Raw genomic sequence first — 71,658 nt, 5'->3', positions numbered from 1 at the left:
AAATCTTAAAATTCAAAATAAAACCATTGGATATGAACTACATCATTTTATCTATGCATGTGTAAAAAATGATGACATTTCAACTTTGTTTTGGTTGTTATCTTAGCTTGTGAAAAATGTATACTAATGTGGATAATTTTTAGACGTTGATTTTTCAACTTATTGATTCATATAAAAGCAAAATCAAAATGTGATAATTTTTTATGGACACATAGAGAAAATAACATATATCACATCTAATGGTTTTATTTTGATGTTTAAGTTTTAAACTTTGAGTTATTTAAGTTTTTAAAAATGGAGGCATTTGAACTCTCCTCTATTAGTATTAGTATTATTACTATCATTATCACTATTACTTTCACTTTTATTTTTATTTTTATTACTACTTATCTTTATTTTATGATTGTGATTGGGTTTCATTTCTAGTGTACCCCAACTTGTTTGGGACTTAAATGCTTTGTTGTTGTTGTTGTTGTTGTTGTTGTATGATGTTGAAGTTGTTACGTAAACGTCTACATGTAAAATTTTTAAACATTCAAATTAATTTAGTATAAAGTCAATCGGTCAAAATTAGAATGTTAATAAATTAATTTTAGTGCATTCATTTTTTGAACGTTTTTTGACCGCTTGACTTATACTAAATTAATTTGAATGTTTAAAATTTTCACATGTAAACGCATCACTCATAAAGTAGGCAGATTTCAACGGTTCTGATTCGTCATTTGAAACCTATTTGATGGGCTTTGGAGTTAAGCTCACCAAACACTTTGGTGAGCTTAAGAACACCCTAGTTCTACTCTAAATGTGTAGAACTATGGTGTTCTTAAGCTATAGAGTAGAACTAGGGTGTTCTTAAGCTCACCAAAGTGTTTGGTGAGCTTAACTCCAAAACTCATCAAATCGGTTTCAAATAACGAATCCGAACCGTTGGAATCCGTCTACCTTACGAATGATGCGTCTACATGTAAAAATTGTAAACATTTGAATTAGTTTAGTATAAAGTCAATCGGTCAAAATTAGAAGGTTAATAAATTAATTTTAGTGCACTCATTTTTTGAACATTTTTTGACTGCTTGACTTTATACTAAATTAATTTGAATGTTGAAAATTTTCACATGTAAACACATCACTCGTAAAGTAGGCGGATTTCAACGGTTCAGATTCGTCATTTGAAACCTATTTGATGGGTTTTGGAGTTAAGCTCACAAAACACTTTGGTGAACTTAAGAACACCCTAGTTCTACTGTGTGTGTGTGTGTGTGTATATATATATATATATATATATATATATATATAATATAGAGTACGGCTAACGCGCTTCCTCTAGCATATGGTCCGAAATGCTTCCGGTGAAAAGTTGAAATTTCAAAATCCAAAAAGTCGATCTGAACCGTTCATCTTCTTCTCCATATTAATATCTGCTTGGAGACCAAATTTTACATTTTTCTGAAATTTTTTACTATTTATTAAGCCACTTTGAAAATTGCTGATCCAACGGTGGCTTACCAAACAGTAAAAATCAGAAGCTACCGTCGGATCAGCGATTTTCAAAATGACTTAATAAATAGTAAAAAATTTCAGAAAAATGTAAAATTTGGTCTCCAAGCAGATATTAATATGGAGAAGAAGATGAACGGTTCAGATCGACTTTTTGGATTTTGAAATTTCAACTTTCCACCGGAAGCATTTCGGCCCATATGCTAGAGGAAGCGCGTTAGCCGTACTCTATATATATATATATATATGAGATGGGCTACGGTACATTGCAATGTATAAACATTTTTGTACATTAGACTATAAATTATATGTATAAACATTTTTGTAAATTGGACTATAAATTATTGGATTCAAAGTTTAAATAACCGATCCAAACCGTTCATCTTGTTCTCCATATTAGTACGTGTTTGGAGACCAAATTTTACATTTTTTTTGAAAATTTTGTACTATTTCTTTAGATTTATTGAAAAACACTGTTTTTATGGTCCATATTTGTCTGAAAAACAATAATTTTTAATAAATCTAAAAAAATAGTAAAAAATTTCCAAAAAATGTAAAATTTGGTCTCTAAATACATATTAATATGGAGAACAAGATAAACGATTTGGATCAGTTATTTGAACTTTGAATCCGATAATTTATAATTTAATGTACAAAAATATCTATACATTACAATGTACCGTAGTTCATCTATATATATATATATATGTACACACACGAGGTTAGCGACACCTAAGAGAGTCTATCTCTTTAAATTTGAGGCCATTAATTGCTCCGTCCGAAGCTTTGGGAGAAGATGTGTGATCATCATACCCGACATGCCTACAAGTTGCAACTTGCAACCCTCCATGGAGATTCATGGAGAAGAAAAAAAATATAATAACAAAATTTGCAAATAATTTATAAATTATTTGTGATTTTTTCGGGTTTCAATATCGGACAAATAAATCGGCCATTTAGTGCGTGAATTATTTATTTGATTCATATATTATTTGTCAAAAATATTAATTTTATGTATAGAACGTATTAAATTTAAATACAGAGTCAGACTTTTCAATTATCGATATCAAACATGAATGAAATCAGCTATATAAAATTGTCATATTGCGAATCAGAGTTAATTTTCCATTAACTTTCCATTTGTTTTAAATTATATAGAAAATCATATTTTAACACATTATTCTTTAAATAAATAGAAATTATTTGACTCCATTCTCTCTTACTAGTTACTAGTACTAGCTCCATCTCGGAATCTATTTGCGTATAATACGAAATATTGCTGAGTTTTGAAATTTTATTCTACATTCAACTGAGGACAAAAATATTTGGACTTTAATAAATGCATTAATTTTGCTTATGCTGTAGAGTGAAAAATTCAGATACGGTAAGGTACCTAACAGGTAAGATCCGAATCGTTCAATATAAATTTGCACAACGTAGACTTATATTTTAAATAGATCCGAATTTCTTATAATTTGGCTGGAATTTTATTCTATCTGGTGTGATACTGATACCACAAGAAATATGAATACTCTAATGGGTATACCATTCGATTGTGTACTAAATCTTCACCGTTTAATTGAAAATTGCCTTTAAGATACAAAAATTAAAATACAAAAAGAGGTCATATATCACTCGTTACTCTCCTCTTAATTTCCTAGACACCATGTACACACGACTGCATGTTCTCCCCCACTTTTGACGAACGCCGTCACCGATCCTCACTTCGTACCCTTTGGACTTTGCATGACGCAGTGGTGCAACAATCTTCGGAGCTGGTGGCAGCGGCAACTAACGGTGAGACGAGAGCTGCGAAGTTGAAGCAGCGAAGATATTATGTACGACAAGCTGTCGCGTCGTCTTGAAGGTTTCGTCTTTGATCCCATGGATCGAATCAACTGGTTATCTTCACTCTGTGTAATCCAACCTCCACTTGTGATTTTTTTTCTTTTCTTCACAGCCTCGATATACATGTACCTTAGATTTTGTGTGTATCTGTGCAATTCTAGCTATGTCCATGAGCCCCGGTGATAAGCAATGGTTCAATTGGATTTATTATACATTTTTATATTCTACTATTTGAAAATTAATGGGTCATTTATCCAATCGTAAAATCAAAATTATGGAGAGCGAATCAAATTAAGTCAGTAAAATTGTACGTCTCAACAACTTCAATCTGTGCTTACTAATTTTTTGTTAGTTATTTATACTTTGTTATGTGATTTGTAGGATGATAATGGAGGATAATAATTATTTAGTAGAAGATAATCCTTAGCGGAAGGTGGCATGGTATTGATAGACATATTGTGTGTGGGTACCAGTCACTGGTACTGTGTAGTGGTTGGATTAAGCACTATGAGGTGTTGTATCAGTGTTGTATCGGTCACTGGTACAGAATACTGCGTGGATTAAGCGCTGAGGTATTTTCCCAGTGTTGGCATCGATCACTGGTACATGGTAGTTCTTAGATTGTTTTATTTATTAAAGGGGATGCTCTCATTGAGAGTTGTAAAATATAATTAATCTATTGGGTGTAAAGAAGAACGGATCTAAAGAGATAAAAGAGGGTGATAAGTTAATCCTCAATTAATTATAGTTTTAAGAATATTAAGCATAATTAATCTGAATTTTAGATCATTCAAAAACTGTGAAATTATGTATTTACCATCCAAATTTCTATAATTGCATATTTACCATCCTAAATTCTAATAACTCACACATTTATCCAATAACTTTAGTATATATCAAATGAGTAGAACTAGGGTGCTCTTAATCTCACCAAAGTTTTGGTAAGCTTAACTCTAAAACTCATCAAATCGATTTCAAATGACGAATCTGAACCGTTGAAACCCGCCTACCTTACGTGTGATGCATCTACATGTGAAATTTTTAAACATTCGAATTAATTTAGTATAAAGTCAAGTGGTCAAAATTAGAAGGTTAATAAATTAATTTTAGTGCATTCATTTTTGAACGTTTTTTGACCGCTTGACTTTATACTAAATTAATTCGAATGTTTAAAAATTTTACATGTAGATGCATCACACGTAAGGTATGCGGGTTTCAACGGTTCAGATTCGTCATTTGAAATCGATTTGATGAGTTTTAGAGTTAAGCTTACCAAAACTTTGGTGAGCTTAAGAGCACCCTAGTTCTACTCATTTGATATATACTAAAGTTATTGGATAAATGTGTGAGTTATTAGAATTTAGGATGGTAAATATGCAATTATAGAAATTTGGATGGTAAATACATAATTTTACAGTTTTTGAATGATATATATTCTCACAAATTTAAAATATAGGTGTTGGACAAATACATGAAAAATTTGTTGGGAAGTTATTTTTTTATATAGATTTAATGCTAAAATCAAACTATATTAAGGGCGTGTTCGGCAGAACAAAGGGAATGGGAATAAGAATAGGAATGTAAAAATTTTGAACTGAAAATTATTGTTCATGTGAGAAAAAAAAATCAGTTTGAGTGAATTTTTTTTCCCCACGTGAACAGTAACTTACGTTTTGCTGCCGAACAGGGCCTAAGTGTGTTCATTATAATCACTAATTAAGATTAATATATTTGTACATATCATTAAGGAACTTAACTCAAAATTAACTTAATCTATCTCAAATTAAGTGTTGCTAGTTTATCAATTTCTTGTATTATTAAATAAAGTCGTATCATGTTAGTTTAATTATTTTTGTTTAATTAATTATGCTTTCTTTAATTAAAACTTTGTCTTTGTTTAATTATGTTTAATGTTACGTGTATGATAAAAACAAATTCCCCATGAAGTATGTATAAAATTTGGTCTTCATTGATGTATGACAAAAGTTAACGCGTATGTTAACTTTATTTAATTAATATTTTAGTGCTTCATCATTTGAGAAAATCAAAACGGAGGTCTATGGTAATGATTTTCTCCCATAAAATAGAAGAAAAAACCTATATAACATTAAATAGGAATTTATACTTAACCCCCAGACAGGTCTCATGACAAAATTCTTAAGATTCCAATTTTTTCAAAAAATTCCCATGGGTATGCCCATTTCCTACGTACCGAACATGCCCAATAGGCCGTGTTCAGCAGACGAAGTGAAATAGGAATGAGAATGAGATTTCAAAATTGGAATCTTAAGAATGATGAGAAAATATGGGAAAGATTGATGAGACTGCACTATGGTATGCAAAGAAAAAGATGGCACTCACTGTTTTTATGCACGAGTTGGCACCTGTGGAAAAGGAGAAATGCATTGGTTTTCAAGGCGAGAATTTGAACGCTGTTGCATTAGCAAAAAGGATAGTACAAGAGGAAAGGCTGTGGAGACGATATGTCTGAGGCTAACTCATGCAAGTTATAGGCATGATATTGGATCTTGAGATCCAATATGGAAGCAACTGAATATTGGAGTACTGGTACGATGGTGCATGATAGTTTGCTTGTATAGTTTTTGTATGGAAATTTCATGTTAGTTGCTGGATGTAATACCCTTGATACCACCTACTCCTAGCAATTTTTGTAATAACTTTATTTTTCTGTAAAAAAAACATGAACTTTTTTTATCTTGCGTCGAATTTTAATTTTACACCATAGCGAGGCGTGTAAAAAAGGATAATTACAGGTACTGATTACGGTAGGTACCACTTATGCTACCAGATACAGTGCTTGATACCGCCTACTCCTAGCAATTTTTGTCCTTGGTACCTGATTACAGGTAGGTATCACTTATGCTACCAGATACAGTGCTTGATACCACCGACTCCTAGCAATTTTTGTCCTTGGTACCTGATTACAGGTAGGTACCACTTATGCTACCAGATATAGTGCTTGATACCACCTACTCCTAGAAATTTTTGTAATAAATTTTATTTTTCTGTACAAAAACACATGAACTTTTTTATCTTGCATCGAATTTTAATTTTGCACCATAGCGAGGCGTGTAAAAAAGGATAATTAAATAAGTACATTAAGAGAAGGGTTCTTTTACTGACATCCAGCTTTTGTATTTCTCAGACTTCATACTGACATAAACAAATTAGAGGGTCCCCTTGGCAAGTTGATGAAGAAGCCCATGATACCCCAAATGGTCCCTGTTTTATTATTTGATTATCATTTGCTTCTTACAAAGTCTCTATCCTCCAAATACGCTCTTATCTAATTATTTGGAACTTCCCTTTTGCTTTCTATGATTTCTCTATGGTTAAAGATCAGTATGTGGGCCACACGATTTTGAAATAGGAAAAATTTCTCGTATGCTCATCTAAACTTTTAAAATAGCCAATATCTCCATGAAAATACATAATATCCAATATCTCCATACAAATTTAACATTCTTTCTTCTATACCCTTTAAACTATTTAACATTTTATTTAATTATTTTAAAAAGTAAATTGACCAATAGACCCTCTAATTTTTAATTGAACTATCTCCATTATTTCTAAATATCCTCCTTTTTCCTTTGTGAAATCCATCTCCTTCTTGAAATTTCGCATCTTTTTACAGCTTGAAATTTCTTGGTGAATTTATACCAGAAAATGATCCCAACTTAGATCCGCTAATTCTCCTTTCTATTTTGCCCTACCTTCAAAATTGAAACTATCTTGCGTTTTTTTCTGGTTAATCAAAGATCTTGTCCCCTCTATTGTTTTTTTTTTCGACAGTCAGTATGACCATTCCATGGATCCAGTTTGAACCGCAGTTCTCCTTCATTTGCAGCTTAATTTATATTATAAGACTTGCAACATTTTATTGTTTCTGTTTCCGTGAATTGATCTTCATGACCATTGTGGTATATCCATCAAATAATTAAGAGGTCTCAAGCTTACCGAGTTAATTAACCATGATGTGAAATTGCCCCCTCAAGTAAGTACTGAAATCAGACTAGAGAGGAGGTGGTATTAGCGGAGAACAAGAACTGCAGGCTCGATGGTCTGAAATCATATGCCCCCGTAAGTATGCATGTCTATCTCTGAAATTGAGTTGCGTTCAAATTATTCACCTTATCGCACCTAAACTAGTGAAGTTGAGCTCAGAGACGAGCAAAGAGGATCTGATTTCAGTTAATATTAAACTCCCTACCATCAAAAATATAATTTATGAAATTCTGCGAAGAAATCTAATTTCAGTAATTATTATTTTTTTAATACTTATGTCGATTTCAATAATTATTAAAGCAGGGATATTTGAAGTATATATTAAACTTTGTTCTGCAAGTAATTAATTCTGCCGAGAGATAGCAGGTGTAATTACAGAAAACGATACGGAGTGCGGAGATGATGAAAAAGAAAGAAATTGATTTCATAGAGAAAGGGAGGGAGAGGACATTCAGAAATATAATGGGCATGTCCATTAAAATTAGAGGGTATATTGATAAATTTATTTTTTTAAATAATTAAATAAAATGTTAAATAGTTTAAAAGGATAGAAGAAAGAATGTTAAATTTGTTTGGGGATATTAAATATTATGACATTTTTTATGAGAATGTTGGCTATTTTAAAAGCTTAGATGAGCATACTAGAAATTTTCCCTTTGAAATATACTTAACTCAAGACAAATAATGGGTAGAGCTAGAATACAGTACCGGCAAGCACTGCTATGTACCAGTAGTTGTTACCCGAGATTCCCTGTTTCAAATTCTTTTTCAAACTTTAGAGGTTAATTTGTGTTTTGTATACATCTCCATCTCAAAAATTATTTCAATTTCTAATCTGACATGGCAATTTCTAATTCAATTTCATAGATGAGAGCAAATTACTCTTTTAGCAATTATATGGAAAGTTTCTTAATAAAAAAATTAATTTCTAAAGCCACACTGGACGAAAGAATTAATTTCATTCACTATCATAATGGTCCTTTTATCTCTCTTTCTATTATTTTTAATTTCTAATGAGTTTCCGGGTGAAGATGTTTTTAATCTTTTACTCCACTTTTAAGAAGTCAAACAAGAAGTAAATTTGAATGATTAAGATAGAGTAACATTCAAGTTAATCCGGAATAAGTTACTCCACCTCTTTAAGTAGAGTAGTTTATTCCACCTATGGATCTCGCAGCTGGCAATTAGATTAACATCTAATTTAAAATTTTCTCTCTCTTTATCAACTTACTCCACCAACTTATAACTAAACATGATTATTTCAATCTATCTTAACTTGAAGTAATTTAATCCGGAGTAACTTTACTCCACAACCAAACATGATCAGTGAATAAGAAATTAAGAATATATCTATTTCTAAATATCTGTTTTTAATTTTTAATGAGTTTCTGAAATGGAGATGCTCGATCTAATATTTATGGGATCAGCTAGAATCAATTGCTCAAAATTAAATATTTGGGTTTGTATCTGTATCTCGTAAAAATATTGTTCATTTAGTTGTACCTTTTTTTTATTTGACTGGTTATTTGTTAGTTGTATATATATTAATTATTTATTTTGAATATATATCTGAATTATCCTCTTTCATCAATTTTTCCTTTTGTATCTATATCCGTGCAGATATGGATTTAATTTTAAATTCTTTAATCCATAGCATATCAGTTCTGAATTTTCACATCGGTTTAATATTCATATATTTACCCGCTTTTATATATTTGTAGTGCTGCTTATTCAGTTATTGCCTGGTGTGTGTGTGTGTTTTCTGGAAGTATATAGCTTTTATTATCAATGAATCTATTTGTGCAAAAGGTAGAGAGGTTAAGTACCCATTATTCTAGCTAGTTTGGAACTAGCTAGAATAACTATCGAGGTGGTCCCTCGTTCCCTCGATGCATTAAGTTTAGACAAATATATTGCAACTTCTAGCTTCTACTGGGATTTAAATTAGAGTATAAAATTTTCTTATTTGGATAAGTATATTTTTTTTTTGTCCTTTGCACATTTTCTTTTGTCAATATATATCACCACTGAGGCAACAATACTTTCCAATGCCTAGATTAGTATGAATTCATATTTTCATTTTTAAAAGGGAGAATTTCATGTATACCCCTCAAAAACTTCAAAATTACGTATTTTTCCCTCTAAAGTTTAAAATTATGCATTTCCCCTCTAAACTTCAAAAACTCACAAAATTTACCCATTTTATTGTATTTTATATTAAAACTCATTCTGAAATTTTAAAATATCAATTTTACCCTTTATTAAAAGCATATAAAGCCCATCAAACTCAAATTTAAATCTAAAGGGACAATTTCATGTATTGTCGATTTTTTTATTTATATCCAAAAAAATAATTAAATTTCAAAAAATAACCGAAGTTGAACGGGATTTCGAAATCTACCCAAACCGGAAAAAAATTTCCCGGTAATTCAGTCAAAAACCGGAAAAATATTTTCCGGTTTCAACATTCCAAAACAGCGGCTAACAAAAAAAAACAGAGAAACCGTAAAAAAAAAATTCCGGTTTCAACATTTTTTTTCTTTTTTCAGATTTTTTTTATTTAAATAGAAATATTTATTAATTATTTATTTTTTGTATTGAAATATTAGAAATATTTAATATATTTCTTTGAAAATATATGGAATACTATATAATTTGATTTATTAGAAAGACTGCTACAAATAACCCGGATCAACATTTTTCATGCCGGATTTTTTGTGACTGTAAAAAAAATTAATATATTTCTTTATGAGTTATTGGAAAAAAAATAAAAATGCTTGGATTCTGAGTTATTGATCCCGGTTTAAAAATCACTTCTAGGTAATACAGAAAATATTGTGATTCTTCTAGTACATTTAATTTATAAAAAGTTGTATCTATTTTGAGAATTCTTTTTAATAACAATCATTAAATAACTTAACATTTTTGTTTTTTTTTCAAAGTCCAAACGGTCAATCCAAACCGTTAGATGTGATCTCTATATTAAACTGTACTTGGAGACCAAATTTTATATTTATTGAATTTTTTTACTATTTATTAAGCCAGTTTTAAAATCGCTGATTTTAATAAATAGTGAAAATTTTCTGAATCATTAAAAACATTACTATTTTCGGATATTCCAGAATCTTTGGATCCAATTATATTCTACCTATCTAAAAAGATACTAATTTTTTTTTTTAAAATGTAAAATTTCTTTCCAAGTATATTTATATGTGAAGATCATGTTGAATGATTTGAATTGACTATTTAAATTTTAAAATTATATAAATAAATTCATAACACAGATCTATGTGCGCATTGCGAATTACTATGGCCTCACTCTATATTAGTGTTTGGTAAATGCCTCCGGGGGCCCAACCCAGACCGGTCCGCCCGTGCCCGTGCCCGTGCCCGTGCCACGGGTATGCACGGGTACACGGGCACGGGTATTAAATGGGCTAGACCTGATTTTTTGGAAAAATGCCCGTGATAACCCGGACCCTCGTACCCGTAACCCGTGCCCGTGACGCCCGTGCCCGTGAACCCGTGCGCCCGTGCCCGTGAGCTCGTGGCAGAATTTTTTTTTTTTTTTACTTTTGATCTAAAATTCAAAATTTAAACTCAAATCCCCCCCCCTCCCCCCCCCCCCCCCCCCCCCCATGCCCCACAGCCCCACTTTCTACCCGAACACCTACCCGTTTTTTTTTCAGTTTTTTTTTTAATTCAAATTTTAATCCCTCCAAACAAAATTCTATAAATATATACCCATTCCTTACAAATTTTCACATCTCTCTCAATATTTTCATCTCTCATTCTCTCAATCTCAATCTCAATATTTTTATTATTCTCCAATTTTAATTTTATTGTTAAAAAAAATATAGTTGTTAATTTAACAAATACGCAAACGGAAACGGAATTACGAAGGTATTCTCGAAGATTTTCCCGCGAAATTAAAAAGGTAACATTAATTTTTGGTAGATTACATTTTGCTAGATTAAATTTTGTTAGATTGAAATATTGAATATTAGATTCATTTTTGTAGAGTAATTTAAAAATTAAATTTGATGTTATATTTATTTTTGTAGAGAAATTTAGAATTTAAATTGAATGTTAGATTTAGTTTATGTTAGATTTATTGAATGTTAAGTAATTAGATTTGTTATATTTATTTAATGTTACATTTATTAAATTTGTTAAGTAATTAGATTTGTAAGATTTATTTTATGTTAGATTTGTTAGATTTATTTAGTTTATGTTAGATTTGTTAGATGTGTAGTAATTAGATTTGTTTTGAATAGGTTAGATTTTATTTTTGAAATTCGGATTTATTTTTAATAGTTTAATAAAAGATGTTAGATTTATTTTTTTGAATATGTGAAGTAATTTGATTTGTTTTGAATAGGTTAAATTTTATTTTTGAAATTTAGATTTATTTTTAATAGGTTAATAAAAGATGTTAGATTTTTTTTTGTAATATGTGAAGTAATTTGATTTGTTTTGAATAGGTTAGGTTTTATTTTTGAAATTCGGATTTATTTTTAATAGGTTAATAAAATATGTTAGATTTATTTTTTTGAATATGTGAAGTAATTTGATATGTTTTAAATAGGTTAGATTTATTCTATTAAGAATGAGTGCCAACACAGTGGAATCTCATACGCGAGCTCTCAGCCCGATTGCAGAGCCCTCAGCGGAATCTCGTACACGAGCCCTCCCCTACTTCCGCTCAAGAGATCTCGAGGAACTTATGAAAGAAGAAAACCCCGAGAACCTTCATGAAAAGTCCCAACAACGTACAAACAAAGAACCGGTGGATTTTTGCAATCCCTGTCACCAATATGGGAAGAGGAGCGAGATGTTCTGTTGCGCGGAATGTTTGCAAGCTTTCCACCCTTCCTGCATTAGTGCCTACCCGACACGCACAAGGGAGGATATAAGGTTCAAGCATTTTATATTCCCACCCTGCGCCTTAGACAAGTCTAAGCGAAGTAGGCAAAAGAGAAAACGAAAGAAGCAGTGGAACTCTGATTCCGATTAGGATTATCTCAACGTTGTATTATTTTTATTTTCAAACGCGAGCTATCAGTTGCTAGTTGTAATTTCCTTTACTTCAATATTATTTTTCCTTCATTTATCTCAATTAATTTTTTACTTTCAAAATTGAGTATTTATGACTTTAATTCACAACAAATGAAATTTTTATCTTTTGATTCTCTTATTTTGTCTTGTATATATGTATTATTTATTTTTATAGGAAAGATATAATTACATAAGCAATTAAAATGTGTTAATTATAACAAAAATTATTGAGTTCAAAAACAAATATAATTACTTATATTTCAAATGGAGAGTGAACAAATAAATCAGAATTTTTATAGGTTATAAAAATAGATTATAACCTATCTTTAACAAATATAATTACTATGTCAAATGAATTTTAATAGGTATGAATTTGGATTTATAATTGATTGATTTTCAAAGAAAAAAAAACAAAACAAAACAAAAAAAACAAAAAAAAACAAAAAAAACAGAACAAAAAAACGGAACAAAAAAACAGAACAAAAAAACAGAACAAAAAAAACAGCGAAAAAAAACAGAAACAGAAAAACAGAAAAAAAACCGGTCCGGACCCGGACCGCCCGGCCCCCCGTACCCGGACCGTCCTGCCCCCGAACCCGTGACGGGCACGGGTATTAAACGGGCAGGGCAGGATTTTTGAAAAAAAAACCCATGATGCCCGGCCCGTTGTACCCGTGTGCCCATGACGCCCGTGACCGTGGCTACCCGTGCCCGTGCCCGGGTTTTGCCCGGACCGCTCGGCCCGGCCTGTTTACCAAACACTACTCTATATATCACCCCTGGAGTCACAACTCTAGATGCTAGATGGTCCACAACAGTGCCAGAGGTATGTAGATTGAATGAGGGTCAATTGATCTCCATTTTTTTTTTATATATTTATGTATAATTTTTCATATAATTGAGTAAAATATTATGGTACTATAAAATTGAGATTATTCTCAATATGAATATTTTATATAATTGATCCCATGCATTCACTCATGTTTGATCCCATTATTTAAAATTCTGACCCCGCCCCTAATCTTCAAAGACTAATGGCAATATATAGCACCATATGCAGCGAGAAAAAAAAAAACTAGGATTTTGAGAGTCAGCTGTTCCTTCTCCCCTTCCCCTCCTGTCGTTTCTACCCCCCGCTCAATCGGTCATGCATTGGAGGTTTTTGCTATTGTCTCTTTCTTCATCTGTAGCCGGCACCACCTTCGATTACTCCATTTTCATTGTCATCTCTGATGGCAACGATATGGATTTCTCGTCTCCTCTTCCTCTTGCCTCGGATTGCACTCAAGACCACCTTTCCCTGCTTCGTGACGACACTTGGTAGCATCGATCTCCTTCTTGTCTCTTCTCTTTATCTATTATAACTATATATGTGAATAAGATACGTGCTTTATGGTTGTTACTGATAATGAGACTGCAAAGAGTTGTCTCTCCCCTCCTCTTTTTCTTCTTCTTTCCTTCTTCTTTCTCCTCTCTGAGTGGTGACTATCCTGATCCGATTGATTCAGTTCTTGGTTCAGTTTGATTCAATATCTTTTCAGCTGAGTGGTGACTGTCCTGGTCTGGTTTGATTCAGTACCCTCTTCTTCCTCCTCTATGAGTGGTGATTGTTCTGGTCTGATTTGATTCAGTGTCCTCTTCTTCCTCCTCTCTGAGTGGTGACTGTTCCGGTCCGATTTGATTCAGTGCCTCTCGGTTGTGCATTCCTCTAGGCGACGTTGATTTTGAAAAGAAGAAGACGTTTTGTCTTTAAGAAAGGGTCATATCACATGCAACTCAAAAATTACTGTTGTGTCTACATTCCCAGAGTATGAAATTGGAAGGCCCATCTCCTTGCTAATCGGGCGTAAATAGACCAATTCGTATTCTCTAGCTTCACATATCTATTATTTTTTAACATAGCAAATTAGATGATTTTTTTTTTGAGTGGTTGGCAGAGGCTGCCAACAAGAAAATTAGATGATTTTACAAGTAGCTCAATATATAGGTTTCATGGTTTCTAATTTAAACAAATAACCTATGTAATAGCTACCTAGCTTGTAATTCGTTGATCAATACAATCGCCTACAAACTTTCAACCAAAAAAAAAAATAGCACCATATGCATTTCATTTTTTTAGCTGTATGGAAAATTTCACTATTGTTTAGCATGAAAGTCGGTATCTTGAGATCCTGGAATACATAGAAGTCAAGCAGGGACTGTAGGGTGTTTATTGGTTAGTCTGTTATTCTCCATTCCCACTATACGCTACTAAGCCCCAAGTCAAAAGGCCGATTTTTTTAAAAATACCCAAAACAAAAAATAAATAATTTAAAATACCCAGGTTTCGGACAAAATTTTAAAAATGCCCAAACCGCCTCAAAATTCGGCGGTCCGGAATTATAATTCCGAACCACCAATAAATTCGGCGGTCCGGATTTTTTTTTTTTTTTTTTTTTTTGCAAATCAAATTGTTTTATATATTCAGATTTTTTGCAATAAAATGTACCTCTGATTTTCTTAGCAAAACAGCTTGAAAAATCATGAAAATGTACCGACATGTAGTCTCGACATCCTAGAACAGCACTGCCAAGTTTCATGTAGAATCTCTGAACAGAACATGAGATATAAGCTCGTAAAAATAGCCCCAACTGATTAATGTTTCATCCGGGGTCCAACTTTGCACTTCTTGTTTTCTTGGTAAAAAATCTCCAAAAATCATGAAATTTACCGACATATAATCTTGACATCCTAGAACAGCACTGCCAAGTTTCATGCAGAATTTCTAAACAAAACGTGAGATATAAACTCGCAAAAATAGCCCCAACCGATGAATGTTTCTTCCAGGGTCCAACTTTGCACCTCTTGTTTTCTTAGTAAAACATCTCCAAAAATCATGAAAATTTACCGACATACAGTCTCGACATCCTAGAACAGCACTGCCAAGTTTCATTCAGAATTTCTGAACAAAACGTGAGATATAAGCTCGCAAAAATAGCCCCAACTGATGAATGTTTCTTCCGGGGTCCAACTTTGCACCTCTGGTTTCCTTAGAAAAACATCTCCAAAAATCATGAAAATTTACCGACATATAGTATCAACATCCTAGAACAGCACTGCCAAGTTTTATTCAGAATCTCTGAACAAAACGTGAGATATAAGCTCGCAAAAATAGCCCCAACCGATAAATTTTTCTTCCGGGGTTTAACTTTGTGGTTATTTTTATTAGTGTTTTTTTGTTCTTATTTTTGTTGTTGTACTATTTTATTTTAGTGTTATTTTTGAAGTATTTTTGTGTTCTTATTTTTTTAGTATTTTTTTTTCAAAATTGTTTAATATTTTTTTATTGTACGAATACTATCATAAAACATAGTTTAACCCAAAACTAAAACTAAAACATAATAAAACATAAAACATAATAAGCTAACCATAATAAGCTAACTAAAATATAAAACATAATAAGCTAACTAAAATATAAAACATAATAAGCTAACTAAAAACACAAACATAAAACATAATAAAATATAAAACACTACATAATAAAACTATAAAAAAAAACCCACGAGCTCTAAAACATAATAAAACTAACTAAAAATAAAACAAAAAAAACTAAGTGCTCAACGATACTGCGAAGGTGTATATCGGTCAGCTGGTTGGCCCCTGTTCTCTCTGGTGAAAACCCGAGCCTGATGCCAATCATTCCACTGTACTTCTCATTCCTGCGCCACGCGAGCTGGTGTGATCTCCTCCACGTAGATACGGGTCCATCAGAGAGTAGTACTGCATGCCGTATGCCCGATTCTTACATTCTAGGAGGTCCTGACTCTGTGTTGAAAAAAAAAAAAAAACATAAAAACTTAAAAAAATGAGCAATTAGCAAAAATTTAAACTTTCAAAAAAGAAAGGAAAAAGTAATCAAGTACCTCTCGGGATGCCAGTGAGACTCGATGCTCACTATGAGGTATCCATAATAATGGACTAAAATGCTCCGTGCTGTCCACGGAAATGGGATCATCAGTATGGTCGGGTGGTGGTGGTCTCCTAGGCCGTCCCCTAACCATCCTACGTTTGAAAAAAAATTAGACATGCTACAATTGGTTAAATTACGTTAGTATGAAAAAAAAAATTGTTCTTTGGGCAAAATATACTAAAAAAACATGTTATTCGGTCAAAATATACTAAAATATGCTAAAATACGCTTATCACGGTAAAATATGCTAAAATACATTAATTACGACAAAAATATACTCAAATATGATAAAATATACTCAAATATACTCAACTATCACTAATTATAACTAATTTTGTACCTACATTAACACTAATTACCACTAAATTGGTACCGTAATTAATTAATCCTAATTATAACTAATTAACAATAATTACTATCAAATTTTGGACTAAATAATCCAAAATAAAATTACAACTAACTTTGGCCTCCTCAATTATCACTAATTAAAACTAATTTTGTACCTACATTAACACTAATTATCACTAAATTCGGTACTTTAATTAATTAACACTAATTACCACTAATTAACACTAATTACGATCATAGCTTGGACTAAATAATCCAAAATAAAATTAAAACTAACTTTGGTACCATAATTATCACTAATTACAAATATTTTAGTACCTACATTGACACTAATAACCACTAAATTGGTACCGTAATTAATTAACCCTAATTATAACTAATTAGCACTAATTACGATCAAATTTTGGACTAAATAATTCAAGTTAAAATTAAAACTAACTTTGGTACCATAATTATCACTAATTATAAATATTTTGATACCTACATTGATACTAATTACTACTAAATTGGTACCGTAATTATTTAATCCTAATTATAACTAATTAGCACTAACTCAACTAACTAAAAAAAAAATACTAATTTTGGTACCTTACTAACATAATTGGACTAATCTACAACTTTTTTACACTACAAATGAAATTTCAAAAAAATCTAGGGACTTACTTGCAAATTAGAAGAAGAGAGAAGAAGAGAGGAGAAAAGAGAGGAGAAATTTGGGTGGGGAGGAGAGAGAGTGAGATTTTGAGAAAATGAATTGTGAGGAGAGAGAAACAGGCTTTGGGGGGTATTTATAGGCCCGGACCGCCGAATTTATTGGTGGTTCGGAATTATAATTCCGGACCGCCGAATTTTGAGGCGGTTTGGGCATTTTTAAAATTTTGTCCGAAACCTGGGTATTTTAAATTATTTATTTTTTGTTTTTGGTATTTTTAAAAAAATCGGGTCAAAAGGTATTGGCAAAATATCTATATAACTACATAAATAAATGTATGTCAAAAGGACTTCAAATTGGTTTACTAACATCCCAATTGACAATTGCATGATTAATAGATCGATTACCAACCAGAGAAAAAGCCACATCTGTCCCATCATTTTCCCCTACCTAATTAAGTCGGCAATTTCGTTCGAGAAATACTAATTTTAGTACTACCATATATATACTCTCATCTATATCACCAAATTAGTTTATACAACATTTTAAAGAATTCTATCTAATAAATTTTAGAGTTAATATTATATGACACTGAATCATTTGATACTAGCTGAATTCGTTAAAGAATAAAATTGGCATCATATGAAGACCTACAATGGATTCAGATCCAGTAAGATACTTTGCTGGATAGAATGAGAAACTTTTTCTGTTCATTTTAACTTGTACGGATCTTATATAACTTGTCCGAATCTTAAAGATCATGTGCATCTATAATTGGCCCGAAAAACATTGCTCGGCAGCCTCGGCTGAAGGAGGTGGCCTCACATATATATATATATATAGAGAGAGAGAGAGAGATGGGCTATGGTGCATTGCAATGCATGAACTCCCTTATGCATTGCACTATAATCACGGATTTAAAGTTCAAACGACCGATCCGAACCGTTAGATGTTTAATCCATATAGAAATGTGCTTGGAGACCAAATTTTACATTTTTTTGGAATTTTTTTACTATTTATTAAGCATTTTTGAAAATTGCTGTTTTGCTGTGAACAGTAAAAAATAGTAAAATTTTTTGGACCATCAGATCAGCGACTTTCAAAATTGCTTAATAAATAGTAATAAAATTCCAAAAATGTAAAATTTGGTCCCCAAGCACATATTAATATGAAGAACAAGATGAACGGTTCGGATTGGTCGTTTGGACTTTAAATCCATGATTTAGAGTGCAATGCATAAAAGGGTCCATGCATTGCAATGCACCATAGCCCATCTCTCTCTCTCTCTATATATATATATATATATATCTAATTTTGGGGGGGAAGATTGTCAAATTAGTAATTTGTAAGGTGATTGGCACAAGTTAAAAATTTGTAAATGAAGTATAGTATATCACTTCTTTTTTCTTAAAATAAAAATAAACCACAAAGGGTACAATTCATGAACTAAATTTTTATCATTCATCGTAAAAAAAATTATCCTTGCACTTTAATTTATCACTGAGCCAGTAAATTGTAATTAAATACCAAATAACATTATTACATCCCTGTCAAAACAAATAAATAAACTTACATTAATGTCCGTATCATTTAAAGCTTTGTTTAAATGGGATTTATCGCAGCCTAACATATCAAGGAACGAGGTATCCAACGTGAACAAGGATTGGGCGGTGGGTGCATGGGCGTGAGAGAAATAGAAGATTTTTCTCAAATAAAATCAAACCAGTGTATATCTTAATTAATGATACAACACTCCACATTCTATTCTGGGAACAATTGAGTAAGACGACAGTTAGGGTCTAGTGTAGAGCATGGGGCTGTGTTCTGCGTTTTATTGCAAACAATTTTTGATAGCTGAGATGCCTGTATTTTAATCATGTGCGAGGGACAATTTTGTCCGATGTAAAGAACTTTTTTCTTATTAATATATTTGTTGCCGGTATTTCACCACCAACCTTAAAAAAAAAAAACTTTGTTTAAAGTAGTCATCAGTCGTCACAATAGCATATCCATGTTATCACTGTGTTTGAATTTCTTAAATAACCAAAAAAATATTATGGACCGTATTAAACAACTTTTGATGGAACAACAAATCATGTTGAAATTGTATGAAAATAAATACAAATACACAATCAATATCTATAAGTAAAATAACATGTTTATTAAATTTATCTATTTTCTAAATTTTTTTGACGTTATTTGAGAAAGTACTGTTGAGAACTTGAGATTGTTAAATGAGGTGGTTGTCAATAGATTCTTAAGTTTCTAACCCTTCTCCATAAATCCCTGTTACTTGTTAGTGCTGAATTTCGAATGGAATAGTCTTAACCAATTTGCTAGACGTAGTTCTCCACTCTGTTTTCGTTTCTTATGTTTTACATAAAGAGGTAATAATATAGTATTGTGCTGGCGGTTCTTCTTGTGCTAAACAGAAAGAGAGAAAGAGAGAAAAAAAGAGAGGAAGAGAGAGAGGAAGAGAGAGATAGAGTGATTGTTTGTGTTAACAATGAGAACACTCTTGTAATATTTCGTTTAATAGTGAAATTTGTTGTTCGTTTGTCTTCCAGTGGAGGTAGTAGGCTCGACCGAATCACCTAATCTCTATATTTGCTTTCTCTTGTATTATTTTGGACTCGATCTATTTCACGGTAACATCTTTCCTCTATTTTGGTATTCTTGATTGTATGCAAGGTTGCATTTGTCTCTAACTTCTCAGTTCTTGTTGATATACGGTTTATTGGAACTATTGTGCATTTTTTGTAGTTGGTACGGGATGTACCGGTATTCCACATTTCTAAATTAATCCCAACACATAGTAATTCGAGTAGAACTAGGGTGTTCTTAAGTTCACCAAGCTTCTTGGTGAACTCAAGTCTAAAATCCATCGAATTGGTCTCAAACGACGAATCTGAACCATTGAAACTCGCCTACCTTACGAGTAATGCGTCTACATGTAAAAAAAATTATTTTGAAATTAATTTTGCAAAGAGTTAAGTGGTAAAAAAAGGTTCAAAAAATGAATGCATTAAAATTAATTTATTAGCATTCTAATTTTGACCGCTTGACTTTATACGTACTAAATTAATTTGAATGTTTAAAATTTTCACACGTAGACACATTACTTGTAAGGTAGACGAATTTTAATAGTTCGAATTCATCATTTGAAACCGATTCGATGGATTTTAAACTTGAGTTCACCAAAAAACTTAGTGAACTTAAGAACACCTAGTTCTACTCTAGTAATTCATTTGCTTGGGAGAAATCACAAGTTCAATGAGGATGGCCTATATAAACCAAGTGTCGAATTTTTTTGTACATGTAGGTAATATGATAGTTAAAATAATAATGATCTGGTACAACAGACTATTAACAAGTAAATTAATACACGCCCACTGAATTGAAAACAGTGGTTGTGTATTACATAGCTACAATAACAAAATCTCCGATAACATGGATGAGCTTGCATCACCATATAATAAAGCTGAATATTCATGTTTTCTTGTGATTGTATGAATTATTTATTCTGCATTACTAGAGAGCTGGAGTGAATTAAAAAATAAACCACACCCCACAAATTAAAGCTGAAAAGCCTCTCTCCACGCCACTATAAATGCACCACTCCTTTTCTGTTTTCTCCTCCCTCTTTAGTCTTTCCTCTTGTACCCATCCATCTCCTTTCTAACCTTTGACCAAAACCAAAAAAAAGCGATATCAATAAAAAAAAGGAAAAGAAAAAGAAAAAGAAAAAAAGCTGCAGAGATGAAGGTGCAGTGTGATGGATGCGGCACCGAGGCCGCTTCGGTCTTCTGTTGTGCCGATGAGGCAGCACTCTGTGACACATGTGACCGCAGGGTGCACCGGGCTAACAAACTGGCCAGCAAACACCGTCGTTTCCCTCTTCTCCATCCTTCCTCTCTCTCCTCCTCCTCTTCTGCTCAGCCACCTCCTCTCTGTGACATCTGCCAGGTTAGTCTGTTCAATTTTTTTAACAAACTTTTCATATCAGCTTATTGATCTAACTGTGATTATGAGACGTGTTAATTGTTTACTTGTTGGAATATACTGCATTCCTTCAAGTCTATTTGTTACTTGCATTTGCAACACAAATTAATCAGTTGAATAAAAAATCTAATTATATTTTTTGAGAAAAAAAATCTAATTATATTAGTCTGTTGATTTTATTTTTGCACAGGAGAAGCGAGGATTCCTGTTCTGTAAAGAAGACAGAGCCATCCTATGCCGAGATTGTGACGTTCCAATACATACGTCGAGCGATTTAACTAAGAAGCACACGCGATTCCTTTTGACGGGTGTGAGGCTCTCTTCGGCCCCGATCACTGCCGGCTCTGCTCCTTCAGAAATCATAGAGCAGGAGGCAGAGAAACAAACCATCACGGAAAGCAATAGCTATAGTAGCAAAACAATTAGCCAAGATGAGCCCAGGAGTTGTACCGGAACTGCCACAAGCAATAACAGTAGCAGCTTATCAAATTATTTGATCAATATGTTGCCCGGTTGGCAGGTCGAGGAATTATTAAGCGGTGAAGTGGCAACCGGTGGTGTACCCACCAACGCGCCTTTCACGTCTTTTTCATCCAATGGGTTCTATCAGGTTAGTGATTGAGAACAAAACAAGAAGAAAACTCTAAAAGTAATAATTGAATTGGTTATATGTACCTTTCATATCCAAACTTCAATATGTTTCAGTGCATTGTTTGACAGTATGTGTTTTTGTGGACAGGGAGAAATGAATCCAAAGGAAATGTCTGAAGAATACCCAATTTGGGCTAATCAAGAACAAAATTTCTACGATGGATTTGCACCCAAAATGAACACAAGCTACCCAACTCTAGAGAGATGGGTGCCCCAAATTCAGACTGAATTTGATACAAACAAGAGACAAATGCCTTCCTCTTATCATTGGTGAAAAAAAGGAGATCTATGGACTATGATGCAAAATTTGGCCCTATCAATATTTGCACTTTTGTTTGTAACTTCTGTTGTTTCACTAAGTTGGTTTTTAAGTGCAAACTTAGGAACTTTCTAGGCTCATGTGAGCTTACTGTAGCTGTACTGTAACATTTTTTTGCGCTTGCACCATGGATATCTCTGTGTGGAAGGAAGCGTTTTGAAAAGTCAATTTTTTGGGCGTCTTTTCTCTATTTTTCCCTTTCTTACAGTACTTCGATTGGGACAGTATAAACTATAAAGAGATCAGACCTCACCTCACTGCTCTATTTTTTTTATAATTCTTTTTGGTTCCTTCTGGGGTTCAATAAAAGCACTCCTGTTTTTCATTTAGGAAATTGCTGCAGCATATTTAAAATTTGAGATGCACAGATTTAAATTATAATAACAAGAAAAAACAGCAGCAATAATTGTAATAATAATAATAATTTTCCTTAGTAAAAGTCATGGAAGAATACAAATAGAAATGCGGTTAGTTTCTTTGGAAATGCACAGGACATTTTCTTTTCCCTTGCCGTGGGGACATGGCTTTTGGCATGTTGATTAGAGTTAGAAGCGTGAAAGGATTTATAAAAAATAAATATGAAGGATAAAAGAGATATCATAAAGAAAATCAAAGAAGAAAAAGATAGGCAACACTGGGAGACAAGACAAGACAGGCAAGCAACTCATTGGTCATACAAATTTCGGCTGGACTTATATTAATTGTGTAAATCTTATTGGTAAGAATTGCAAAAATTTAGGTTCAAAACCAACAAGGTGATTTATTGAAAACTGATCCTGAGAAGAAAATGGGAGTTGAGAGTTCTCATTTCAAAAAATTGATATATGTTGACCTTAATTTCGAATGAGAAGCGCTGCTATTTTAAATTTTATCGGCCCAGTAAATAACTTCCAGTTACGGTCATATTGTAGCACAGTATTTATAATGGGCTTATTATTTACACCTAAACAGGCTTTTGTGCTAACATCTTTATTTTTCAGCTTCGGTTTTAGCCTTTTAGGACTACTCGTCTACTCTTTCTATTTTGAGACTTGGCTGTGAAAGAGAATCGGGATGAGACAACTCTAAATAGTAATTTTACATTCCAAACAGAGAGTGACATAACTCGTCAAAAATCAGCACCACACAAAACTTTTCTTCTTTCCGAACAGTATTTTTTCACCTCCGTTATCTCTCCGGTTCTTCTCTTCTGAAGCAGAAAAAATCATCATGCAGAACCGATCTAAAATAAGCATCTCCCTCGCACAGTGATTCTTCATTTCCTTTCTTCCGCATCTCTCCGTCCGAAGCACAACCTTAGTAGAAGCTACTAAGGTTTTAGGACTACTCCACATTATATCTGTATAACGATCGTCAACCCAAGACAAACTAGTAAAAGCGGAAAGACTTTAAACATGCCATAACTTTGGCTAGGAAAGTCGGATTTGTGCGTATGACCACTTTTCGAAAAGGGGGGACGAGATGGATCCAGATTTTGCTTGAGGGTAAACCCCCCGGCATCCGAAACATCAGAATTGCAAAAAAAAAAATCGTTTAGTGCCTCAAAAATTCAGTTTAAGTTTTCTATCAACGGTAGACATACAACGACCGGTATTTTGTTTAGTATAATTTAGGTTTTTATAGTGTAATTATTAATTGTAGAATTTTTTTAGTTTGCATGCATAGTAATTTAGCTTTTTGCATGTAGTATAAATCAATTGTTGAATGATTTAATTTTTTAGTGGAATTTAAGTTTATGTAGTGTAATTATTAATTGTATAATTTTTTAGTTTGCATGTAGAGTAATTTAGCTTTTTGCATGTAGTATAAATCAATTGTTGAATGATTTAATTCTTTTAGTATAATTTAGATTTTTGTAGTGTAATTGTAGAATAATGTAGAGTAATAGAATGAATGTTAATATTTAATTGGGTTTGCATGTCATGCATGTTAATATTTAATTGAATTTGCATGTTAATATTTTTTTGGAGGGAGAAGAAGGGCATTTAAAAAAAAAAAAACATGGAGACCGAATAGGCTACTCGGTCTAGCCTATTTGAGATTTTATGTGGTCGCTGTGGCGAAAAAGCTAAAAATAGATGGAGACTGAATTCCCTATTCGGTCTCTTCAAAAAGTAAAATGTGGAGACCGAATTGGGAATTCGGTCCATGTGATTTTTGTAAAAAAAATAATAATAATTATGTTACTTTGCTAAAATTAATTTTATTAATTATGATTTATAAAAAATTCAAACATATGCATGAAGAAACTCAATTTGAGACGCATATTGCATGAATGGTCCATGCGAACTCATTTAAGTACAACACTTCTACAGGTGCTACGAGGTTCATGTACCGTCAGGAATGCTTCCAGGGGCAAATCCACATATGTCCAGATGGGCAACTACCCTTCTCTTTGAATTTTTATAAAAAATTATAGATTCAGATCAATTTTGTTCCTCCTTATTAAAAAAATATAAGTTGGAGTATTAAAAATTATAAGTTAAAGTATTATTTTTTATGTAGTATATAATTAGCTAACAGGTGTGAACTTGATTACTATTTAAATCTAATTCGCTATTTTCATGCCCTTAACGAAAATTTTGGATCTGCTCAGTGATGCAGTTTTAAAGTTTGCTTTTTCCGGTTTAAATATTTGAGCAAAGTACTATTTCCAATTTAACCAAATAACCATAGTAAAAGTACTATTTTTAGGTGCAGGAGAATGGACAGAAAGAGGCAAGCCATAATATTTCTGATTACTATTTTATTTAAAAAAAAAAAAAACACTTGGGACATTATTACATAACTGAGTGAGGATTTAAAAAAAAAAAAAAATAGAAATCCTTTTAAATGTTTCAACAGAACCAGTACGGTTTACTTATATTTTAGAAAAATAGCCTCCACCGAGGATCGGTGGAGCAAGAAAATCAAAAGCTACACCGATCATGGGATCGGTGGAGCCAATTCTGCACCCGGCCACAACATACTGCACAGATGGCCACACCAAATAGCTCCACCAGTTCTGTGGATCGATGTAGCCCCAAAAATTCCCTCCACCGTTCCTAAGGATCGATGTAGGCTTTACAAATACTACCCCGAGCCATTCTTCTTCTCTCTTCTCTCTTCTCTCTTCTTTCTTATTTTTTCTTCTCTTCCCAACCTCCATTCTTCTTTCTTCTATTTTTCATTATTTTGTTTTTTTCAAATTCAATAGAGGAGTTGCCATATGAACAAATCGCTGCCGTTTTGTGATTATTATTGTGAGTTTTTTTTACTCATATGTTTATATTTAGTGTTGTAAAATTGAAAAATATTTGGAGTTAATTTAGTGTTTGATTATTGTTAGTTGCCATATGAACAGATCGCCACCGCCATTGTACTCAGCATCGTCTTCTGATTATTATTGTGAGTTTTTTTTAGTCATATATATGTTTATATTTAGTGTTGTAAAATTGAAAAATATTTGGAGTTAATTTAGTGTTTTATTTTTATTCAGCAAAATGTCACTGCTATTGATCAATGTGTATTATGGTGGTAACCTCCAAAGCACTTCAACAGGTGTTGGTTATGACATAGGGGTTGCACTTCAACCAGTGGCGGAGCCACAGTGGCACAGGGGTAGGCAGTTGCCTACCCCTGGAAATTTTTTTTTTCTTTTGACTAGGTTTTTTAATAGGTCTTGTCTACCCCTGAATTTGATTTTGCCTACCTCTGGATTCAATTCGGAGTACCGATTGTCAGTTCAGATTTCAAAGATGATTTGTGAGTCGTTTAATCTAATTAGGAAAGAAATGTATTTTTAAATCTTTGTTCAATTCGGCAATGCACATGCAATTTTACAACCGATTCGATAGGCAGAATGCAATTTGGTAGGCGGACGAAGGCGGAAAGAGAATTATGAAGGCGATTCGAATCCGAACCCGTTTAAAAAAATATTCGAACCCGATTTCTGCCCACCCCTGACTCAAATCCTGGCTACACCACTGACTTCAACAGGTGTTGATTATGACATAGGTGTTGGTTATTCAGCAAAATTCTATTTTAAAAAAAAAATCCTGAGTGAGTATATACAATTCAGAGATGATCTGGCGGACTTCTTGAGCCCAGTCTTATGAAACATTGAATTATTAATACATTTACAAGGTTTTACGGACCAAAATATGAAACGTACGTAATGGACTGATTGATAGGCCTATCTATTAGATTTGGGCTATGAAGAAATGAAACCATCCCGACTTCGAATTCGTATCCTCTGCATTAACTCAAAAGGGAATTTTTTGAGTCAATGAATCATGATCATTCAATCTGTTTTAAGATTTATGCAGATTAGAAACGCACTAATAGTAAAGAGCCTCTTATATCATAAGCAGTGGCTGGATTGGCTCTGTTTCAAATCAGATATTCATTAACTCAAAAGATTCATTTTTGAATTAATGCAGAGGATACGCATTCCCCGACTTCGGAGTCCTCTCAAGTCTGATCTACTTGACCATTAATTAGAGTATTAGACCAATCTAACCCTTTCGTACGAACCATATACACATCTGAACGGTTAAGATTCCCTTTACTTACACCCTATTTGGATAGAGAGCACAGGAAGGGGAGGTGTATAGAAGGGATGTAATGAAATAAAGATTAACATCTTTGACCTCTTCATTTTGAATGATTAATGAAAGAAAATAAATTAACTTTCTTTTTCGTCTTATTTCTTATTTGATTGATTAAAATTTAAAAGATTAATGAAAAATTCGGTAGTTGTTGTAGGTTTGTTAGAAAAAACTTGTATGAGAATTATATTGGTAAGATACAGAGTTGGACATTTGTGTTGTTTTTTTAAAAAAATATTTGCAACAAAATTTATTTACATTCGTTACACTCGAAATTAGGAGAGAAATCAATTATGTTAATTACAATGATATAAGATTAAACTTTTCACCTCTCTAATATAATTTTATCAATTAAACAAGATTCGATGATTTTATTTTATTTTTTTCTTTCCATTCCCTTCGTTCCTCTACTCTCCATTCAAACAAGGGGTTTCGGTTTGAGATTAACTCTCATCCGTTTTGAGATTCAGTCTAACGCGGGGCAGTATTATTGAGTATGGCTAATATAACATCAGTGTCATTTCAGTCTATATAACACTAATTCTAAAATCTATTAAATCAAGTTCAAATGGTGAATCCAAACCGTTCAAACCAATTTACTTTATGAGTAATGTGTTTACATGCAAACTTTTTATATTTTCAAGTTATTTAAGTATCAAATCAAGCGGTAAAAAAATTAAAAAATGAATATATTAAAATTAACTTAAAAACTCACACATTTGACCGCTTGACTTGATACCAAATAAACTCAAAAACTTATAAATTTTACATGTAAACGCACAACTAATGAAGTAGATCGGTTTGAACTGTTTGGATTCACCATTTGAACTCGATTTGATAGGTTTTGAAATTGATGTTATATAGACTGAAATGACCCTAATGTTATATTAGCCATACTCAGTATTATTGGACTTTGTGGCTGGTGTCAAGTTAAAAAAGAACGGTCCAGATCCGATAATTATAAAAGATTCCCTATTACGGTACTGGGGAGGATCTGAATTCGATAATTTCCCGGTGCGATGCGGAGCCGTCCTCCTCTTGGTTTTCCGTCGGCCTTAGCGGCAGCGTTTATCCTGGTATTTCTCTTGGGATGCATTCCGACTGGTACGCACGGAGTCAAATCGACCTCCGCTTTCGTCCAGAACGTCATCTACTCCCACCGTATTACTATCTTCTCCAAAACCTACTGCCCGTACCTTCCTAGTTCCCTCTCTCTCTCTCATTAAGACTGAAATCTGTTAATTCTTAAATTTGTTTTATTATTAAGATAGAGGTACTGCATTGAAATTTAAACTATAAGATAAATTATTCTCTTCCGTTTGATCAGTGGTCTGTTATCCCTTTGTCAAATTCGGACTATTTCACTAATTCATCAAATAAATTAGTATTGCCAAGAAATAGATGAGTGGCTAATGTTTACCAGTTGGGGTTTTGACAATAAGTATTAATTTGTGTAGGTACTCTGTGCGTGCTAAAAGGATATTTAAAGAACTTGAAGAGAAGCCTTTTGTAGTGGAGCTCGATCAGCGAGGTAATGATACATGCATACTTCTATTGTATTCATTCTTAATATAACAACTAGGTGTTTCATTGTGAAATGCAACAGTAAATTTATAATCAAATAATTTGAAAATATTTTCGAATGCGTGGTTGTCTGTATATGCAAGTGAAAGATGCCAAATTGGATGCCGAAGAACAAAAAGATAAAGATAGGATTCTATGTACTTTTAATAGTTTTACAAATAGAACTTCTCTAGAATGCACTCATTGGATATAAACTTGAAAGAAAAAAAAGGCCGGCAATCAGAATTTCTCTAGAATCTGAACATTTCTCACAATAGATCTTTAAACTTTTATGCCAAACTATAATTTTACAATAACACCCTCAATTTATCAGAATATGCCTAGTCCACACCAGTACACAAGAAAATCGCAACTATTTTAGTACCGTTATCGGTGAGCATGAGATATACTTTTAATCTCTTAAAATATGTTTTAACACAGTTGTTTTTCATTATCGAAGATCATCAAAATTTACCATAGGATCCAGTACCAGTACCAACCCAAAAGTCCCGGCAATAATTTCCTGGCAAACAAGGACTTTTGGATTGCTACTGGATCCTATAGTGAATTTTGATGATTTTCGATTATGAAAGAAACTATATTAAAACATGTTTTAAGAGATTAGAAGTATATTTGATGCTTACCGACAACGGTACCAAAATAGTTGTGATTTTCTCATGTACTGGTGTGGACTAGGCATATCCCAATGTTCTGATGCTTACCAGGAATGTTCTGTTAGTCTAATGAAATTATTGCTACATGCACCAAACAAGGAAATGGATCATTCCTGTTTATTTCATGCGCGGCAATCATCTGCTACAGTATACTAAAATTGTCAGGCATAACCTATAATTAAACAAAACTCACCCTAAACTCAAAGCGTCTTGTACCAGAGAAATGACATACAACAGCGGGATAAATTTTATGCCTTCTAATACGAATAGTTAAATAAGTAGATTTATTAAAATATTGTACCAGTGAAGTTGTGAACTATAAAAAATTTGAAAGTGACAATGTTCAGAGCAAGCATCTTTTTTTTTTTTTAATATGGTGAAGGGTATAGTTGAAATCTTACTTTGTTAAATAAAAGAAATAATTGATTTATTTGTTAATCCAATGATAGTATTGCTGCACTAACCAAACTAGGAAATAATCACATGAACCATTCATTTATTGCATGCTCGGAACTCATTTAGGCCCTGTTCGGCAGATTATTGTTCACCGTGGGAAAAAAAAATTCACTAAGAGCCAAGTTTTTTTTCCCACGATAAACAGTAAAAATTATTTCAAAATTTATTATTCCTATTCCCATTCCTATTCCTTAGCAGGCCGCCGAACAGGGCCTTACTATGAAAAGGAAAGCCATTGAACAGCACAACCACAAACTGAATCACTAGTTAATTTATAGTGCAATAACACACAAATCCATAACTACTCTATGTATTTGTCTAATTAATTGTTAGCTGTTTATTATGACCAATTAAGTTTTTGATAATAGTGGTACACAGTACAACTGGCATCTTGGTAATGCAAATTCCCTCGTATCTTTTCAAAATGTATAGTACACTTCCTAAGTATCTGAATGTAAGGGTAAAAAGGGACAAATTATTAATTGACTCATCTGCAGAACAGAAAGAGCATTTAAAATCACCTTCCCAATCCCTTTTAAGGAGATTCATTATGTTACTAACCAGATAAATTCCTCTGATTTTTTAAGGTAATTTGATTTTATCTTACTCAACAGAGAATCTTTTTTACCCTCACAGTTTAACCATTCACACAAGAAGCTAACAGTAAAAATGTCAGTAGAATCTTTTCTTAAGAATATATGATCCTCAAATTCATAGTAAAATACCTTTCTCATTCACCAAGACATTAAGATCACTTAAATCTTGTGATAATACATATTCAAAAATTATGAAAAGTTTGTGACTCGTAATAATTTTGGGAGTGAGTCTATGGTATTATGCATATTACGATTTGTTACCATGCTACGGCTCTATATTCGAGTTTTCAAATCCTAATGGTCGATCCGAACCGTTCATCTTGTTCTCCATATTAATGTGTTTGGAGACCAAATTTTACATTTTTTGAAAATTTTTTACTATTTTTTTAGATTTATTGAAAATCACTGTTTTTGGATGGTCCAAAATTTTCAGATCAGGTGATTTTCTAAATATCTAAAAAAATAGTAAAATTTTTTCAAAAAATGTAAAATTTGGTCTCCAAACACATATTAATATGGAGAACAAGATGAACAGTTCGGATCGACCGTTAGGATTTGAAAACTCGAATATAGAGCCGTAGCACGGTAACAACCCGTGATATGCATAGTACCATAGACTCACTCTAATTTTGGTGTCTAAATTACAATGGACAGTGTGGATCACTTGTTCAGACCTCAAGATGCAATGTTTGAACCATTAATAGCAATCCGTGGTACTATAGTACAGTTGCCATGGTGCATTATTCATTCTACAATTGCTGCAAACAAAACAAATGAAAACAAAAAAATTTAAGTTATCATAGATTGGTAAGCAGATGTATAGAATTGAAAAGAACTGTGAAGATTTAAGGTTTGGCAGAATTGCGAAAAAAAAGGACAGGCTACTATTGCTTCAAATACAAATAGAAAATAAAATTTTAAGTTAGGATAGGTTGATTTAGAAAATTAATACAGCTGAATTTTTTTTTTTGAATATTTTAGTTATTTGGCAGAACGGCAAAATGCTGCAGTCTTGCAGACTAAATGGATCCTCATTATGTTTTATACTTTTATTTATACAGATGATGGTTATGCAATACAGAATGTACTTGAAGATTTAATTGGCAGACGCACAGTGCCCCAAGTTTTCATCAACGGCAAGCACATTGGTGGTTGTGATGGTTTGTAACTTCTAATTTCACAACTATTTTGACTGGCAATTCACTATGATCTGAAAATGTTTGAAAAAATTGAAAACTCATGAGTAATATTACAATTTCCTTTGGAGCTTCTTTTTTACTTTTATGATTATTATTGTGATTTTCTTCTTATCATCTAGAATTTTAATGTTTGTCAAAACTGGCAGATACCACGAAGGCATTTCAAAGTGGGAATCTTAAGAAGCTTCTTGGCAAAAATGATTCTAGTTCAGTCTTCTGATCTGGGACGGGTCAAGTTGTGTTCCGAAATGATTTGTAATTTCCTTATTGATTTATTTGTTCCTAAGTTGTAAGTTTGAAGTCCAGAAGATGGTATTTTCTAGTTAAGAATTGTCAACATGTTTTCTCTCTCTAGTGAGTTCTGCTTCTCAAATGGTTCTCCGGTGCCGAGTGGTTGGATTGTTTATTTGCCGTGAAGACTTAGAAGGTCTGATAGAAGACGCAAAAAAAGAGGGTACCTGAGAACAATTATTTTCTTTTACAAATAATAATACTGAATTTGCTAAATAAATCTAGTGCAAACTTATTTATTAGGATGTCAGATGCAAACTTATTTTTTAGGATGTCAGAGGGAAATTAGGGAATGCAACAAAAAATCTTTATAAATTTTGTGAGCAAATATGGAACAGCTAAAAGAAAGAAGGGGGGTTTATGATATAAGAAAGGGCTCAGAGATTTTTTTTTTATATAATTATACCCTATTTGCCCTTCATTGAAATCTTCTATTTGTGCTATGTATTTGTTTGCATTCTAGGTGTGTAGGGAAATAATTAAAATGTTAATTAAAATTGGAACAGATCTATCTTTCATTTATGGTTCGCTATGACTTCCTTTCTCTTGTTTTTTTTTTCTCTTATGTTCTTCATCTCTAAGTTGTGTAATTTTGAGGCATTCAAATTTCAACTATCTCCTCTAACAAATTGGTCTCAGGTAATTGGCTGATTTCTTCACAAGCACTCATTTTCTCAACCTTCCACGGTCCTTGTCCTCCATTAGTCGTAGTGCTTAAGGTAGAATGGGAGAATTTTGTGAATTATTTGAGATATCAAAATTTGAAATCATGTTCGTACATTGAAATCACATGAACAATACTCCTAGCTTAATCTGAAGATCGCGACTTAATGTATTTCGTCTTGCCATGGAAAAAAATCATTAATGAAACTTTCTCGGAATTGATTTGAGTTTTTTTTTTCCTCAAGCGAATGAATCTATACTCACCATAAAAACCATAGAATAATTAAGAAGGAAATGTAATAAATCAAACCTAAATCAGCTATCAATGTCACCAGAAAAAAATGAATTTTATGTTTAAAATTCTTGGATCCAGGGAAAGAGCTTATAGTATAGAGAAAAGGTTCTTATCCATGAATCTTTGTTCACGGTTTGTCCACAATGTTATCTACTCCCGGTTCAACTGTCTTCAACTACCTCTGGTCCCCACCTATTTAAACATGTCATCGTGCGACGGACAAAACCTTCATTTTTTTAATTTCATTTCCATTTCCGATCAGATTTGCCCTGCATCTGCGATTTCCTTCCGCTTTCGTCGCGACGGTTCATTTTCAAAACTTTCCTTTTCAATCAGATTTGCTCCGCATCTGAGACGATTTCCTTCCTCTTTCATCGTGACGAAATCCTAGAGGCGTGGATTTCATTCAAACGTAGTCGCGATTAGAGGTGCTATCAGGTCGGGGCGGGTTCAGATACTATTATATTTGGACCTGTACGCTAAAAGTGTCTGGGTCAAAATTTCGATCCATATACTTATTTGTTTCAAATTGGGTCGGGTCCGGATCCGGATACCTACCTACCCGTTGATATTTTGGGTCCAGTCTTTTGGTTTCGGGTAGATAGATACCCATAACTTATTTGTAGATTATCGAGTATATGTCACAAAAAAAAGAAACGGAGGATGGAGAGAAAATAACTTTTGAAAATAAAAATATTGAAGAAGAGATATAATTTTTAGAAAGTAAAATATTGGAGATGACAATTTCCTTTTCTATGGTTCAAAAAATCTATAAATGAAATACTAATAATTTGTAGAAATAACATATCAATGAGAGCAATAAATTTTCATTATTATGCAGATGATATCAAGGTAAATATTGAAGGATGTATTCATAGCAATAAAATTTATTTGAAAAATTAATGCGGCTATTATGGAAGGAATAAATTTGACAACCATCTGTGTGTATAAACATAGCGAATATGTGAGTGTAATCTATTTTCTCACATTCAAAAAAGTACTGGGCTCACTACGACTTATGCAAAAAATTAATATGCAAAGTTATATTTTTATATATTAATAGTTATTAATATATGTTTTATCGGTTATTTATACGGGTATTGGGTCGGGTTCGGTTATGGGTCGGATAATTAAATGAAATCTATATCCTACCCATTAGAGTATCAGTTCCGGTTCGGATCTGGATCAGATATTAAATTATTAATTTTTGTTACCGTACCCATAATTTAACCGGTTATATTTTTTAAACCATACCCTATCCAAATTAATCGAATCCGAGTTGGTTCTGGATCAGATCCGGGTAATCTGGTAAAAGTAGCACCTCTAGTCGCGATTTCTTTCTTCTTTCGGATTTCTCTTCCCTAATTCGTCGCGAGTTCACTCAAATTGTTTAAACATGATAGCGCCGGAACCTTCAGGAGTGGATTTCGATCAGATAGAAGTTGTCAGGTTAAAGAACATGGTGAAATTTAAATCTAGTGAGTTATTTCTTTATTTCTGTTGAATTTGTTATTTGATTTGATGCAGTAATGGATCTAGCATTGTTTTGAACTTTTATTTGAATTTGTTGTTTGATTTGATGCAGTAAGAGATCTCGTAATTATTTCTTTATTTCTGTTGAATTTCGATGTGGAGGAGATATGAGGAGATGATTTGAGAGAGGCAACATGGATGAGAGATGATAGAGAGGCGATATGGAGTATTGATTTATTAATTTTACAGTATTTTCCCTGTTAATTTTATAATATTCATCTTGTGGGAGGAAAGAGATAATAGTGAGACGATATGGAGTATTGATCTTGTTATTTAACAGTATTCACCTTGTTAATTTTATAGTACTTATCTTGTGATTTTACAGTATTCATCTTATGAAAATTTTGAGGAAAGAGATGATAGAGATGCGATATAGAGTATTGATATGTTGATTGTACAATATTCCCCCGTTAATTTTACAGTATTCATCTTGTAATTTTACAGTATTCATCTTGTGAAAATCTAGAGGAAAGAGATGATAGAAAGGTGATATGAAGTATTGATCTTGTTATTTTATAGTATTCACATGTTAATTTTACAGTATTCATCTTGTAATTTTATAGTATTCATCTTGTGAAAATATAAATGAAAGAGATGATAGAGAGGCGAAATGGAGTAGTGATCTTGTTATTTTACAGTATTCACCCCGTTAATTTTACAATATTAATCTTGTAATTTTATAGTATTCATCTTGTGAAAATATGGAGGAAAGAGATGATAAAGAGGCGATATAGAGTATTGATCTTGTCATTTTACAGTATTCACCCGTTAATTTTATAATATTAATTTTGTAATTTTACAGTATTCATCTTGTGAACAGTTACTAATGTTTAACAATATGGTTGTGAATATTTGATGTATTGATAATTTATAGTTTGCATCTGTTAGTTTTACTGTTTACATCTTTTAAATTTATAGTATTGAATTTTGTAGTGTGTTTATCTCAGTTTTATAGTATTTTAGGTTTCAGATTTACAGTTTTACAGTTTGCATCTGTTAGTTTTATAGTTTACATTTGAAAATTTTACAGTATTGAAGTTCTATATTTTGCATTTTTATGTTTTATAGTATGTGTAGTTTTAATTTATAGGATATAGATGCATATATAATATTAATAATTGAAGAAAAAAATTATGAATTTTTTTTCAAAAAAATTAAAATTAATTTTAATTTTGAAAAAAAAAATTGATTCAAAAAAAATTAATTATGATGCCAAAAAAATTAATTTTGTATAATTTCCGGAATTATTTTGAAAAAAACTGCAAGTTTGATAAGTGGTTCAATTTTAAAATGTTCTAAAATGTTTTAAAACTGTTATTAACTGTAAGTTAGAGAAGTACATCAAATGGTCCCGCATTAAATACAGTTAGTTTAGCAAGTTGCAAATACACAAAGTAGTCCCGCTGAATGTTAGAAACTTAAAGTGTGTTTTTTGTAAGATTTAATATACAAGTCAAATGACAGTTTTTCTGTGGATAAAAAGCTGTGGACAATTAGACGTTTTCTGTAATAATATATTGCTTGATTACATGAAAGATGCAAAAATTACAGTCCTAAATTGTGATTTCGAGTCTCGCTCCTCGGTCCTCACTGCCATCATTAAATAGGAAATGGCCACATGGATCTCAGACTCTCAGGACTCAGGTGTCAATCTAAATTTGAATTTTGATTTGCGTAAAAAAAATCTGAATTTTAAGCGCGTCCCTGAAAAACAAGATCCGGATTATAAGTCCGAATCCAGGCGAGCACAAAAACCAACAGCTTATTTCCAAACGGATCCAAAATTCTAATAGACTCCGAAATCTTAATCTAATTTGACTCCGAAATCTTAAATCTATTTTGTTTTTTTGTAATAACGCTCCTAGTTTATTTTACGCCTTAAACCATTCGAATACCATTTCGTGGCTACAGAACAAAAGTACTGAGTCTAGCTTCTGGTGAAATTCGCATCAATAAAAGCACGGAAACCTCTGGCCGCCTTCGCTGGAGGGATCGCCAGTGACGGATTTTTCACGGGAACTTGTAGCTCAGAAGGTGACCTCTCCTTTTCCTTCTCTAGGGTTTTCGTTTCGTTTGTAGAAGAGGTACTTGCTCCGTCAAGTTTCTACCTTTCCTTTCCTAGAAAGGAGTGATTATTTATTCCAGCTGATTTTTTTATTCGTGTAGTTTTGATGCTTGATTTTGCTTTTCAGTTCAAATTCTCTCTCGAATGATATGTCACTCCTCAGTAGATTCTTCTACAAAAGGCCGCCTGATGGGTTACTCGAGTTCATCGATCGTATCTACAGTAAGCGTTTAAAAAATATTCTTAAATATTTTTATACTCCCTGTCAATGTTTAAAGTATTTTTTTGCACAGCTGAGGTATGTGTGCTAAAACTGTTAAACCCGTGAACTGATTTGTATAGTATGCTGATTGCTTAGACCCTTAGCAGACGGTTAGGTTACTTCTTTTTTTGTTTTACTACCATTATACCAATACAGTCTGTTTAGTTTAGCTTTGGTACTGTCCATTTGATATTGGTGTATTTACTTGGAGAAAACATGCCACTCAAAAGTGACTGTCAATTGGTTTATCTAATTATCTCTATTCCCTCATGTAGTATTTGATTCATGCTTCTCAACTGAAGTTCTGCCGACTGGAATCTACAACCTCTACTTACACGAGACCATAAATGAGTTACATGAAGAGTTTCCCGAGTCTTCCTTTCTCGCTTTTAATTTCAGAGAAGGCAACAAAAAAAGCCAATTTGCTGATGCTATATGTGAATTCGAAATAACCACAATTGAGTACCCGCGTCACTATGAAGGCTGCCCAATTCTCCCTCTCTCTCTAATACAACACTTTCTTAGAGTATGTGACAATTGGCTCTCTTATGGAAACAACCAAAACATTATACTAATACATTGCGAGAGAGGTGGGTGGCCTCTTTTGGCATTTTTTCTGGCATGTCTATTGGTATTTAGAAAGGTGCATAGTGGCGAACAAAAGATGCTAGAGATTGTGCACAGAGAAGCACCTAAAGGATTTATACAACTATTTTGTCCCCTCAATCCATTGCCGTCACAGCTGAGGTACTTACAATATGTGGCTAGGCGAAACATCTCGCCTGAGTGGCCGCCTGCTGAACGGACCCTCTCTTTAGATTGTTTGATTCTTCGGGCTGTGCCGAGCTTTGATCCTGTCAATGGTTGCCGGCCACTGGTACGCATTTTTGGAAAGAGTGTTTTAGGCAAGAGAGGCAGTGCCACTGACATGCTTTTCACCATGCCTAAAAAGAAATCTTTACGGCATTACCGGCAGGTAATTTTTATCACAACACTTTTTATATATTTACTTCCATATAAGGCTTTTAGTAACAGCAAGTGTTTCATCTTATAGGAGGATTGTGATGTTATCAAAATAGACATACAATGTGTAGTTCAAGGAGATGTTGTTTTGGAATGTGTGCATCTTGACTTGGATCCCGAGAAGGAGGTGATGATGTTTCGTGCAATGTTCAATACCGCCTTCATACGGTCAAACATTCTTATGCTAAATGCTGATGATGTGGACCTACTCTGGGACTCAAGGGACTGGTATCCAAGAGGCTTTCGAGCAGAGGTAAACTAACCACATCCTATTCTATATCAATATCAGTACCAAGTTTAAATATTTGGGTCTTGTTGTATTTTGGGTAATTAGGTCCTTTTATTGGAGATACACACTCCGTGGGAGCCTTTAGTGCCTTAATTCCTGTCAGCATACAACATGCTTTTTGCGATACCTATTTGTATGCCTAACCACCAAATTCTAAATGCAGGTGCTCTTTTGTGATATGGAGAGCATATCTCCTCCAAGAGCACCAGTAGCTGCATTAAATGGAGAGGAAAAAGGTGGTTTACCAATTGAAGCTTTTTCTATGGTTAAAGAGCTCTTTAGTGGCATTGAATGGCTCGAAGGAGGTGAAGATGCTGCTCTTTTGTTACTGAAAGAATTATCCGAGAATTCCTTGCAAGGAAAATTACATAAGCTTGTTTTAAGTGACATGAAGAACCGAGCTGGCATGAATGTGATGTCACCTTTGGAATCTGATGAAGAGAAGGATTCGACTACTTCAGATTCTGTTGGCATGAATTTCATTTCAGAAGAACAAGATACATCAAATGAAGATGGTGATTCCATTGGTAAACTTGTTTTCCCTGCTTGAAGCATCCTTTTTGGCTTTTTTGCAGTAGAAGGCACATGAGTCCTTGCAATGTGCTCTGTTTTACTGATGCTTAAATATAGTTTACTTGTGAATACTTGTTTGCTTGGAAAACCCCAAATGTAACTTCAGATCTTATGAGGTATATGCAACTTATATAATAACATTTTTAATTAGGGGGCTTTCAATGTTGCAATAGGTTTTCAAGAAACACCTCTCTGCCATGCTACAGCTCTTCCAGGACCTTTACCAATAAAGCAAGCTATGGCACCGCCACCTCCACAATCACCAGCTCATCAAATATTATTAATGCCTCCATCACCTCCTTCACCACCATTGACACAACCAGCTTCATCAGATTCTCTACTGCATCCACCAAGTTCAGTTTCTACAGCTTCTGCACCTCCACTGTTTTCGGGACCCCCACCGCGTCCGCCGCCTCCACCTCTTACAAATTCATCCCATCAAAAGTCGTTGTCATTTGATGAAAAAGCTCACTTACAGCCAACAAATCCTTCACTACCACCCCCGCCCCCACCACCACCATTGTTAGCTATGGGAATAAAAAGACCTCCTCCCCCTCCTCCCCCACCACCTGGCACCAATGCTGATCTTCTACCTCTTAGAAAGCCCTCTCCACCAACTCAAGCTGCCCCACCACCTCCCCCACCTCCACCACCTCTAGCTCCTCCTAGACTGGCTCGAGACCCACTGCCACCTCCACAGCCACCTGCTCCTCGTGGACCACTACGAGCACCACCCAGTGCACTCCCTCCACCTCCACCTCCACCTCCACCGCCTCCTGGTCCACCTCAAGCTCGAGCACCACCTCCACCCCCTGCTGGACCACACAGAATGCCCCCTCCTCCACCTCCTCCTCCTCCTCGTGGGCCACCTGGAGTGCCCCCTCCACCACCTCCAGCTCCACCTGGACCCCCTCGAGGTCCACCTCCACCACCCCGTGCTTCATCTAAAGGCCCTCCACCTCCACCTCCTCCGGGTCCAGTTAAAAAAGGCCCCATGGCTCCATCTTCAAATGGACCGAATGCCTCAACACCTCCAGTCCCGCCACCTCCATCTTTGGGGAGGGGAAGAGGGATGATGCCCCCAAGCATAGGGAGAGGTCGAGGAGCTGCACTGAATAGTATTGCTCAAAAAAAGACTTCCTTGAAGCCATTACATTGGGTTAAGGTAACACGAGCTGTGCAAGGTAGTCTCTGGGCTGATTCTCAGAAGCAAGAGGGCCAATCTAAGTATGTACAAGTTTTTTTTTTAATTACTGTTCAATTGATTGTGACCTAATTAACAAGGTCTTACATAACAACTGTGGTTTTCATTAATAGGGCACCTGAGATCGATTTTAATGAGCTGGAGAGTCTATTCTCAACAGCTGTTACAAAAGAGCAAACTGGAGTTGGAAAAGGTGGACCAGGGCGAGGGTCTGGAATTAAGAAGCCAGAGATTGTCCATTTGGTACGACACTATATTTTTATTTTACAACCAGATCAAACTTATATTTTCCTATCTTATGTGATACACTGCTTGCTTTTTATGATATTTCAGGTTGAAATGAGGCGAGCAAATAACTGTGAGATCATGCTTACCAAGATTAAAATGCCTCTTCCAGATATGATTGTAGGTGTTCACAACTTAATATGCAATCACTTCTTTGCAATTGAGAATTCAGTAGAGTTACAATTAAAGTTTTGAAACTTCCAACGACATGGCATTTTTGGGAAATAAATTGCACAACAGAACTATGTTAACTTACATAATGTGAACTATGTTTACTACTATTTATAAATTGCAATTGAAAAATGAATGCATTAAAATTAACTTAAAAACTCACACATTTGACCGCTTGACTTGATACTAAATAAATTCGAAAAATTATAAATTTTGCATGTAACACACAACTAATGAAATAGATGGGTTTGAACGGTTTGGATTCACCGTTTGAAGTTGATTCGATAGGTTTTGGAGTTGGTGTTATATAGGCTGAAATGACACTGATGTCATACTAGCCGGACTCATTTATAAATGATGGATTTACTTATCTTGTTGTCAACTACATACCTCTTTTTATTCCTTTTTTCATATGTTTCTAATTTGTGTTGTTATTCTTGTTGCTATCAATTTCATAGAATGCAATCTTGGCTCTTGATACTACAGTGTTAGACATTGATCAAGTGGAGAATCTCATCAAGTTTTGCCCTACCAAAGAAGAAGTGGAGATGCTCAAGGTAAATGCTATCTTTGGGATTGTTTAACAAAAAAATGTATCCCTATCTTTTCTCAAGTTTACCCAATCACTTAAAAAGATATGCTATCTTTGTGCTCAAATCTTGATTTTTGAAACTACCGATCGGAGCTGCTTGCTGTGATCTTCATATTGAAATAGTGTCGAAGACCAAATTTTTTTATTTTGACAGCCTCATAGGTTGTTTGTGTATCAAATTTAATTCAATTTGAGTGTCATTTGATCTTCCATCAACGCTCATTAAATATAAGATTGATGCAAATTTTAACTCATCTGACGAACAGTAAAATATGCATCAAATTTCATCACTTATCAAATGTATGATATATTGATATGCATAAAATATAGTAGTGAGTAAATGCTGCTATGCATAGTGCATATTGGTCCGTACTATGGATCAATATCTTCATTTTCAAAGTTCAAACAATCGATATGAACCGTTCAACATGATCTCCATATGAAAATGTACCTGTGGATCAAATTTTACATTTTTTAGAATTTTTTTACTATTTTTTTAGATATGTAGAATATCACTTGAGCTAAAGATTCTAGACCATTTTTAAGTAGTGATTTTCTACCATCTAATAAAATGTAAAATTTAGTCTGCAAGTACATTTTCATATGGAAATCATGTTGAATGATTTAGGTTGATTATTTGGACTTTGAAAAGTTGTTCCATAGTACGGACCAATCCGCGCTATGCATAATACTGTAGCCTCTCTCTAAAATATAGATCACATTTCATGTGTTGGGTTTCAAAATAATTGTTATTTTTTACGGTTGCAAGATTGTCATGTGAATTTGTTATTAAAGGATCCCTACCCTTGCTCATATAGTCATATTAAGACATCTTCCTGCACTTGCTTCTTGCAGAGTTATGCAGGGAACAAGGAAATGCTAGGGAAATGTGAACAGGTTTTTGTTTTATTTTAAAATTTTATTGTTCCATTATTTCACAAATCCTCAAAGCCCTAGATAAAATTAAGTTTTTTCTGAAGTCTTTACCCTTTTAACTTTGCAAATTTTTCCAGTTTTTTCTGGAGCTGATGAAAGTTCCTCGAGTAGAGTCCAAGTTACAGGTGTTTGCATTTAGAATTACCTTCTCCTTACAGGTGCATTACTTTACCTTTTGTCTTCTTTATTATTTGGGATTTGTGTGCTTGAATGTATTTTCTTGTAGTTTTGAAGAGTTCAAATTTTTATGCCCCGCTGAAATTTTCTTGGCAGGTGCAAGATTTGCGCGTTAATTTAAGTACAATTAACAACACGGCTCGAGAGGTACCTTCTGATGAATTATTCCAACGTTTTTCAAGGGTCCAATTTGTGACAGTGCTAAAGCTACTTTTCATTTGCCTATAGCATATAAATGATATACATCTCCTATGTTATCTCTTATAGATAAAGGAGTCTGCAAAGCTAAGGCAAATAATGCAAACAATCCTCACATTAGGAAATGCATTGAACCAAGGCACTACTAGAGGTACGAGCATGAATTATATTGAAAAAATGAATATAACTATTTTAGTTGTATGTTATTTGCTTATATTGTCTCTGATTTCGTAGGCTCTGCTGTTGGATTCAGATTGGATAGTCTTCTTAAATTGTCAGATACCCGTGCAAGAAATAACAAGCTGACTTTGATGCATTATTTGTGCAAAGTATATCATCTAACTTCTCTAGGTTCTTGATCTTGTTGAAATCTGTGCCAAGTATCTTAACTCTCAAGTAATTGCTGACTTTATAGGTTATTGCTGAGAAAATGCCAGAACTCCTTGATTTTGGCAAGGATTTGGTTCACTTAGAAGCTGCCTCTAAGGTATCATTAAATGTGTCAAAGAAAATATCTAAATTTTGGAAGTATATTTAGCAATACTTGTTACTTTTTACTGGACAGATCCAGTTAAAACTAGTTGCGGAGGAGATGCAGGCAGTGAGCAAAGGTCTTGAAAAGGTTGAACAGGAGCTGGCTACCTCAGAGAATGATGGTGCAATTTCCACTGGCTTTCGTAAAGTATGGATAGTCTTATATCAATACAACTTGAAAGCTGGTGAATTTTTTTTTTTTTTTTGTAAAGAACAGATAATGTAAGTATATCTCATGTTTCTTTTGCAGGCCTTGAAAGGATTTCTTGACACTGCAGAGGCTGATGTGAGGTCTCTCATAGCTTTATATTCTGAAGTTGTAAGTGCCATTAAAACAGCTTTATATTTTCTTTTATTTTATTATTGTAAGTTTTCCCCATGGACTTGAAGGTCTTGCAAGTTGGGTTATAATAGGATGGTCAATACTTAATAGGGAAGGCAATTTTGTGTTCAGGTTGAATTTCATATCTTGGGCCATTCATATCAGATCATTTTGATTTTTGGGTTTAGTCACTGTCAGGTTGGTCATTTCGGTTCGGTCACCTCCTTTTCGGGTTTTCATGCTTCCTTTGGCTCAGGTTGTGTTCTGGTAACAGAATTGGGTGGGAGATTTGACTAGACAGAGAACAAAAAAGGAATTATTTGGGAGAAGTGAAGTTATTTCCATATTATCGGACACCCGTTGGGTAATGCCACGTGTTAGATTGGTTTTATTAGTTATTAATTAGGTTCCTTGGGTTACTATATGAAAATTTTGCTTTGGGGGGGGGGGGGTGGTGGTGTTCAGATCAGTGTTCTAAATAGCGCGCTATAGTGTTTTTGGACTCTAAACACTAAGCTATGGCATAATAACGCTCTATTTGAGCTACAAACGCTATAGCGTGTAGCGCAAATAGCGCCCGCTATGCAACATTTGCTTTTTTTTTTTTTTTTCAATTTATATGAGCTTTAAATAAAGGCTCTGATTGGATTTTAACCATAATTTTTTTTTTTTTGCAATTGACGTACTAAGTTTTATATTAAACTATTAAATATTTAATGAGAGATCCATCAAACGAAATCAAAATAAGGAAGCTACAACGCGCTATGCAACATGAGTTTTTTTTTTTTTTTTTTTCAATTTATATGGGTTTCAAATAAATGCTTAGATTGAATATATTAAGATATTTCTTGAAGTAACAAAATGATACTATATAGTAGTTTGAATATTTTTGAATATATTAAAATAGTTAATTATGCCATGATGTTTAGGTTAGTTTGAAATTTAAATAGAAAAATGATAAATTATGTCATGATGCTGAATATATTTTGAATAGAAAAAAATTGATAGTTTATGATATTAGTATTACTATGGATATTTTGAGTCGCAATTTGAACTTTGTATTGGTTATGAATATTATAATTTTTTAATCAATTTGATATTATTTATTGTTCTATGAGACTTTGATAATGTTTATATTTAGTACAAATATATGATATAATTTTTATAAAAATAAGAAAATGCTATGTAGCGTAGCTTTCGTTGTAACTTTTTTTGTAGACTTCCCGCTATGACGCGATAAATGCTATTTAGAACCTTGGTTCAGATAGATATTTTGTGTAAGGCAAGTGTTGTCTCTCTATGTAATTAACAAGGATATTGTTCTTCTTATTAGGGAAGAAATGCTGATTCTCTGGCCCAATATTTTGGTGAAGACCCAGCTCGGTGTCCTTTTGAGCAAGGTTTTGTTGTTTTGTTTAATTTTCGTTAATTTTATTTCCTTGGCTAATTTTCCGAAAGAAAACTTAATTTAACATTTTTTTTTTCTTGTCTTCAGTGACATCAATTCTGCTTCTGTTTGTCAACATGTTTAAGAAATCACATGAAGAGAATGCTAAGTTTGCTGAAGCTGAAAAGAAGAAAATGGAAAAGGAGGCTCTGAAGGAAAAGGGCAGCACTTCAGCAATAAAGGTTTGATTGAGGGGTGGTCATGTTGAAAAGAGGTTCCCAAAAATTCACATAATCTCGCCTATTGTTCTCAGTACAAAGGAAATATTTTAGTTGTCGAGTATTCTTCTATATGGTAAGTGACTGTGAAGATTCATATCTGTCATCATTGATCATAAAATATATTGTTGTTGAATTTTGTCCAATTTTAGGTTCTCTCCCAAATTTTCATTTTTTGTTTGATTTGCATACTCAATTATCATGCCAAACTGATAGTTTATATCAACTGAATGTAGGCCTTTTTGTAACTGCGGGTAAGAAGATTCCAACCCACAGTTGATGGATTGAGCTGGAGAGTAGCTGATGATCCCATGCAATTTCTTTTCCTGACAACCTCCACCAAGGATTACAAAAAACATATATCAGACATCTGTGAATCCCTTTGTGGCATTAGCATTTTTTTTTTTTTTTTTTGATTAATGCATTAGCACGTTAGAGAAACTAGAGATGTATATATGTAGGTATAAACATGGACAAGGACGAAACAGTAAAATGTTTTTATATAGCATATTGACATTACATTAACTTTATAATAGTAGAAGACGTCAGTGGATAAGATAGCAAAGTTGAAGCCAGAATTGCTGGAGTATTCTGTGATTGATGATTGTGTTTTTAATCAAATATGCTTTAAATTGGACTTAGCGTTCATCAAAGCATTACCCTTTATAGCTTAGCTTGCCATGGCACAACAACAAAAAAAGAGAGGGAAAACTGAGAGTTGTATAGAACACTGGTTTGCACCAACTTACTGTTCAAACAAAGCTCCACCGAAATATAGCAACTTGGTTTGGTTTACAGAAGTTCAGACGACTAAATACTGAAAATATAGTTACATCCAATACAATAACCACAGATACCTCTGAGGTATTTCTTTTTTTTTTTTTTTTTTGGTAAAAGTGGAAATATTCCACCAGTTTCATTGCGAAACTACAAAGTTCATACAAAATTAGTGCAAAGCACCGAATATAGATCCAACTAGTGGAACCTCAACCACTAGGAACTACCATCCACAAAACACAAAACAGAAGAACATACCCTAAGATGAAGAATTAGAACCAAATTCAAATTATAAGATAACAATATCACAATATCTCAGTTCAAGATCTGTAATTGCATCTCTTCAGGCCTAACCAACAAAGCACGAATCCCAAGTAATCATAGCGATAGAGATGCCTCATCAATTGTAATTTCTTTTCATTCCATGGTGGGTATCTGAAACTAAACTCGATGAGAAAGCTTCTTTTTACCACAGGTTTTCTATTGCTGAAGTTGTCAAAAGAGAACTTGCCATGGTATTGCCCAAAACCACTCTGGCCAACTCCTCCAAACGGTATTGTGTCACATAAGTACTGAGAACACAATGTACAAGTAGTGATGAATTAATATATAGTGAACACTTGTGCCGGGAACTGTAATATCTGGAAGAAAACTAATAAAGGTCTTACTTGTATCATTGCATCATTAAAAACAACACATCCAGAGGAAGTTTCCTCTACAATTCGCCGTTTCAGCTTCTCATCATGAGTGAAGCCATAGATTACGAGAGGCGTTGGCATTGCTCTTAGGAACTTTACACTATCTTCAATTTTCTTCAACTGCCAAACAAAAGTTACTCCAAAAACTAAGAAATAATAGTTGAAACGTAAATCATACATATAGCAGTAAGCCAGTAACTACACTCAGCTACCTACATATTAACTATCAGGCGGTGCGTTATCAAGTAATATGCCTTTCTTTTTATAGTATGTATTCATTTCCCTCCCAATGCACTAAATTGTGCTAAGCAGTTGTATGCCTAAAATAGAGCTTAGTTGATGCTCCAACATTTATGATCGCGATATGAAGTTCTATTGACATAGGCAAATTCTTCTACTTGAAACTGCTGAAAACATAAATATTTTTAGGCCTAATTTATTTTAAATTGTTTAACCAGAAGTAGCTGTTAGTAGACACCATATTGCATGATTTTATTACCGTAATGATTGGGAGCAAGGGACCAAATATCTCTTCTGTCATAATCTCCGCATCTAGCGGTGGATTTAGAAGTATTGTAGGCTCAATGAACCTGCACCAAAGTTTCACAACTTAACATCAGATCACCTGATAAATAGATTGAGATATTGCTAACATGTTTTGCACTACAATATTCAATTAACTATAGGTTAAGTGTCATCGTAACTCGTAAGTGTAAGCCCACTTGGGTCATATGTCTTGCAAATAATTATAAAAAAATAGAAATAATGCTTGAGAGTTTACAGCTTTTCAGGATTCATGGAACCGCCATGCACAATAGAAGCTGCAACCGATTCATTTTGCAATAGGTTACAGAGCCTTTGGAAGTGATGCTTATTAACTATGTGCGTCATATGCTCCGAATTGGTGAAGAATTTCTGAAGAACTCCTTTCAGTAACTCTATCTACAATGAACGAGTAGATTAATTATAAACTGTAATCTACTACTAATCAAGTGCGGTTTATTAATACCTGAACCCAGGGGAGCTTTGTTGTAGTTTCGTAAGACATTATAACAATATGCAATAAAATTAAGGAGAGTCCGGTAACCATAATTTGCCACACTTTACTTTTGCATTGATCTCTCACAATTAAAAATTTGAACGATGAATCCAAACTACTGATGTTGTTCTTATTCACGAGAGATGCCTCAACATTTAACTTTTATATTATTTTAAGTTAGTTTTGTACTAGATCAAAAGTCATAAAAGGAACAAGCTAAAATTTATCTATTAAATTGACTATATCATTAAGAACCAGCCTTTGATCTAGTGGCAAAAAACAATACCCTCGGTCTGAGAGGTAGTGGGTTCAAAACCCAGATGGGTGTCTTTTATAGACATCAAATGTAAGTTCTCACATGCTAGACCTCCACCTTTCTTATAAAAAAATTGACTTTACCCTCTATTTTATGAACTATTGATCTTTTTTTAGTACAAACTCTTCATCTTGCATGAAACAAACTCAAAAATTTCTCTTGTATAGAGAGAAAAGATAATATTCATATTAGTTGTTTGGATTTAAATTTCGAGCAATTAATATTGAAGTCAGCGTGATGATTTTTGGCATCCAAATTAATGGCTCCGAAATTTACTACGAAAAATACTGGTGTCATTAAAAAAAAAAATGGAAAAAGCAACAGAAAGATACCAAAGTCGGTGCATATTTTTCTTCGACAAGCAAATAGTCAATCCCGATGCAGGCCTGGCCATAACATGCTCCCCATTTTCCTCCAACAATTCGCTCCACGGCCACCTAAGTTTAGTTGAGAACAAAACTCAGTGAACTAAGAATAGTACATCATTAAAAACTATAATTAATTAGATAATCAGATTGTACATTACAATATACAACTTATATTAGGTGGGAAGACCATGGTAAAACTGATACTGGATCGAACAATATATACCTGTTTATCTCTTGAACTATTCAGTGAATCTAAAATAGCCGGGCATTTTCCACCTAGCTCAAGAGTAACAGGTGTGAGATGCTTTGCTGCTGCGGTCATCACTATACGCCCAACCTTGGGACTCCCTGGATATATGTAACAGTTTTCTGGTTACCTTTGTCAGTTCAGAAGCTTAAAGAAGTGTATTAAATCAATCCAGCACCTGTAAAGAAAATTTTGTCCCATTTGAGATCCAAAAGTTGTTCGACAACTTGCGGGCCCCCCTGGATGACCTTGATGGCTTCATAATCCAAATATTTTGGAATTATGTCTGATAAAAACTCAGATGTTGCAGGGGCCAGATCTGATGGCTTCAAAACAGCAGCGTTTCCAGAAGCTATTGCACCGATCAAGGGCTCCAAGGAGAGTCCTGTACAAAAATGTACAATATCATTTTGTTGCAAAAGAGAAAAGCAATGAGGTTGAGAAATAAGTCTTGAACCCAAATTAAATTTATTTAGCAGGCCCAAAAGGGCGCATATATAATAATTTTCACAGTATTTCAGTTTTGTCTTAATTTTGCAATCAAAGAATGCATATGCAGGCATGTTCTTTTTCTTCTTTTGTTTGTTATTATTTTTGTACAAGTTCATTATTTACAAAGTTGCACAGTATTTTCGCTTTCATAGGTATTTACAATTAAGGCAGACTGGTGCAATCAGCTCCTTTGCCTGTCTAAGAGTAAACATGCATTAATTCTGTTTCCAGTGTAGTGTGTAGGGTCACAGTAAATATTTTCATGCAGCTTATATATTGGACCATGAAAAATGTAGTACGGAATTAATAAAATTACAACTGGGAACCATAAAGTACAAATAACAACTTGAATAGCCTTTTTCTTTTCTCCAAAGAAATACCAAGAATTGAATGTTTTTAACAGAACTCGTTCCCAATTTTCCCTTTTCCAAAGTTTCCTTTTACCCTTTAAAGCAACCATATTTTTTTTTTTCTCTAAAGGAGAACACAACTATGTTTGAAAACAACATTCATTTTTACTTGGATTTTACCTGGACGTTGAGTTCTGTGTGTTTCTTGAGATTTAGTATGAATTCGTATCCTTTGAGTTAACTCAAATTTTGAGTCCAGATCTGGACCGTTCGTTTTAAGTCCGTATGAATATTAAAGGCCTTTGTGCATTACATGTGCGGACTGGATTAACCTGATTCTGATCATATGGTCTGAAGCTAAACTCAAACGGTGCGTTCATGCAGAGGATGCGGATTCATTGAGTATCTGGAAATGTGTTCCCTTAACATTAACACTAATTAATTAGAAAACCACCAGGAAACAGTCAAACAGAGCAAATTGTTTTTATTTTCACATTAAAAATCAAATTATCAGAAACAAGATAAATTGTTTTTATTCGATCTCCCTAAACTTGATTTACAGCAATTAGCATCTCCACCTACTAACTTGCCAGAGTAAACTGTAAAATCACCATGTACCTTTATTATTTATTTTAATTAATCAGTATTTACGCAACCCAAATAAACCCGAAGAACCTAAACTAGTGTTATCGTTGTTAAACTACTAAGATCTATCCCTGTAGATCGACACCCGACACTACTACACGGTAGGATTATGTGCTTGTAATTCAACAGAGTAGCATTATAGTAACTAAGTATATATTTTATATATGCTAAAAGTTAGTAGTCTCATTTTAAGTCATCACCTCACAGATAATAAGGATGTCATCTGCATACTAGATCACTTCTTGCCGTATCCTGACATGGTTTGGCATGAGACCATCCATGTTTCAGAGGAAACGATGAAGAGTATCTGCCACGATAATGAATAACATTGGTGATAAGAGATCACCTTGTCGAAGCCCTCTTTTATGTTTGAAAAACCTTATCGTCTCGCCATTCACCTTGATTGTTGAGGATGATGATCGCAACAGATTTAGTACTAGTGAAGCCCATCCCAGAGGAAATCCCCTCTCGATTAGTAGATTCATTAGAAAACACCAATCGACTGTATTGAATGCTTTTTCAAAATCCACCTTATACATCACCGCCGGGAGTTTATTTTTGTGGCAAAAATTAAGGAATTCTCTGGTGGAGAGAAATGACTCCATAAGTGACCTTCCTTTAATAAATGCAGTTTGAGTTTGCGCAATGATAGATTGTAGATGCGGTTGTAGCCTAGCAGCCATAATTTTCGTAACCAATTTTTCCACGGTATTAATTACACTGATCGGCCTAAAATCCGTAACCAATTTTGCCACGGTCTCAATAATTTTCATAAGTTGTTGCGTGTCTTCGCCACAAAACATCGAAAATTAATGAGAACAAAATAATTGATATGGTCGAGTAGAAGCTGTGAAACCTACATGCCATCTCTTCTCCATGATTTTATTTCTTCCGCACAAATTAATTAGTCATGCTGTTACAAGTTCTTTCACGACACGTACATGACATGACACACAAATTGTGTGTCATGTCCATGGCAAGACATGTCACATTAAACAAACTGACTTAATCATGTCACGTGATTAGTTTTTCCAACATTATTTCTTTGTTTAATTTGTTTTTGCAATTTGTTTATATTTTGTAGCATTTTTTTTCTGATTTTTTTAATGAACCAACTTAAATCTGAAAAAATAAATTAAATGCACCGGTCACATCATGTTTGATCACGTTGCGCATGGTTACGATGTGACCACTTGTGACATGACCATTCACATGACGTGACTGCTATCCACCATTTTGATCACGTCATGTAAAAAAAACACACACATGACGTGGCGCAGCGTGACCAAGTCACAACAGCTAATCACGTCACGTTTTTCCTTTACTATCCATTGGGAGAGAGGCCAATGGAACCAAACCACGGTCTCATCGATTTTTTCATACTATGTGGTTGTTGGTGTGGTAAATTGTGAAAATCGGTGTTATTATTAGTTCGGTCCCTTACATTTAGCAAGTAAAAAAAAATTGTTTTTGATAGTTTGATTTTTTTTCTTATTTCTAAAAATAAAAAATTGTAAAAAGAGCACGGAGTAAGTTATCAGTACGGGTGTCAACAGGTACGGTAAGGGTCGAGTGAAAACATGTTCATATCCGTACCCGTTACAAATTATCCTTACTCGTATCCTATCCTTACCCGTTACAAATTGCCCTACCCGTACCCTATCCTTACCCGTTGTAGTTGTCGGATAACGAAACAGTAGCGGGTAAATAACGGTTAATACTTGTATAATAATTATTTTTATTATTTATTAAATAAAATACTAAGATATATTTATTTGTCACATATATAATCACATTACTAATATGAAAATTAATTCCAACTAATTTTTTTTTATCAAAACACAAATATCTCTGTTCTTTAATTAAAAAAAAATCAAGCGTGCAAATAAAAGCAAGATGGTCAATTGTTCAAGTGCTTTAATGGTGAATTATGTTTAACACAGTTATATAAATGATCAATTATTCAAGTTAGAAAATTTAATAAATTTTGTTTTTCAAGATCAAGAGTAGTTGCCAGTTGGACTGTTGGAGATGGATAATAATTCAATGCTCATTAAGATATTATATATATATATATATATAGAGGTTGGCTAAGATCAAAGTGGTAGTTCCTGAGGTTTGGTGCTACCAATTCGTTTTTCAATTTTCAATTTTCAAAACATCGATCCGAGCCGTTCAAGTTGATCTCTATATTAAAATGTGCTTGGAGACCAAATTTTACATTTTCTGAATTTTTTTACTATTTATTAAGCCACTTTGAAAACCGCTGATCCAATGGTGGCTTAACAAAACATTAAAATTAGAAGCCACCGTTGGATCAGCGATTTTCGAAGTGGCTTAATAAATAGCAAAAAAATTCAGAAAAATGTAAAATTTGGTCTCCAAGCACATATTAATATGGAGAACAAGATGAACGGTTCGGATTGACATTTTGAACTTTGAAAATTGAAAAACAAATTGGTAGCACCAAACCTCAGGAACTACCACTTTGATCTTAGCCAACCTCTATATATATATATATATACAGAGAGAGAGAGAGAGAGTGGCTAATATCAAAACGTTTGCACCACGCCTCCCGTGCAACCAAGTCATTTTCTGATTTTTAAAGTCCAAATGATCGATCCGAACCGTTAAATGTGTTCTCCATATTAAAATGTGCTTGGAGACCAAATTTTACATTTTTGGAATTTTTTTACTATTTATTAAGCTACTTTGAAAATCGTTGATCCAATGGTAGCTTCTGATTTTACTGTTTGGTTAAGCCACCGTTGGATCAGCGATTTTCAAAGTGGCTTAATAAATAGTAAAATTTTTTCAAAAAATGTAAAATTTGGTCTCCAAACACATTTTAATATGGAGAACACATCTAATGGTTCGGATCGATCATTTGGACTTTAAAAATTGAAAAATGACTTGGTTGCACAGGAGGCGTGGTGCAAACATTTTGATATTAGCCACTCTCTCTCTATATATATAGAGTAAGGCTACGGTGAGTTGCGAAGTAAAACATGTTTTTACTTTACGCAATATTTTCATTTTCAAAGTTCAAATAGCCGATTCAAACTGTTAGATGTTTAATATATAATAAAATATGATTGGAAACTAAATTTTACATTTTTTAGAATTTTTTTACTATTTATTAAGCCACTTTGAAAATCTGAAAATCCGGGTGAACAGTAAAAACAGTAAAAATTTCTGGACCGCTGGATCGGCGATTTTCAAAGTGGCTTAATAAATAGTAAAAAAATTCCAAAAAATATAAAATTTGGTCTCCAAGCACATTTCAATATGGAGATCATGTTGAGCGGTTCGGATTGACATTTTGAACTTCAAAATTGCAAAATATGAGCGTGAAGTAAAATAGTCATTTTACTTCGCAACTCACCGTAGCCCAACTCTCTCTCTCTCTCTCTCTCTCTATATATATTTATATAATTACCCTATCGGATAACGAGTATGAAATAGGTTTTATCCGTATCCTTACTCGTTTTGATAACAGAAATTTGTTTTTACCCATACCCAATAAGTTTACAAAAAAAAATCTTATCCATATCTATTTTATTGAATATGTACGGATCGGATAACCAGATAAAAGAGTGCCATTGACACCCGTAGTTATCAGTTACCTACTCCAAAGGGCTCTTTTAAATTTATAGCGGCCTAGCCACTCTGCTTTCATTTATTAAGACCAGTGGCATCATGTTGCTTCCTTGAATAACATTTTTCTTTTGTGCAGAATAGATGAGAGATGTTAACTAAGAATTTGTTTTCTTGATTAAATTTGCACATTGGTCTAACCCTTGTGATATTAGCAGTAGATTCATGGAATAAAAAAAAAGGACAAAGAAAAGATAATAGAAAAAAAAATCGATGACATGAGAGTGTTTCTAACAACAACAACAAAAATTATGTTTTCCCTTTTAATGGGGTCCCTATTAATTTTAGTAGAATATAAAAAATATTACCTAATGGAAAATTCCAGCAGGAGAAAACAAGAACAACACCCAGCGGCTCCGGTACAATCTCAGCAACAGTTGGAAATAAAACAAGCGGCAAACTCACCTACATATCAAATTTCAATTTCTTCATTAAATTCCTCTGATGAACATAAAAAATAAAAAAATAAATTAAGGAAAAACGAATTCTCACTCTCTCAGGTGTCATCCATTTCTTCAAATACAGAAGCGCATTTTCTGTTGACTTGACCAGAGCTCCAACCTAATAAGAAAACATTTCAAATTTAAAATAAAAAATTATACCTCATTTTGGGTTTCCTATTAATAAAACAAGTACCTCATCTCTGAAGGCCTCGACACGGTGTTTACCCAAATCATCCTTCAAAACCTTACACATGTCATCCTCTCTCTCTTTAAGAAGCCTGAGTAGAGATTTAAGTTGAGATTGTCTCCAATCAAAGCCTCTTGTTTTACCACTTTCAAAAGTTGTTCTTGCCTCAGCAACCACACTCTCCAGTCCCAAAACCCCCATCTCTTCGTCTCCTCCCTTGTTTCCAGTAGTAGTGAGCGCCATTGTGCTCTCTCCTTCACTTCTTAAATAAGCCGGGAGCCAACAGTAAGTTTAATTGCTGAAAGTGAGATCTCAACTAGCCGACCCAAATAGCCAAAACCATGAAGGATATGATTTATTTTTCTTTTACATTTATGGGGCATTTTAACTGGATCTAGCCATAAGGCAACAACAAAGGAGTAAAGAGACTGTACCTCTTTGCATAAAATTGTACAAGGAACTTCATCGTGCCTTTAGCATGAAATTAATTCGTGCAATTGCAGGGAAAATGGTCCATTCAAACAACCACTGAGGTAAAATTTTTATTAATTTGTCATGATCAAAATTACAATTGAGATAAAAAAAGATATTAATTTTACATGAATTGGCGTCACGTGATTAAAATAATAAAAAATAATTCGTGTAATTAATTACGGGAAAAATGGTAAACTCAAGCCACCGCTAAGGTAAAAAGGTTATTAATATATCATGATCAAAATTATTATTGAGATAAAAAATATTATTAATTTTCATATGATGTGATATTGATTAAAATAAAAAAAATTATGTAATGTGAATATTTATGACATGTTGAGATAAGAAAGATAGTATAGTTGACTAGAAAATAATTTTAGTATTTTTAGTTATTTAAATGTTAAGACTTCGATTTCTTCTTATGACAGGTTGTGAAGATTTTCGGAAAAGAAAATAGTTATGAGATGTTTATGAAACAGAAGCTAGAAAGAGGAAATTTTCTGAATGCAAGAATAGTTTGTAGTTCTTGATTAACCTTTTACACAGAGTACAATGATCTCCATTTATAGAGAATGATAATTACATCACTAACTATAGTTAGGCTCAACTAACTAGAGTTCTAACTACCTCATTAATTAGTTGTTTGTTACAATAACTTTCTACGATATTTGCTAATTAAATCACTGTCTTGGATAGTCTTGTTGCTGACATTGATCATCTCCAATAGGATCAGAACTGGAGCCTTCCAGGGTACTATTATTAGTTTAATTATTTTTATTAATTTTTAAATAAATTTCGAATCATTAATTATACAAACATTGGACTTTACGTTTTCATAATAGAATATATATATCGCAAAAGTGAAGTTCGATTTTCGTTTTCACTTTTCAGTTTGTATGTTGTTTCAGTCTATTCACTCGCTGTAATTAATGTGATATGCGTGCCCCGCAGCTCTGTTCATTTGATCCGTGTCGCGTGACGTGTTGTTTGTGCCGCTAAGATAAACTCGGCGTACTGATAGTGTGTCATGTTTCTAAGCGAACACGACTATATATGACGGTCAGACGGTCACGTAAGTATGTGTTTCTGTACGTACTATACCGTGACATGTTACATGTCATGTTCTGAAGGGGTGCAAATGATGTATATCATGGCTTCAATCGTGATGTATTAAGGTCTGTTCACGTGGCATAACCTGAAGTACGTGTTATATTCATTAAAAAAAGGAAGTCATCTGACACACTACTACAAGAATTTTTTTTTATATCGGTTGTAATCGCGTTCTGCCATCGGATTTTGAACCGATGCATATCACCCCAATAGAAAATGCAAATATATATGCCATCGGCAAAAACTGATGACGTTAAGCACCAACGTCATCTGTTGAAAAATTAGAGACCGATAGAAGTAATAGTTTTTCGGTCATTAAATGAGTCGTTTAATGTAGAAGCCACATGATTTGATTGATTCCATATTTTATTTTTACCATGCAATAGTTACTATAGCCTACACTATTGCTATTCATTCATGCACATCACTACTACAGAAATGGTCATTGTACACGGACATAAACAAGCGAACTACACGGATTTTCCGCCGCGTGGGCTGTCACGGTGTAGAAATCCTTGCATATATACATACGGATATTTACCGCGTACAATTACTGATAGCTACACGGATTATTACATACACAGCCGTTTACAAATCCTTGACACTGGCGCTCTCCATAACCGAGCTTCACGGATTATTACATAAAAAGCCGTGTACAATTAGATTTCTACACGGTTATTTATCTAGATATCCGTCTAGCTCTCTTATTTTTTAATATTTTTTAATGTGAAAAAACCTTTCTACACGGATATATAATTACATGTCCGTGTAGCTCTCTTATTTTTTAATATTTTTTTAATATATAATTTTATGTATTAATTTTCTTCTTTATTTTTTTAATGTGGAAAAACCTTTCTACACGGATATATAATTAAATATCCGTGTAGCTCTCTTATTTTTTAATATTTTTTTAATATTTAATTTTATGTATTAATTTTCTTCTTTATTTTTTTAATTTGAAAAAACCTTTCTACACGGATATATAATTAAATATCCGTGTAGCTCTCTTATTTTTTAATATTTTTTTAATATTTAATTTTATGTATTAATTTTCTTCTTTATTTTTTTAATGTGGAAAAACCTTTCTACACGGATAATTTTTAAAATGTCCGTGTATAATTGAACTACTGTTTTTTTTTTAATTTTTGCTTTTTTTTTGGCTAGCCTCCAGTTTTGCCAGTCATTTAAAATCAGATCAATTCCAGAACAGAGAATTTCCAAAATAAGAATACCAAAACCCCTAAATTTTGGAAATTTCCAAATTATATCAAAAATTAATACAAAATTCATGTACACTAAATTATACAAAGATCATACAAATCCATATTCTGGTTTACAAAATTATTTTATAAAAAAATCTGTCCACATACATCTAAAGTGATCTAACTGCTCCTTGGAGTAACTCTTTGACTCTGATGAATACTACAAAAAATTCAAAACATGCAAGTTACAAAAATATGGCAACTACATCTCTGTTTTGCTTTATAGAAATAAATTATTGCAATTATAACAATGCAACTAATAAAACAAGTTTAGAGGAAATCAATATTAATTGTATGGACAAGTCAAGGCAAAACATATGAATTACATACCGGATATGCTGGCCATTTGAATTGTAGGCTCTCAACAAAGTGAAACATAAAAATCATCGTGTAATAACCGCATTCCCAACCGCCAATCTGTTGCGGGCACTGAAATTTACATTCAGCAGCCTATGTCAGAATGACAATAAATTTTTGAACCAAAAAATATGAAATTATAAAATTATAGTGCGCTCACCTCCATCCACTTCCCATTCATTTTATTTTTGCTCTTACCCGTGCTTTGCACTCCACCCTCTTGAACATATTGCCGAAAAGCCCTTACAAAATTGAGTGACTGTAATTAGCAATTCCACAATTATAAAAAAAAATCAAACCAAGTGATATTTAGATAACTTACTTAATTATAACATGCATGACTCTTTTGGACTGCTGAGTGGTGATGGATTTGTCGGGCCGGCTTGAATCCATGACATAAATCGTATTTTCAAGTGGCACAATCACCAACAAACACCAGTGGGAGCTGTGGGGGGAGAAGAATTGTAGTACTTTAGCATAAAATTAGTGACATATATATTTCAGCATGTAATAGTGACACAATTGTTTGCTATGGTTCATTGTGTAATTCTTTAACTGAAAATATAAACAATTAATAAGGGTTACAAGTAACCTACCTTTGGTGGTATGGCAGGAGAAGAAATTTCTTTTGATCCCCACGAGCATGATGCATCGCTTTACGCAAGTAGTTGACACAATCATCCTCATACCATTCCAACATCATTCCATTAATTCTGCCGGGGTCCAAAAGTGCACACAAGTTCACCTTACCTTTCGATGCGGTCTCACGGCATTTCTGGACTAGGAACCTGAAAAATCATCATTTTACATTAGAGTATATATTTGAGTTCTATACACATGATATAAATAATTGATTGGTCACTAACATGAGGAAAACGGTGATGACTCCCACATCGAGCCATTTATCGCTTGATGAGGCGGCCTGTAGAAAGTTGTTGAATTCTGTGAAAGGCAGCACGACCTCCCTGCCATCATGTAGAAACATACCGGGGGGACACTGAAGGTAACAACCATCATGTCCTTGGGTGTCTTGATCAAGTGGGCGTGGAGAGTCTGCAACTGACCAGGCAAACAGCTAACCTCTTCTGCTGTGAGCCCTGTACGGTATAGTGGCGCATCCACTGGCGCATCTATTGGCGCATATACTGGCGTATCAGGCACTTCTGGCGCAACAGACACCAAGGCTAATTCAATGTCCCGTACCGGTGACAACGCTTCATCCTCATTGATTGTTTCACCTCTTCATGTCTGTATCAAATTTTGTATATGTCTTTTTCAAGTATTTGAAAAGAATGATTTGAATAAGATATCCTATTGTATTTGGAGATTACGTACATTGTCCAAAATAATTTGATATTTCGGCCATTGGACTATCCAATAGCGGGCATCATCAAGTACCACCATTTCATCGACAGGGACAGGAAGAGGTATTCTCACAGCCCAATCCTGCGTGATCTTCTCAACCGCTACGTGGAGATAGTTGGGCCTCAACTGATCACCGGCTGCAGGAGGATATACAATGCCCTTAGCAATGGTCAGAGGAGTAGTACCGAAATACATGACGAGGTCACATGCTGTGGCCTCCTGCAATAATTATCAGCAATTAGTTGTCTTTAGAATGAAATAATATTGTCTAGCAAATTAACCGCGAGAATCAACAATACCTTTCGATTATGAACAAGTAGTGCTTACCTTTAGATTGTCCAAGCCGCCTAGCACTTCGGTCCCGGATGCCTGACTACTTCGTCGAACTCCCGGAGAAACGGGAGGTTGATCCTCAGATGGCTGCCTAATTTGGTGCATTTGGTTCACCATCCTTGATTCCAGCTCAGCCAGCTTCTGGGTGTACTCCATTGTAAGCTGCTCGCGTACCTCCTGGCGCACCTGCGCCAACCTTGATTCCATCTCGTCTTTGTTGACCTTGGCACGAGGTCTTCTCCGGGGTTTTGCTCCTTTGAATTCCTCCTTCCAGCCCGTGTAGGCCCCTCTGCCCCTAACTCGACCGGTGTGTTCTGGATTCGGGAGCGCTAAGGACAAGGAATCTTCTTGTCTTGCGACAGTCCGGGCACCAGAATTGACCTCCTCCTCCACCTCCAACTGTTAATTAAAAAATTGGTTATAACAAAACACTAAGTAATGTACACAGAGTTATGATTTTGTTTGAATGACACAAAGTTATAACAAAAGGCTCTTACCATTTTATGAGCAACGGGCTCCACATCTTTTGGGAGTACTATCCGCCCGTCAACGGTTACCTCAGATCTTCCCATGAGCCAATCTTGGCCCCTAGGATTTTGGATCTTAACCACGGGTGAGTCAGAATCTTTGTTTTGCGAAAGAACTTTTGCCCATTCTTTCGACTTACCCTCGTAACCACCCGACCCTAATTTGTGCGGGTACTTGTTCATTTTGGCGATCTTCCTGCCCTTCTCACTTTTTTTCTTCGAACATCAAGTAAATCCATTACTTAAGGAAGATGAGTACAGATTGAGAAAGAACAAAAACTAATGAGTTACCTAAATTTACATACCTTGAATTCTTCTGTTTTCTTCAAAGCTTGGAACTCCTCCCACACCTCTTGTGTCAGCCAATGATACACTGGCAACAGATCTTTCCCTTGATCCATGAAATCTGTTTTCAACGTGCTCTTGAATTTCTTCCAAGCTTCATTCATTATCTTCAAAGTCACTCCCTTTATCTTGTCTTTTGGGTCGTCCACGATGTTCCACTGGTCCTGATTGACAACGAAACTACTGCATGTAAGTTCATCTACTAAAAAAAAAAAATAGAATTGTTAGGTAATTTACCTTCACAATGTTCCACCATTGGTCCTTGTCCTTCTTTTTATCAAACTTATCCCAGCGCTCAACCAGGATAGATGCATTTTTCTTCACCGTGGCGGCGCAAAAATTTGAGTACTTTGCCTGATTTTCACCCTTCGCACAGCCGTTCTTCCGGAATTCGATTGACAATATTTCCTTCTGCTCAGTGATCTTCTTGCACATTGTCGGACCTCTTTTCCTTTTTTCAGGCCGAGCCTGCGAGACCTCTTCTTCCATCACAGCTACATTCTCTCCTTCCATCGGCAGGGCACTCCCTCCTTCCATCATATCTAAAAAACCTGACGTCATATCTACATTATCCTCACCTGAATGTATCATCGTTCTTTCTACAATCTACCGAGCGAGCGAGAGGAGCTTAGAGGTTCAGGCAAGATGAGAGGAGAGCAACAGAGAGTGGAAACAGAGAGCGAAACACCAATAGTGGCAGCACCAAGAGAGAGGAACCACGGAAAGAGAGAGGAGGAGACGCGTGGGTTTAGGGTTTAGAGGAGACGAAGGGATTTTCAAAAGAAAGTGACCAGGCCGACCCAGCGCGCATTTTATTTCACGCAAACCATTTCTACACGGATATTTAATTAAACATCCGTGAAGGAAAACATTTCTAGACGGTCATTTCATTAATAATCCGTGTAGAAATTCTATACATACGCGGAAAAAAATGCGCGCCTTGGGAAGTTCGAAATATAAAGACATCTTTTTATGTTTTTTTATATTTTTAAGCTTTGCATCTAAACTCAAATATTTATAAATAATAAAATTTCAGAGTTTGAAGATACGTCGTTCCGACTTCCATTAGATAATTATTTAAAAAAACACATTTTCAGTTTAAATAGCAAATCTTTTAACTTTCTACACGGATGTTTAAGTAAAAAACCGTTTAGAAATGATAAAGAATGTCTGCACGGATATTTCATTAAACGTCCGTGTGCAAATCTTTATTAATTTAAAATTATGAGAAGACGAAACGGCTCTTCAAAATTCTATATAAAAGTATAAAACTAGTTCGATCAAGATATTTATATAAATTTTATTTGCAAGTAGAAATGGCCGAAGTCCCCTCCGAAGTCCCTCCGGCCGGCAGTGCTCACCCTTCAAATGTGCAAGAAGACGTGTGGTCATTGCCCTCCGGCTACGTCCCGCCCAAAGAGGTTGATGTTAATTTCAAACTCCCTCCCGGTTTCGAAGTCCCTCCCGGCTATCTCATGCCTCCTCCCAACTACAGGAGAACATGGCCGTGGCCGCCTTCAAATGTGCCACGCCGAAGCCCAAGGGGGCACCCACCACCAAAGCCGTACATGAGGAGAGGCGATCGCTGGACCAGGCCAAAGAGCCCCTGGATTAGAAGGAGGCCGGGGTCATCACGCCAGGGCCTTTATGAAGGCATCTTTTATTAATTTAGCTAGCTTTTTTCTGTTTTCTTCTTCCGTATTTTGTTTAATCAGTTTTTTGTGTATGATGAATTGATGATATAGGACGTATTAGCTATGATCCTTTTTGATGTAATATAAATTTTGTTCTCAATTTAATCAATTTTGTTTTATATAAATTTTTCTTTTTTGTTAAACAAATAATGCTATGTAAATAATTAATTTATAGATATAACTTAGCAGTACAAAATGATGTTATATTTAATTATAAAATAGAAATTTTTTTAGGAAATTAAAAACCTGTATACACAATGTTTAGTTAAAAGTCCGTGTGGAATACCTTTCTACACGGATTTTTAATTAAAAGTCCGTGTTGGAATACCTTTCTACACGGATTTTTAATTAAAAGTCCGCGTGGAATACCTTTCTACACATATTTTTAATTAAAAGTCCGTGTGGAAAACCTTTCTACACGGATTTTTAATTAAAACTCCGCGTGGAATACCTTTCTACACAGATTTTTTTGGTACTTACATAAATAATAAGTTGCCTTTATTTTTTTATACTTAAATTCCGCATTTAATAGGTAAACTGAAAAAAAAACACTACATTTAAACAATGATACAAAATCATAATATTGAACAACAGATCATACAAAATCATATTAAACAATTATAAAAGTTCCCACATAACACAAAGTAAAAGATAATACAGACTTAACAAAAAACTGGAAAAACTAATAAACAGTAAAAACTAATTAATAAAGAGTAAAAAATAATGAAGGCTAGAATGGAACAAGAGCTTGCTGACGCTTGGCCCTACGGATGTAGGGCTTTGGATCAGGATGGCCCCTAGGGCTCCGCCTTGGCTTTGACAGGGGTGGCCACGGCCAGCTTTTCGGGAAACATCCGTATACAGGTGCTGGTTCTTTTTTGTTCGCTTCCGCCACTGGTTCTTCATTGTTCGCAGCCATTTTGTATATAAGAAGTGTATTTCTCTTTATTTGATCGCAAATATATTGAGTTTGGAGCGTCGTTTCCTTTTCCAGTTTAAATAATAAATGTAAAAACTTAAGAATAAATGCAAAATTTAAACGAACATTTAGCTAAATATCTGGGTAGAAATGTTTTTAAACATTTAAAATATGCAAAAAAAGAAATACATAAAAAAGAGAGCTACACGGACATTTAGTTAAATGTCCGTGTAGAAAAGCTTGGGGTCATTAAAATAATATTAATAAATAAAAAATAATAACATAGCTAAACGGACATTTGTTAAATTCCCGTGTAGGACTCCTTTTTTTAATTACAGGTTTCAACAGTTTCACGGAATTCGAAAAGACGATCAAAACGACTTTTCTTAAAGGAAGAGGGGGCTGTCCGATGGCCATCGGCCCACTTTTGTGTTCGATGGGTTCTCTCACCGTCAGTTTTGCTTTAAGATTCGCGTGTACAGATCTTAAAGCAGACGCGAAATTGTGGGCGCGAATCCTAAATAATCAGATATCTACATTACTATTTATATTTATATTACCATTTTATATTAATATTTAAGTAAACTAATATGAATTATAAATAATCAGATATCTATATTCATAAAATTTATATTTAAATGGAATAAATATAAACAAAAAAAATGTAAAATACAAAAACATAGTAAAATGTTATCGGTTTACAGTCATCCAAAGCTCTCATCAGTACTGCAAATAAACTCTGCTTTTCTATTCGAGTCATTAATACATAGATGGATCTTCTGGCTGATACAAAATTTTTTTTTCATCTCTGACTCTTATGGTCTGACTCTTCGTTCGGCTCTTCATCTCTGAAATATTATAAAAGAAATAAATATTATACATTGTTTTTTTTTTCTGGAATAGAAATATGAAATTTTTCACGGTTAAAAGGAATAAATATTATAAATTGGATTTTTTTTTCCTTTTTCTCTTTTTTTCCACTGTTTGAACATTTTCCCATAGTACTTCACTGTGGTCAGATCTCATGTAATTTGCTTCGTCTTGTTCTTCAGTAGTTGTTGCTATCTCAGCTTGCACATCGGCACAAAATGGAGGTATCTCATCGAACTGGTCGTACTCTTCTTCGTCGATTACGTTTTCTATCCCAACAATCCTTCTTTTTCCGGGTAAGACGATGCTCCACCTAGCATCACTCGGGTCAGTGACATAAAAGACTTGAGTTGCTTGCTTAGCGAGTATGAACGGATCATCAACATATCCGACTTTGTTAAAATCAACCAGTGTGAACCCGTCGTTATCAACTTTAACACCACGGTCTTCGACCCATTGACACCGAAACAAGGGAATGCTGAGGTGAGCATTGTAAAAGAGCTCCCAAATTTCTTCAATAACACCGTAATATGACTTTGATGCCATTATAGACTGGGCATCCCCTGATCTACTGAATTCTTGAGACGTCGCCACCAACGTCACCCCACTATTTTGCATGGTGCTCTTATCACTTTGTAATTTAGTGTAAAATGTATATCCATTAATCTTGTATCCTTGGAATGTTCTAACAACCATTTGGGGTCCTTGGCCCAGCAATCTAACCGTTTCACTTACGGGCGACATTTCGGAGTGTGACTTCACTCTTTCTTTCAGCCATCCTACGAAACAACGGTTATGCTCGTCAGTAATCCACTTCTGACTTCTCGTGTAGTTCTGTTGTCGAAGGATTGCCATGTGCTCATCTATATAGGGAGTGACATCTGCCATGTGCTGTAGTACAATAAAATGTGCCTTTAACAGTTCATCTCTACCAGCAACTATGGGTTTCAACCCAATAGTCCCTACTCCTTGGAGCCTTCCCTCGTATCGAGATTTTGGAATGCCAATAGGACCAACACCGGTCATGTAGTTGGTGCAAAACTCAATCACCTCTTCCGTGGAATATCCCTCTACGATGCTACCTTCGGGCCGATGTCGGTTCCTTACGTAACTTTTCAAAATACCCATGAATCTCTCGAATGGATACATATACCGCAGGAACACGGGACCACAAATCTTAATTTCCATCACAAGGTGAACCATAACATCGAAAAAAGATGGCGAAAAATACATCTCAAGATGGCAAAGAGTAACGACGACCTCTTTTTGCAGAGCGTCCAATTTTAGCGGGTCTATCAATTTGGAATTAATTGCATTGAAGAAAAAACAAAGCTTCGTGATGGCTTGCCGAACGGGCTTTGGTAAAATTCCCCGGATTGCAACAAGAATCATATGTGTCATTAAAACATGGCAGTCGTGGGGTTTCGGACCAATCAATTCCATGTCCTTCATCGACACAAGCTTCTTAATATTCGAAGAATATCCTGATGGGACTTTAATACTATGAAGGCATTTATAGAAGCTTGTTTTCTCGGTCTTCGACATTGTGCACATTGCGGGAGGTAGGTATGCCTTTTGCTTCCCTTTATCTTGCGGTGCAAGCTTGGGTCGTATTTTCATTTCCACCATGTCTTTTCGAGCATTGATATCGTCTTTAGTATTCCCCGGAATATTCAACAATGTGCCAATCAGACTGTCGCAAACATTTTTTTCAATATGCATGACATCTAGGCAGTGTCTCACTTCTAAATATTCCCAGTACGGTAGCTCCCAAAATATGGACTTCTTTTTCCAAATATTTTTCGGTGGTGCTTTGGCACATTTTTCGAAAACAACTTTAAGGTTTTTAACCAGCAAGAAGACACCCTTCCCGTCTAACGGACGACGTGCCACTCCAAGCTCAGTGTTCCCGTTGAATTCTTTCTTCTTCTTCTTACGGTATGGGTGATTAATAGGAAGAAACCTACGGTGCCCCATGAAAATATTCTTTTTACAATTTTTCAACCTCAGCACCTGCGTGTCATCTTCACAGATAGGGCATGCTTTTTCTCCTTTAGTACTATAGCTCGATAAATTTCCGTACACGGGAAAATCATTTATGGTGCAAAATACCATGGCCCGCAACTCAAATTGCTCTTTGCCGTACGCATCCCACACCCGGACGCCATCCCTCCACAATTGTTGGAGGTCCTCAATTAATGGTGCGAGATATACATCTATGTCATTTTCGGGTTGTCTGGGTCCTTGTATTAGTAATCACATCATTATATACTTGCGTTTCATGCACAACCAAGGAGGAAGATTGTAGATGCATATAAGAACTGGCCAAGTACTATGCCGACTGCTCATGCTTCCAAACGGACTCATTCCGTCTGTGCTCACCCCTAGCCCAAGGTTTCTTGATTCGCCACCAAATTATGTGAAATCTCTATCAATGTTTCTCCACTGAGGAGAATCAGCTGGGTGTCTTAGTTTACCGTCCCTTTTGCGCTCTTCTTCATGCCAACACAATAATTTTGCATATTTGGGATTTGCAAATAACCGTTTGAATCTCGGTATTATCGAAAAATACCACACCGACTTAGCCGGAGCCCGGCCCTTGTTTCCTTCATCGTTACCATCGTCAGTGTCTTGGTTCTTACGTCTGTACCGTGAAACACCGCATTTAGGACAAACATGCATGGCCTCGTACTCTCCATGGTACAATACACAGTCATTCGGACATGCATGTATTTTTTCGACCTTCAAGCCCATTGGACAGATCAACTTCTTCGCCTGATATATTGTACAGGGTTACTCATTGTTATCTGAGAGCATTTCTCGTAAAAGCTCTAATAAGGACGTGAAACTCTTGTCGCTCCAACCATTGTCTGCTTTTAAGTTCAACAATTTCAACACAGCTGACAGTTTCGAAAATTTGGTACACCCGGGATATAACGGCTTTTTGGATTTATTAGACATATACTGAAATTTTTTATAATTTTTATCAATAATTTCATCTTCCACATCGCGTAACATTCCTCTAGATTTTCAGTAAAATCGTATTCTACATTTTCATCAATAATCTCACAAACACCCTCGTTGCAATCAAATTCAAGAACATTATCAAAATTTTCGACATTCTCAAAATCATCGTTGGAATGAAGCTCAAGATTATCAATAACTTCTACATTAATATCAATATTGTCTTCCAAAACAAAATTTCTATTGGTAGCACTACATTCCCCAATTTTCTCACCATGCATAAACCAACACGTATATCTTTTCTGAAATCCCCGACAAATCAAATGAGCTCTAATTTCTTCCAAGTCCCCAAATCTTTTAAAATTGCTACAATCTCTACAAGGACACAAGATGTCGTTATCTTTTGTCTTCACTCTATATCTCTCGGCACATTTTATGAACTCATCAACGCGAGCCAAATATTCTGCACTATCACGTCGCAATTCGTACATCCAACTTCGATCCATCTGTAAATTAAATTAAAAGAATGATTCCAATTAGTCATGGTGGTCGATCAACATATATTGTTACAAATTCTTGGCTTAGGGCTGGTTTACAATCTTAACCCACTCCTTGAATATTATGTCTCATATGTGAACACATATTAGCGGGATTTAATTAGTGTTTGAGAAAAATTCGACAGCATTTCCCCTTAACTCCCCAAGTATGCATAAACCACATACTCATAGGAGCAATAAGGAGAAATGCTCTCGAACTTTTCTCAAACACTAATTAAATCCTGCTAATATGTGTTCACATCCTAAATGAGACACAATATTCAAAGAGCAGTCCCAAACGGGGGACTATACAAAATTAATCCCTATTAGATTAATTTTGAACGGGCATGGACCTAAAAGCATCAATAGGTCAGTTATTGGACCACAATACACTAATTATTTACATTACCTAAACAGATTAAGCATGCATGTATTAATAAATAATTGACCTAAATAATTAAGCAATAATAAGTACCAGAAAATTAGCGAGAGAAAAGAGGAAGACTAACCTAGCAGGATAGAAAGGAGAAATGCAAATTAACTTCAAAGATCTCAGCTCCGGTCTCAATCCTTGTGCGCAGAAATCAGACCAATTCAATACAAAGAGAGAGAGAGAGAGAGTATTAATTGATCAAAACGGCGCTGGAAGCCTGCTCGAAGAAGCTTTTTGTAACCCTAAACCTTTCTACACGGACATTTAGCTATAAATGTGGGTAGAAAGTCGAGAGAGCTACACGGACTTTTATATAAACAGCCGTGTAGAATTGTTTTTTAACTATTAATTAAAACAGAAAACCTTTTTTTATTCTACCTTTCTACACGGCGCTTTATTAAACGTCCGTGTAGCATTGTATTTTTTTTTTTATGTTTTTCGGATAGCAAAACAAACAATTTCCAAAACAGAGGAAGACATTTAAAATCCACAATTCCAAAACATACATAGCAATTTGAACAAAAAATTCAATAACACTAATTTATACAAAAATTACAAATTCTTATTGAGCATTAATTACAAAAGTTAAATCCATATAAACTAAAAAAATCTATTAAGGACTGGAAGCACTGAAATATGAAGGACACTCAGAATCGGATGGGGAGTTGATGAAGTGTCGGATGATCCTGAAATATGAAGGACACTCAGAATCGGATGGAAAGTCGGATGAAGTGTCGGACGAGATCGTCCGACATTTCATCGACTCCCCATCCGGATCTGGTCCTTCATCTGGCTCTGAAATTATCCTCCAAAAACACTTTAGCTCACAAATCAGACCGGCTCTTCATCCGGTTTGAAGGTCCTTCTCCAACTCTTCATCCGACTCTTCATCGGACCGGCTCTGAAATTATTCAGTAGGGTTCTTTTCTTTCGGATGAAAATACATATTTTAATAAAGAAAGAGCTAGCTGAAAATAAAAAGTTGGATGGACCTTCAAAAAAAAAGGGAAGAGGAGGATGAAGAACCTTCAGAGTCGGATGAAGAGTCGTCCGACTCTTCATTCGACTCTTCATCCGGTTCTTCGTCTGGCTCTGAAGGTCCTTCATCTCTCCTCTTCCTTTTTTTTAAAAAATCTTAATTTTTAAAATCTTCATCCGACTCTTTATTCGATCAGCTCTTTCTTTATTAAAACATGATCTTCATTCGCCTCTGAAATGATCAGATTACAGAGAGAGAGAGAATTCATCTGACTCTTCATCCGGCTCTGGTCCTTCACTGCGAGAGGAAGAGTACAAATTGATCAATACATGCATGTTCTAATAAAGAAAGAGTTGAATAAAGAGTTGGACGAAGGACGGTCAGAGCCGGATAAAGAGTCAAATAAAGAGCCAAACGAAGGACCGTCCGACTCTTCATCCGGTTCTGACGGTCCTTCTCCAACTCTTCATCCGGCCGGCTCTGAAAAAAGAGGAAGAGGTGAGATGAAGGACCTTCAGAGCGGGTGAAGATACATATTTTAATAAAGAAATAGCTAAAACCAAAAAGTTGGATGGATCTTCAAAAAAAAGGGAAAGAGATGGATGAAGAACCTTCAGAGTCGGATTAAGAGTCGTCTGACTCTTCATTCGACTCTTCATACGCTATGAAGGTCCTTCATCTCACCTCTTCCTCTTTTTTTGAAAATCTTCATCCGACTCTTTATTCGATCAGCTCTTTCTTTATTAAAATATGATCTTCATCCGCCTCCGAAAGTCCGAAGTGATCGATCACAGAGAGAGAGAGAGAATTGATCAAATCGGCACTGGAAGGAGAAGACCTTTTATATAACCAACTTGGTGATGGAAAAGGCGCGCCCTTAAATAACCAAAACCCTAAAATAACCTTTCTACACGGCTTTTTTTATTAAATGTCCGTGTAGCTCTCTAACAGCTTTCCACACTATTAATTAAACAAAAAAACGTGTATAATTGACACCTTTCTACACGGCTTTTTATGAAACGGCCGTGTAACTCTCACAAGCTTTCTACACTTTAATTTAAACAAACATCCGTGTACAATGTCAACCTTTCTTCACGGTTCTTTAATTAAATATCCGTGTAGCTCTCTCAAGGCTTTCTACACTGTTATTTAAATAATAATCCGTGTACATTTCCTAATAAACGTCCGTGTAGCTCTCTCACGGCTTTCTACACTGATTCTTTAGTAAACATCCGTGTAGAGATCCCACACATATTTCGGGCTTCCAAAAAATTAGAATTTCTCCACGGTTTTTAGGTAAAATTATCGAATCCGTATACAATGTGCAGTGTACAATGACCATTTCTGTAGTAGTGCATGGGTTTTTAGTTAAAGGAAAATTGCATGGCTCTAAAACATCCACGGTGTGTATCTCAATCATCCTCTATAAAAAATGTCCGATCGTTATAAGTTTGCTATCCGTGATTAAAAATATATTAATCTTCATGCTTTAATTCAGATTTTATATTTTTAATGGAAATAAAATTAGATTAGATGCTCTTTCTATGTTGATATAAACAGATCATATATCAGGATAGGAATGGAGCGGTTTTGAAACGGGTAATATTTAATACCCAAATTAAACCCACTACTCTTCATTGTTTTCTTTCAAGCAAAGGTCACGTGGGGGGGGGGGGGGGTTTCCTTTGAAAAGTTTAGATTTTGTTTAACACAAACTAACAGTACCACATGGCGTATCTCACGGGAATACACTAGTGGAAAATATAGAATTAGGATCGGTTATATACACATATCAGTATCGGAATCCAACCGATCCTGATGAAGGCGATACTGATACTATCAGGATCGGTTTCATATTTTTTAAAGAACCGATCCAAATAGAAACTATTAGGATCGGTTTTTTAATAAAACCGATCTTAATAGTTGTTATCTAGATCGGTTTTTGAATAAGAACCGATCCAGATACAAACTATCAGGATCGGTTTTTATATAAAACTGATCCTAATAGTATTTTTCAAAATTTTTTTTTATTAAAAATTACATATCTAGATTGGTTTTTGAATAAGAACCGATCCAGATACAAACTATCAGGATCGATTTTTATATAAAACCGATCCTAATAGTATTTTTCAAATTTTTTTTTTATTAAAAATTACATATCTAGATCGGTTTTTATATAAAACTGATCCTGATAGTATTTTCGATTTTTTTTAATTAAAAATTACATATCTAAATCGGTTTTTGAATAAGAACCGATCCAGATACAAACTATCAGGATCGGTTTTTATATAAAACCGATCCTAATAGTATTTTTCAAATTTTTTTTTATTAAAAATTACATATCTAGATCGGTTTTTGAATAAGAACCGATCCAGCTACAAACTATCAGGATCGGTTTTTATATAAAACCGATCCTAATAGTATTTTTCAAAATTTTTTTTATTAAAAATTACATATCTAGATCGGTTTTTGAATAAGAACCGATCCAGATACAAACTATCAAGATCGGTTTTTATATAAAACCGATCCTGATAGTATTTTTGATTTTTTTATTTATTAAAAATTACATATCTAGATCGGTTTTTGAATAAGAACCGATCCAGATGTTTGGTTGAATGTAAAAAATAAAATTTTAATTATTTGGCCAGCTTCCATTTATATATATATGCTGGCCCAATTAATATGCTACCGATACAATCACAGATTGATAAATATATATATGCATACAAATCACAAATAGATATCAAACACATCCTACAAATTAAGTTTACATATCCTAAATTATGTTTACACATACAAATCACGTACAAATCCTAAATTAAATATCATAGACATACACATCCTACAGATTAAGTTTACACATCCTAAATTATTGTACTTCATGTCTACTGTACCTCTTTCAGGAAAATTTGAACCTACATTTTTCGTAAGTCGCTCAAGCGTTGTACAGTATGTTTAGCGGGAATGTCCTGCATTTTTTAAAAGATAGAAGAGCATGCACAATTAATTGTGTATTTTATTATATTTGAAGCAACAATGCTTAATTACTTTTTGAAAATATATAAATGCATACCTTTAAGTTCGGAAAAGTATATATGTGTTCGTTTATTATGTCTTGCATGAGCAACATGACATAATATGCACATTTCCAGCCGGCTGGTTGTTGTGGGCACTACATAATAAGTTTGAAAAAATTAAAATGTATGTTAATGAGCATACAAATGGCTTATATGTCTAGATATTCACAATTTTTGGCATCTAGGTCCTTATAATCATATATCTCAATAGAAACTATTACCTTGCAATCGTTATGAATCGTCAAAGAAGTCTCCATTACCCTGACGAAGACACTGTTGAAATATGAACACATTGAACAATCAGTACTTACGAGAGATATTTAAAATGATAAATGATAAAATAATAAAAAAAATCTAATGCATTCTAAACAAACGTAAAATTTAGGATGGCACTTACTCCTCGACCGCAGCAGTGATCATTAGCATTTTTTTACTTTTCTTATCGGAATCGTACACGTACAATGCACTTTATCTTGGCATAAGCACGGTCAATACCCAATGATTGCTGCATGTTAGGTTTGTAGCATGTCATATTATATAATTTTTATATTTTGACATAAATATAATAAAATTAGAATATATATATAACACTAACATGTGGTGATAAGGTATAAATATCAATCTCTTGTCCCGATTTTCGTTGAGTGCTTGCCCTATGTATTGAAGTACACCTCCTCGATTATCACTCA

At 34.2% G+C, this 71,658-nt stretch overlaps 6 protein-coding genes across 6 annotated transcripts; 3 read left to right on the top strand and 3 right to left on the bottom strand.

Annotated features, from left to right (window-relative positions):
• Positions 1-21,032: 21,032 nt before the first annotated feature.
• Positions 21,033-22,531, top strand: LOC144562443 (B-box zinc finger protein 20-like). The gene is made up of 3 exons (XM_078311669.1): positions 21,033-21,344; positions 21,571-21,990; positions 22,120-22,531. The coding sequence occupies exons 1-3, from the start codon at positions 21,138-21,140 to the stop codon at positions 22,303-22,305; spliced, it is 813 nt and encodes a 270-aa protein (XP_078167795.1). The 5' UTR covers positions 21,033-21,137; the 3' UTR covers positions 22,306-22,531.
• Positions 22,532-27,906: 5,375 nt separating this feature from the next.
• On the top strand, positions 27,907-31,800 carry LOC144562388 (monothiol glutaredoxin-S6-like). The gene is made up of 4 exons (XM_078311607.1): positions 27,907-28,131; positions 28,397-28,470; positions 31,290-31,388; positions 31,574-31,800. The coding sequence occupies exons 1-4, from the start codon at positions 27,959-27,961 to the stop codon at positions 31,645-31,647; spliced, it is 420 nt and encodes a 139-aa protein (XP_078167733.1). The 5' UTR covers positions 27,907-27,958; the 3' UTR covers positions 31,648-31,800.
• A 4,302-nt stretch (positions 31,801-36,102) lies between these two features.
• On the top strand, positions 36,103-45,083 carry AFH14 (Formin Homology 14). Its single transcript, XM_078310589.1, has 20 exons — positions 36,103-36,243; positions 36,402-36,496; positions 36,812-37,512; positions 37,591-37,812; positions 38,012-38,375; positions 38,595-39,648; positions 39,739-39,868; positions 39,959-40,030; positions 40,540-40,638; positions 41,529-41,570; positions 41,687-41,767; positions 41,883-41,933; positions 42,054-42,135; positions 42,219-42,313; positions 42,400-42,471; positions 42,550-42,666; positions 42,769-42,837; positions 44,174-44,240; positions 44,336-44,581; positions 44,742-45,083. Exons 2-19 carry the CDS (start codon positions 36,424-36,426, stop codon positions 44,473-44,475), a joined length of 3,531 nt encoding a protein of 1,176 aa, XP_078166715.1. The 5' UTR covers positions 36,103-36,243; positions 36,402-36,423; the 3' UTR covers positions 44,476-44,581; positions 44,742-45,083.
• A 462-nt stretch (positions 45,084-45,545) lies between these two features.
• On the bottom strand, positions 45,546-54,065 carry ALDH3F1 (aldehyde dehydrogenase 3F1). The gene is made up of 10 exons (XM_078310591.1): positions 53,731-54,065; positions 53,587-53,655; positions 53,403-53,499; positions 48,129-48,335; positions 47,927-48,051; positions 47,668-47,772; positions 46,762-46,922; positions 46,480-46,570; positions 45,951-46,100; positions 45,546-45,854 (listed from the first exon to the last, which is right to left on the bottom strand). The coding sequence occupies exons 1-10, from the start codon at positions 53,965-53,967 to the stop codon at positions 45,603-45,605; spliced, it is 1,494 nt and encodes a 497-aa protein (XP_078166717.1). The 5' UTR covers positions 53,968-54,065; the 3' UTR covers positions 45,546-45,602.
• Positions 54,066-57,788: 3,723 nt separating this feature from the next.
• On the bottom strand, positions 57,789-60,088 carry LOC144561986 (uncharacterized). Its single transcript, XM_078311097.1, has 6 exons — positions 59,735-60,088; positions 59,458-59,661; positions 59,123-59,368; positions 58,620-59,024; positions 58,263-58,511; positions 57,789-58,148 (listed from the first exon to the last, which is right to left on the bottom strand). The coding sequence occupies exons 1-6, from the start codon at positions 60,086-60,088 to the stop codon at positions 57,789-57,791; spliced, it is 1,818 nt and encodes a 605-aa protein (XP_078167223.1).
• Positions 60,089-61,921: 1,833 nt separating this feature from the next.
• LOC144561985 (uncharacterized) lies at positions 61,922-66,450 on the bottom strand. The gene is made up of 5 exons (XM_078311096.1): positions 66,031-66,450; positions 65,458-65,755; positions 64,764-65,223; positions 63,116-64,673; positions 61,922-62,176 (listed from the first exon to the last, which is right to left on the bottom strand). The coding sequence occupies exons 1-5, from the start codon at positions 66,448-66,450 to the stop codon at positions 61,922-61,924; spliced, it is 2,991 nt and encodes a 996-aa protein (XP_078167222.1).
• Positions 66,451-71,658: the final 5,208 nt, after the last annotated feature.

Source organism: Carex rostrata, chromosome 11 (assembly GCF_964058835.1).
Source record: "Carex rostrata chromosome 11, lpCarRost1.2, whole genome shotgun sequence".
NCBI lineage: Eukaryota > Viridiplantae > Streptophyta > Magnoliopsida > Poales > Cyperaceae > Carex > Carex rostrata.
The sequence above is the reverse complement of the archived record's forward strand: the minus strand, read 5'-3'. Positions and strand labels throughout refer to the sequence as shown.

Bases quoted from the DNA above. Each gene is read 5' to 3' on its own strand.
- LOC144562443 (XM_078311669.1), top strand. From the start codon at position 21,138: ATGAAGGTGCAGTGTGATGGATGCGGCACCGAGGCCGCTTCGGTCTTC. The intron at 21,345-21,570 runs GTTAGTCTGTTC...ATTTTTGCACAG, and splicing joins CTCTCTGTGACATCTGCCAG to GAGAAGCGAGGATTCCTGTT. The intron at 21,991-22,119 runs GTTAGTGATTGA...TTTTGTGGACAG, and splicing joins CATCCAATGGGTTCTATCAG to GGAGAAATGAATCCAAAGGA.
- LOC144562388 (XM_078311607.1), top strand. From the start codon at position 27,959: ATGCGGAGCCGTCCTCCTCTTGGTTTTCCGTCGGCCTTAGCGGCAGCG. The intron at 28,132-28,396 runs GTACCTTCCTAG...TAATTTGTGTAG, and splicing joins TTCTCCAAAACCTACTGCCC to GTACTCTGTGCGTGCTAAAA. The intron at 28,471-31,289 runs GTAATGATACAT...TTATTTATACAG, and splicing joins AGTGGAGCTCGATCAGCGAG to ATGATGGTTATGCAATACAG.
- LOC144561986 (XM_078311097.1), bottom strand. From the start codon at position 60,088: ATGATACATTCAGGTGAGGATAATGTAGATATGACGTCAGGTTTTTTA. The intron at 59,025-59,122 runs GTAAGAGCCTTT...TTTAATTAACAG, and splicing joins AGCCCGTTGCTCATAAAATG to TTGGAGGTGGAGGAGGAGGT. The intron at 58,512-58,619 runs GTAAGCACTACT...TAATTATTGCAG, and splicing joins GCGGCTTGGACAATCTAAAG to GAGGCCACAGCATGTGACCT.
- LOC144561985 (XM_078311096.1), bottom strand. From the start codon at position 66,450: ATGGATCGAAGTTGGATGTACGAATTGCGACGTGATAGTGCAGAATAT. The intron at 65,224-65,457 runs GTAAACTAAGAC...TACTAATACAAG, and splicing joins AGAAGAGCGCAAAAGGGACG to GACCCAGACAACCCGAAAAT. The intron at 62,177-63,115 runs GTACTATGGGAA...AAACTGGAAAAG, and splicing joins TGAGATCTGACCACAGTGAA to GAAACGACGCTCCAAACTCA.
- ALDH3F1 (XM_078310591.1), bottom strand. From the start codon at position 53,967: ATGGCGCTCACTACTACTGGAAACAAGGGAGGAGACGAAGAGATGGGG. The intron at 48,336-53,402 runs GTAATATTTTTT...ATTTTTGTACAG, and splicing joins CTGCTGGAATTTTCCATTAG to GACTCTCCTTGGAGCCCTTG. The intron at 46,101-46,479 runs GTAATAAAATCA...TTTGTTTGGCAG, and splicing joins CCTTGCTCCCAATCATTACG to TTGAAGAAAATTGAAGATAG.
- AFH14 (XM_078310589.1), top strand. From the start codon at position 36,424: ATGTCACTCCTCAGTAGATTCTTCTACAAAAGGCCGCCTGATGGGTTA. The intron at 39,649-39,738 runs GTATGTACAAGT...TTTCATTAATAG, and splicing joins AAGCAAGAGGGCCAATCTAA to GGCACCTGAGATCGATTTTA. The intron at 42,472-42,549 runs GTATCATTAAAT...TTTACTGGACAG, and splicing joins ACTTAGAAGCTGCCTCTAAG to ATCCAGTTAAAACTAGTTGC.